This window comes from Agelaius phoeniceus, chromosome 34, assembly GCF_051311805.1.
Source record: "Agelaius phoeniceus isolate bAgePho1 chromosome 34, bAgePho1.hap1, whole genome shotgun sequence".
In the NCBI taxonomy this organism is placed as follows: Eukaryota; Metazoa; Chordata; class Aves; order Passeriformes; family Icteridae; genus Agelaius; species Agelaius phoeniceus.
In genome coordinates this window covers 140,445-211,514 of record NC_135298.1, presented here as the reverse complement: position 1 = coordinate 211,514, position 71,070 = coordinate 140,445, and the positions used below count along the sequence as shown (strand labels likewise).

Here is a 71,070-nt window from a genome sequence, read left to right as displayed (position 1 = left end):
CATTTTGCCAAATTGGGAAAGAGTAAATGTGAACGATCACAAATTGGTGATTGATGCTCTTAGTGCTGCACAAAATAATGTTTCCTTAGCCCTCAGCTGTATCCAGACACAATTGTGGATGCAGTCAGTTTCTGCCTCGATTATAAGAGAAGGCGAGGAAGGCACTTTCCCCACAGAAATTCGGAAAATAATCTGGGACAATGCCACTGATTTTGAAAGAGAATTCCAATCCTGGTGGAAACTGGTGAATTTTACCTATAATGCTATTTCAAATACAGCTACTGCTTTTGTCTTGACCATACGCAATGCCTCCGTACATCTAGTTTTTCCTGTTATTGCATTAGGAATAAACCATGACGGAGCTGTTCTCTATCCTATAGAACATAGGGGATGGGCCCGTCAGTTTGATGACAAATGGCAAACTGTTGATTTGGAATCTTGTATTATCCGAGAACAACTGGGGTTCATCTGTGAAGGCAATGTAATTATAGCTCAAGATATCTGTTTAGACACGGAGCAAAACATTTGTCATTTTGAGATTCGTCCTAACGAGACTTCTAAAACAGTTCTTATATACCAAGGCAATGGATGTGCGTGTCTTAGAACTATTTGTGATTCTGTGCTTGTAGATAATATTGTGGTGGATACAAAGAATGACTCAAACTTCTGTGCTTGTAACTTCACTAAGATTACAGGGTGTGATATCACTCATGAAGCTAGTCACCTCTTAATAACCTCTCTGATTTGGCCTTATCATAAAGCAGCGCAATAGGGCTCAGGAGCTCAGTCCCTGGGTAGGGACCGGGTGCCCGAGGCCAGCTTGCTCATGCCAAGGCCATGGGGCTACCATCTAGCAAGCATGGTGATTATCAGCTCTATAGTGATTGCAAGCTCTCAGGATTTCAGCTCTGCTTGCTAGGTAGTGGTGCCCTGGGCTGGAGGCTGCAGCAGACGGAGAGAGAGGAGAAGGAGAAGGCGCAGGCTGTTCCACGGAGATGGCTTTATTTGGGGAGGTCCGTGAAGGGTCTCTGCTCTTCTTCTTTCTCTCCTAATGGGGCGCCACTATATTAAATATTAAAATCCGAATGTTTCGGGGTGTGTCCTGGCTGGCTTTGTCAGGCCTCGCTGCTGGACCAAAGGCGGCAGCTGTGGCATTTTTCACCCCAGAGGTGCCTTTGGCTGGCTAGGTGCTGCAGCTGGGCGCTCAGAACAAATCCAGGCAAAAGGGAACTCAGTTTACCTTTGGAGGAAAAGATTCAGGCAACGGTGAAGAGAAAAGGAGCGGGTTCTGCCGTGTAGCTTAGATCCAGAGTTTATTGTAGCACGGTAGATTTCTGAATCTGGCAACAGCTCCAGACAGACAGACTGAGACGGCAGAGACCGAACCACGGCAGAGACTGACCCACGGCAGAGATCCCGACCGCATGGTCTCGTGTCCTTTTTAAGCCCCGGGGACAGGGGGAGGGGACGGACAGGTGAGGGCCAAACAGGTGTGAGCAGGGGGAGGGTCAGGGGATGTGGACGCTGGGACAAACCAATGAGCCCAGGCCTGGGGGGCATCTGCCAATCACACGACGCCTTGCTGGAAGGTGCCAGGCAGGAGGGCACAGGGGGAAGGGAAAGGCTGGCATGCTTGAGGGGGATGGGAAAGGTGGGACAGGAAATGGTGACACACTGCAACAGCTGGTGCCTCACCTTGGCCTGTGCCGGGGGGCACAGCAGGATGGAGAAGAGCAGGGCCACGCTGAGCACAGCCACCTTCATCTTCCTCTGGCTCTGGGCAGCGCTGCCTGAGGCTGCAGCAGGTGAGGAGCACCTTTATCCCTGCCGGGACTCCTCCCTGCACCCTCCCTGCCAGCCCCCAGGCCAAAGCCCGGCTTGGCACAGCCCCCAGCCCTGGCCACAAGCCCAGCCCTGGCACAGAGTCCACCCCACCCCACCTGTGGCACGGATCCAGCCCCCTTGCCCGGCATCCCTCCAGCTTCCTGCACGGGGCAGCTGCCCCTGGAAGGGCCCAGGCACCTGGGGGGCCAAGGGGGGCAGGCAGGGAGCCAAAGGCACCCGGGGACCCTGTGGGCACAGCCCCCAGTCCAACACAATCCATCCTCCAACAGCCCCCAGTGCCAGATCCCCCATCTCCTGCTGCCCCTCCCCTGCCAGAGCTTTCCCTGGGGAACACCCCAGAGCTGAGCCCGGCCCCAAACCCAACATGTGGGAGAACAAGGGGAACAAGGGACATGGGATCAGGTGGCTGATTGGCATCTCAGTCACTGCAGACACTGGGGAGCACTGGGCAATGCTGAGCACCTGCAGACAAGGCTGAGGCCTGGGGAATGCCTCAGGAGTGACAATTCCCACATCCGCACAACCCGATAACCCTTTCCCTGCAGATGCCAAACCCCACCAAGCTCCATGCCCACAGCACTGTCCCGAGGGGAATATGCCCTGCCCTGCCCCTCATCCTGTCACACCTGCAGCCACGGAGCCCTCCCAGAGCACCTGGTTCATGGCCCTGGCTCTGGGCCCAGGCCAGCACTGGCCCTGAGCAGGATGTGCCCATCCCAGGCGCATGGGGAAGTGGGCACCTGTCCCCAGGCAGCCACTCAGAGCTAATTGGGGTAACAGAGGTGCCCTGTGAGGAGGAGGGGTGTTGGTGCCCTGCCAGCCTCTCTGACAAGCCCTGTTTACCCAGGCCCTGAGGCACCAGGAGCACATTCAGACATCTTGGGCTTCCAGGAAGGAAAATCCACAGTGAAGTGGTTCCTGAGAGCTGTCCATGGCTGTGATTCCTGTTGGACATTCCAGGGCATTAGTGAAGGGTTCTGCACATCTCTTTTTTTCAGGGAACTTTTGCATCCCTCAGAGATGTTTTGTGGCCAACCTGGGAAAACATTTCAAGCCACTGCCTTGGCTGTTTGCTCTGGAACTCACCCAAGGAGGCGCAGGGCCCAAGGGGGATGATTTCCCTTGGGGGTTTTGATGCTTTGGGCCTTGGAGGAGACACCAGAGTGTCCCTGTGGGAGATTCTTGACCAGATGGACAAGAGCTGTGATGTCATTGGTTTTCTGAGGTCACCTTGGAGAGAAATTGAGGAAGTGTCTGCAAGACCCTAAACAGTGAATGAATGGATGAAGGAGATTCTCACTGTCCTGACCCACTATCCAGCAAAACCACAGCCAAGGGAAGAGGCCTGGTGGAATCAGGGGGGAAGGAGACCTTGTTGAGCCTGGTGCACACTGGGCACTGTGGGGTGATCCCCTGCTGGTGTCCCAGCTGTCAGTGCAATACCACTGCTCTGATAAGACTGGGTCCTTAAGAAACAAAAGAAGTGTTCAAGCTCAGGGGAGGAGGGGATCTGGTCACACTTCTCTTCTCTGGCAGTTTCTCTCCCAGGGGGGACATTACATGAGAATTGGGATGCGGTAAAGGACAGGGCTGAGGGCAGCTGCTCCCTCTCTCTCTGGGCTTCGCAGGAGGACGCTGGGAGCTGCTGCCTGGGAAAAGGAATTGGTTGCTGCGGGTGGCCAGAGCAGCTTCCCCAGGCAGGCGCTGTCAGGCGCCTGCAGCACCGAAAGCGTCTCCACTTGGGGCTGCCTTGACAACTGCCCCAGCCCAGCAGACGCCTGAGCCCGGATGGTGCAATCAAAGCCTCACCAGAGGGACGAGAGGACTCCTCGCAGAGCAGATCCAGCCGGGTTTATCAAGGGAAAATCCAAGGGCCCGGGTGAAGTGAGGGTGAAGAGAGAAACAGGAGCAAGCAGGAACACAACCGCTGCTGAAGGGAACCAGAGGCAAAGAGTCAGGAGCAGGGCTGGGGCTAGGGTATATAACTGGAGGAAGGCAGGAGGGCTCGGGGTACAAATTATCCAATGGGGAAGGGAGTCAGGGCTGGAGTTAAGGTGGGGTGACATGGGACGCACCAATGGGGGAGCAGAGTGGGAGGGGTCTCTCAGGGAAAGCCAATGGAGGAACGGGGAGTACAGAACTTTCTGGAACTGGGGGACAAGCAGCAGTCGATTGACAACAGCACATTCACATTAACAAGCAAAGAACCATGGGGAATTGCACCAGTCTCTCACCTTAACTTAAACAGTGGTGTCCTCCACTGACATCCCAGGTTTGTCTTCTCCATGGCTGTCTCTCACATCTCCCCCTTTTTATTTATTAAATAAACATTTCTCAGTGTTTTGTCAATTCTTTTCTGAAAACACATCAGTGCTGCTGAAATGATAACAACTATGAGAAGAACACACAATAAACTTTTAAGAATGGGGGCACCCACACAGGAGCACTCCACTGCATGAGCGTTTTGTCCATCATGTCCACAACTTTATTTTCAGTAAGAAGAGTCTTCATTTGCTCTTGCATTTCTTTGATGGTGGCCTGGATCGATGTGCTTTTCCATGACAGGTTAGAACAACAAAGTCCTTTGAAATCTTCACAACCATGGCCACGGGAGAGCAGCAGGAAGTCGATGGCCGCTCTGTTCTGAAGGGTGGCATGTCTGGTGGTTTCCTCGTCCGCTAGAAGGTCTGATAAGGCAGCAGATGTAGCCTTGGTCTGCTTACTAAGCCAGCACTCCAGGTGAGAAAGCTCACCGAGGGCCTTCGCAGCTGCAACCCATGGTAGAAAGATGGAAACAGCGACTCTCTTTGTCTTCCCCAATTATAAATTTGGCCATCGCAATTTTGATTGAATTGGGAGTACGATCTTTTCTGGGGCGCCAATTGAGTTTCTTGTTTCCAATTCTTAATTTGGGTAGTGTTCGGGGTGAGGGTAGTAAGCTGGCCAAGGCTGCAGGGGCCCCCTTTGATCTTCGAGGGGATCCCTGCCCACACCCTGTCACCACAGATGAGAAACACTCCCTTGGGAAGCACTCTGGGAAACGGAGAGGACTTAGATAATGTTTTGGCAGTATAATTGCACCAGTCAACATCATTGTATCTCTTATCATTTGGTGATATATCTTTTCTCACTATCATCTGTGGTTCAGATTTCTCATGCCAATTTTTTTGGGGTGGCTTGTCGAAAAAGTTGACACAAGAAGTCGCTTTGAGGAGCCCGGTAGGTCTAGTTCTTGGAGGTCCTGTGGTGCATGGGGTAAGATCTTCATCCACTCGTCCCAGGTGTCTACCAGGGTGGGCTTCTTACCTGCATAGGGATATTCATTTGGTGACAGGGGGATTCCCACCAGACATGTAGACAGCGGGTCTTTTGCACCTCCCATGGCCATGCAAAAGTTATCCTGCTTGACAGATTTCCCCAGTGTGACCCATAGGTTTTCTGTTGGTTGTGGCACGACCCATCCAACCGCTGTTTGGATGCACAGGAGCACAGTGACGGTAGCAGCAGCTGTTAAGGTATTTCGGGGTGTCCTGGGAGTGGCCATCTGGTCCTCCCGTGAGTCAGGTATCGACTGTTCGAGCACTGATAGAAACATGAATGGTCAAGTTAGTTGTCACTGTAATTTTCTTCGTTTTGTCCCCATGGTAGGGAGGGCGAGGGATTGGCAATTGGGGCAGGTGGAGACAATTGCCTTGGCTTGGTCTCTGGAAATCTTAAATTGACCTACTAAAGCTGGAGCATTCTGAGGGAAGAATGCATGGCTTAGACGAGCCTGTTGAAAGACATGTGGTGCAGCGGGGGAAATGTGGGTGGCACTTGCTGCCATTGCTAACAAGTCTGCTCTCCGCTTGCCCTCAGTGATGTATCTTGGCAGCTCTGTGTGCAACCGGACGTGCAGGATGTGATAAGGTTGCTCTCTGTGGGAGATGAACCAAATTAATTCAGAGAGCAAGCTGTAGAATTTTTTATTTTGGGCTTCCTTGATCAGGGCACGCTCTGCCCGCTCTGCTATCCCAGTGACATATGCAGAACCTGTGACTGAATTGAAGGGTTGTTGGAATGTTCGAAACGCCCTCACAGCTGCAGCAAGTTCTGCAGTCTGGGGGGAACCTTCAACAACCTGGATATCAGACTCCCACTTCTGAGTGTCCGGGTCCCTCCAGGTGAACACTGACTGGTGAGATTTGCCTGAACTGTCAGTGAACTCCGTGATAGAGTTTTTGAGTGGAGTTTTACTTTTATCTGATTTTGGGGCCAAATGCAGTGAATCTTTAAAAAGTCTGTGTTCAGGATAATGACTTGAAATTTTTCTGGGATAGCTGTTGAATGAAATTTGCAGATGTTCATTTGTTTGTAGTAGAGAATCCAATTGTTCCAAAGTATAAGGGAGGTAAATGCACACCGGATCACAAGCTGCGAGAGTCCGGAGGCATTGCCGGCCTTTAATAATAAGTTTGGCTACAAGTTCTGGTGGGGTGGTAACTGTTTGATGTGGTTGGTGCAGCAGAAAAAGCCACTCGATGATGATGAGTGGGGTTTTTGAAGTATCATCCCACTGAAAGGGCAGCACATGGAAGTTTGGGCACTTACCAAAAATACCGAGGCTGAGGGGAAGGGACCGGTCTGTCCGATGCGCCTGGCGGTGTTTGATGGCGCTGGCGACTCTCTCCAAAGCCTCCCAGGCTTCTGGCGTTAGCGAGCGTGGGGAAGCCAGGTCGCCGTCTCCTCGTAGAAGGTCGAAGAGCGGTGCCAGTTCTTCTGTGGTGAGGCCCAGGAGAGGTCGGATCCACGTGATGACACTGCACAGCTGTTGCGTGTCTCTTAACGTCTGGGGGTGCTCGTTGATGGACAGAGTTTGAGGCACGATGGTCCTTCCTGTGATTAAAAACCTGAGGTACTTCCATGGGCTCCATAGCTGGATTTTTTCCTGAGCTATCTGAAACCCCGCACTTTTGACAGCTGCGACAGTTTTGGAAAGTGCTGCGTCTGAGTAAGACTTGGTGGAAGCACAGATTAGTACGTCGTCCATGTAATGTAGGTGTGAGACTCTGTCTGAAGTTTCTCTCATCTGCCTCACGATCGTCATTGGGGACCACTGAAGAAAAGCCCCTTGTCTGAAGTTTCTGGCCCTGTTGGAGAAAGTTACATGCCAAGGGCCCCGAGACCCAAGCACAGCTCCTGGCATTGCTAAGCTATTGTTCACAGGTGTGTTTGCTGTATGCTACACTGAACCCAATGAAAGGAAGAAGGGGGCCCCTTGCCTTTTTGCAACAATAGCCTTGGAAGTTGTCCCACCTCTCGGCCTGGATGGACTTCTCCTGAGTTTTGGGTGGTCCCCCACAGAAGACCCCTCACTTGTCTTACAACCGCCGTGACAGACAGACTGAGATGTACAAGGCCTCTCCATCAAAGACCGAGACATGAAATCCCTGTGTGAAAAGGCCCCCCCACACTCTTTCCAAGGACTGGCACTGAGACCCCTAACCTGGGGGAGGTGTGTGGGGGAGGCAAGCTAACCAAAGCAAGATGGATGTTGCAGGTGCGAGCAGTGGACCAAGAAGACAATGGCTCTCACCCACTGCAGAGAACATGGACTGTGTGTACCCTTCTCTAAATACCATTTTTTCTCCCAAAAATACAATAGACTACCTTTGATTCGGTTTCATGTTTTACCCCTTCCCCCATCAACAAAAAGAGTATAATAAGAGTTCGGATGAACTGCAACCCTGAGATCTCCCCAGCGTGACCTGGTGAACTCCATTGGCTGGACATCAAAGGACTGTGCCTTTTCTACGTTTGGTAGCTCTATACCTTCCTTTCTCTTCCTCCCTCTTTTTCCCTTTTCCCCAATTCCTCCCCAATGCATTTTCTTGTGGTTATTCAATAAAGGTACATTTGTTTTGATTATCACTGCAGCCCCCTGTACCATGTCGGTGTTTTTTGCACTCTGAGATCAACCCACAAACCATCACGAAACCCGTTCGTAAGGATGGATTGTGACACTTGCATACATACTTTAGAAACCTTCTATCAAACCTTAAAAATTCTCTACAAATTCATTTCCAACATTACTGGGTCTGGCACTGCCCAGATCTGGTGTTTGCTGCCACCTCCAGTGCCTAGATCTGGAAATTCCCTTGTTCTGGCAGAGCCAAGTCCAGCAATTTTCTGGTAAAGAAAGCCAAAATCTGGCAATTTCCCACTGCTGACACTGGCAATGCCAAGATCTGGTGTTTGCTGCCACCGCCCGTACCCCAGTCTGGACATACTTGGTTCCAACACAGCCCAAGTGCAGCAGTTTTTTGGAAAAAGAAGACAAAACGCAGGAATTTCCTGGTGCCAAGACTGCCACCGCCCAGACCTGGTGTTTGATGGCACCGCCCATGCCCAGATCTGAACATTTCCCTGTGCCACCACAGCCCAAATGCAGCAATTTGCTGGCAAAGAAAGCCAAAACCAGGCAAATACCTGGTGCCTACACTACTCCGATCTCGTGTGTGCTGACACTGCCAGTGCCCAGATCCGGAATTTTTCAGATGCCTGCACAGCACAATTCCAGCAGTTTGCTGGCACAGAAAGGTCACATTTGGCAATTTCCCAGTGCTGGCACAACCCAAATGCAGCCATTTTCTGGCAAAGAAAGCCCAAACCCGGCAGCTTCCCGGTGCTGCCACCAGCACCACTGTCTCTGTCTCTCTGGGAGCCTCTCAGGAACCCTGGGCCAGTCCCGAGTCGGCAGACACCGGGGGCAGCCCCGACACGGCCGACAGCGGGGAGACACTCTCTGTGCCCCGAGGGTACTGAGGGCACCTGGGCTGGCCGCCTTTGCAGCACAAGAGACACCAGAGACAGCGGTAGAAGAGAAAGGGTCAACTCTTAGCAGGGGTTAATCCAAGGTTTTATACCAGGTGTCCCAAAGGAGCCCCTACACCTCAGGGGCCTCCTGCCCAGAGCCCGGGAGATGTGCCAAGGTTACATTTAAAGGGAGGTGGAAACCCAAAGTAGAGAACATTTGACTAACCAAGAAGTGACCCTAAGGGATGGGTCCTGGGGGATGGACATTTAGGACAGCGTATGGGGCAAGGCTTGGGGGGCTGACCCCTGGCCTCTGGCTCATCACTCGACATCCTGGACCGAAGCTTCTAGAGGGAGGGGATGGGATGCTGAGTGATTGACAGAGAGCCAGGGTGGGGATTTGGGGATGATCTCAGCAAGGGCAAAGGATTACACAGGGAAAGGGAGGGGGGTACCATCTGGGATGAACCATTTGGGAAAAATATGGGGATTCAAAACCTAAACTATCACAAAGTATTACAATGTATGAAAACACACTACAACACACCACCCAGATCTGGTGCCTGCTGCACAAGTGCCCAGATCCGGAAATTTCCCAGTGCTGGCACAGCCCAAGTCCAGCAATTTGCTGGCACCGAAAACCAAAATCCGGCAATTTCCTGATGCCAATACAGGCGCCCAGACCTGGTGTTTGCTGCCACTGCCAGGGCTCACATCTGGATATTTCCCCGTTCTGGCAGAGCCAAGTCCAGCAATTTTCTGGCAAAGAAAGCCAAAATCTGGCAATTCCCTGCTACCGTCATTGGCAATGCCAAGATCCGGTGTTTGCTGGCACCACCAGTGCCCAGATGCGGGAATTTCCCGGTGCCGGCACAGCCCGAGTCGAGGAATTTTCTGGTAAAGAAAGCCAAAACCTTGCAAACACCTGGTGCAGGCCCCACCCAGATCTGGTGTTTGCTGGCACTGCCAGTGCTCAGATCCAGCAGTTTCCCAGGGGCAGCACAGCCCAAGTCCAGCAGTTTGCTGGCACAGAAAGACAAAACCCGGCAATTTTCTGGTGTCAGCACTGGCACCACCCAGATCTGCAGTGAGCTGGCACTGCCAGTGCCCAGATCTGGCAATTTCCCTGTGCCAGCACAGCCCAAATGCAGCAATTATCTGGCAAAGAAAGCCAAAACCCGGCACCTCCCAGATCTGGTGTGTTGGGGTTGGTTTAAAAGAAGAGGGAGACCTTGGCTTAAGGCTGTGGGAAAACCCTCTTTAGTTGGGGTCAGCAGGAGCTCCCGCCCATAATCCTCTTGTTCAGTTATGCAGATTGTTACTAGAAAGTTCTGAGTTCTCTTTGCTACAGTTGGTTACATTTTACTGCAAAAATTGTAATATTCATAATCCTTCCTTCCTCTTGGATCCTTCCCTCAGATCCCACCTTAACCCCTCCCCATATATAAATGTATAAATATCCCTGCAGGACCCTGGGCCCAGGCTTTTTTCTGCTTTGCTCTGCGTACTGTGCACACCGTCCTGTTTGTTGTGTTTGCCTTCATTAAAGTTCTGTTTCCAGACAAGCAGATGAAAGCAGTCTCTGTCTGTAAAGTGGCCAGAGCTGGTTCTCAGGGAAACCACTGGCCAATGGTCCGGACGAGGACCAGAAGGTTTCACTGGTGTTTGCTGGCACCGCCAGTGCCCAGAGCTGGAAATTTCCCTATTCTGACACAGCCCAGGAGCAGCAATTTGCTGGCACAGAAATCCAAAACCCGGCAACTTTCTGCTACTGGCTCTGGCACTGCCCACATCTTGTGTTTGCTGCGCCAGTACCCAGATTTGGAAATTTCCCGGTGCCAGCAGAGCCCAAATCTGGCAGATTTCTGTCACTGCCAACGACACCACCCAGATCTGGTGTTTGCTGGCAGCGCCAGCGCCCAGATCTGAAAACTTCCTGGTGCCAGCACAGCCCAAGTCCAGTGATTTGCTGGCACAGAAAGCCAAAAGTTGGAAATTTCCAGGTTCTGGCTCCAGCACCATCCAGATCTGGTGTTTGCTGGGACTGACAGTGCCCAGATTTGGAAATTTCCCAGTGCCTTCACAGCCCAGGTCCAGCAATTTGGTTTTAGCTAGCTTAGGCAGAGAAGTTCCTGGGACTGGGACTTTCCTTTTTCTTGGAACTGTTTAAACCTGCTCTGGACTGAAAACCCAGAAAAACACCTGCAGCTCACACCTGTGGCCCACCGAGGTCTGGGACGCTGCATTCCAGCACCAGAGGGATTTAGAAGAGACCGAGTGAGCCAAATACAACCACAAAAAGGATTTTCTGAATTTGCCATCCCTTCAGCACTGTCAGAGGTTTGATTTAATATTATTCATTTTTCATGCTTGGGAATATTTTACTTGATAAATAAACTGGGGTTTTATTACTTTTCCCAAGGGAAGTCTTTTTCTGAACTAGTAGGGGGAGAGGCCACTGGAACTTGATTTCTAGACGGACCCCTTTTGGAGGCTTCCTCCCAAAATTTGCCCTAAAGCAGCACAAACAGTCACAATGGAAACTTCACCAGTGGCACAACACCCCAGCCCACCAGGAAAAGAAAGGACATGTAAAGTGCTCCAAACAGTTGTCCTGCTTTGCTGCAAAAGTCCTGCTGCAGACACTGTGCAGTGTGGAAAGCCAAGAGAAGCTGCAGCTGGTGGCAAATCTTGGGACAGAAGCTTGACCTTGTTCTCCAGGAGAGATTCTTGGCAAGAGCAGACAAGAGAAGATTCCTGGAAAACTTGAACAGCTTTCCAGAAGGGAAATGAAAATGAAAGAAACAATCCAAGATGTTTCCCTCTATTTATTTCTCTGCTCCCCTTTTCCATGTTGCACTACTTCTCCATCCCAGTAATTCCAGATGCACTGCACCTCTAAGATCGGTGGCTTAGTGATTTTTAGACACTCTAAAATACCATGAGGCACACACAGAGTTTTCCTTCCCCTGTCTTTACTGGAAGGCAACACTGGAGATGTAAGTGCAGTGCTGGGCTCAGGTAGGAATCCTAGCCCAAGGGAAGGTGTCCCGCCAGTGTTTGCCCCTCAGCCAGGCCAATGCAGAGCAGCAAGCGAGGGGATTGCTGTGCCAGCGTGCAGGAGTCAGGGCTCTGCACCTGGGCTCAAGGCTGCAAAGTTCCCGTGTTTGGACAGACTCAGGGGCTGTGCCCGGGGTGCGCGGGGCTCGAACGTGGGGCTCGTGGGGCGAGCGGGGAACGGACACGGGGACGAACGGCCCCGGTGCTTCAGTTGCAGCGGCGGCAGCGGCGGCAGCAGCAGCGGCGGCAACAGCGGCAAAAGCAGAAAACCAGATATTCTATAACGATCTTTCTCTTTCTATCCTTCTTTCTCGTTCTCTCTTTCTTGGTCTTTCTCTCTTTCTGTCTCTGTGTCTCCCTTTCCCGCCGTCGGGCACCCTTCTCCCGGGGTCCCTTGCCCGGCGTCCCTCTCCTCTCCCCGCCTCCCTCTCGTGTCCCCGCCTCCCTCTCCCCCTGCCGGGCCGGGCCATGCCCCCGGCCCGCCCCCGGCCCCGGGCGGGGCTGCCCCGTGCCCGGCCCCGCCCGTCCCGCCGCGGTCTCGCCTCCGCCCGGCTCTGGCCCTACTGGCGGTGGCGCTGCTGGGCGGGCATCAGTGCCGTGTGCGGGGGCGGCATCGCCGCCCTTTGCCTCCGCCTGGCCCGAGCCCGGCCCCGGCCCCGAGGCAGGCTCCAGCCCCGAGCCCGGCCCCAGCCCCGGCCCCGGCTCCTCCCCGGGCCCGCGGAGGACACAGGCGGCGCGGCCGCTGCCGCCGCCTCCGCTGCGGCTTCCCCGGCCCGAGCTCCGCCGCTCGGCAGCGCGGCCGCCGGCCCCGAGCCTCCCGTGCCGCGTTGCGAGGAGCGAAGGCCTGGGCATGGCCGGCCCGGGGCGGCTGAGGGGCGCTCGGGGGCCCTTGCTGGCCCCGGGCCGAGCGCTGACAGCCGCGTCCCGCCCGCAGGGACGGCGCCCGAGGCCCTGCAGGAGCGCTACCGCCTGGGTTCGCTGCTGGGGCGCGGAGGATTCGGCAGCGTCTTCGCGGCCACGCGGCTCTCGGACGGCGCCCCGGTGAGCGGCGGGGCCGGCGGCGGGCGCAGGACGAGGGGGCGGAGGAGGAGGAGGAGGAGGAGGAGGAGGATGGGGCTGGGCAGGGCGGGCGGCGAGCTGAGGCCGCTGCTGTCCTTGGCTTGCAGGTGGCCATCAAGAGGGTGCCACGGAACCGCGTCCGGCACTGGGGCGAGCTGGTGAGTGAGCGGGGCCAGCGGCAGCAGCCGGGGCTGCCGGGCGGGGATGAGCCGAGGCCCGGCACGGTGGAAGCCGCCAGGACGCCTCGAGGGGGAGCGGGCGTGGGCGCAGCGCAGGGCGCAGAGCATCCCGGGCTGGCTCAGGGCTTCCCCAGGCCTGGCACGGCATCGGCCCCACTGAGGGCATCGTGCTCCTCCCGCAGCCCGACGGCAGCAGGGCCCCGCTGGAGATCGTGCTGCAGGCCAAGGTGTCCACTGGCTTCCCCGGCGTGGTGCAGCTCCTGGAGTGGCTTGAGCTCCCCAACGACATCGTGATGGTGATGGAGCGGCCAGAGCGGTGTCAGGACCTGCATCGTGTCATTCGGGCACGGCGGTTCGTGCCCGAGGAGGTGGCGCGGGAGCTGTTCCGCCAGGTGCTGGAGGCCGTGCGGCACTGCACCAGCTGCGGGGTCCTGCACCGCGACATCAAGCCAGGGAACATCGTGCTTGACCTGGCCACCGGGCAGGCCAAACTGATTGACTTTGGCTGTGGCACCTACCTGCAAGAGACAGCCTACACCCACTTTGCAGGTGAGCCCACGTAAAGGTGTACTCCTGGTCCTGGGATCTCATGGCCCAACATCTCCCAGCCCAAGCTGGCTGTGGCAGCGGGGATTCTCCCTTTTGCTGCCAGTCAGGGGACTGAGTCTTCAGCTGAGTTGCTTTAGAGCGGGGCTGGGTGGGGAGCCATCTTCCAGCCCTGCTGGCAGCCTTTGCCAGCCACTCTGCCCAGGACTGGGGCTGGGCTGGGGCAGCCAGCCCGACCAAAACCCCCGTGGGTGGGGGTAGCAGAGAGGGGGGTGGAACCTGTGCCCCAGCCAGTTTGGTGTGCAGGAGAGAGGAAGGGCTTGCACTGCTCCACTCGCCCTGTTTGCCTTGGCTTCCCAATATTTTTGGGGCAATGCAGACAGGGACGATAAGGGCATGTTTTCCCCAGCACAGAGGGCTTTTCCTTTGCATGTCATGGTCAGGCTTAGCTGGGGCTTCCTCTGCCCTCTTCTGACACCAGTGGCTTCTTTTCCAAGCCTTAGTTTGTGCACAAGTCCCAGGTGCTGGCGAGAGGGCACCCTGTGTGCCACTGATGCAGCCCCCGCAGGCCCAGGGATGCTGGGGCCAGGCTCTGGGAGCAGCAGCATCCCCCTGCTGAACTCCATCTGTATTCCATAGGAACACCGTCCTACAGCCCCCCGGAATGGAACGACTTTGGCTGGTACCATGGCGAGGCAGCAACGATCTGGTCCCTGGGCATCCTGCTGCACCAGATGGTCTGCGGGGAGCACCCTTTCAGGAGGGGCCGGAACCTCAGCTGGGGCCAGCTCCCGCTGCCACAAGGGCTCTCTCAAGGTGGATCCTCTTCTCTGGGCACGGGGGGAATCCCAGTGCTGGGAGCCAGCAGCGGGCTCGTGAGCATCCCGCTCTGGCAGCTGCTGAGGAGGTGGCACATGTCCTGCTCTCCTCCAAAACAGGGAATGGATGGGAAAGTTTAGGCCCAGCCCTGAGCACATCCAGCAAGGCCTGGGCATGGCAATAGTGGGGCAAAGCAGACAGGAGCCTTCTCTGGCTGACCGGCAGTTTCTGCTTTCTCTGCCCAGAGTGCAAAGATCTGATCAGGTGGTGTTTATCCGTGAACTACTTGGACAGACCCACAATAGAAGACCTGTTCTGTGATCCTTGGGTGCAGGATATTCCTTGGCCGTAGAAGAAGGGAGAGAGCCACAGGCACACTTTGATCCAGGGCCCTGGTAAGTTGCAGCTCCACACATGCCTTGGCAATCAGAAGCAAAGGAACCCAGACCTTTTTGTGCTGCCTGTGTCACTGCACAGGGTCATGGGATGGGCACACGCAGCCCTTGTGCTGCAGCTGAGCTGCTCTGCCCAGCACTGGTGGCCGCCATCCAAGCTGGTTTTGCTTGTCCTGGTTCCCTGAGAGCTGGGGCCCTGGGCAGAGCCCTGAGAGCCTGGTCTCCCCCCAGGGAAGGAGCAGGAGCCCCTGGAGAAGCTGTACCAGGTGGGGATGCTTCTGCTGCTGCTGCTGCTGCTGGTGCTGCTGGAGACAGCCAGGATGACATCAAGGATGAGAAGCTCTTCCTCAGCCTGGCCACTGGAGGCTGATGGTGATGGACTTTGATTCTGGCACCTTCTTCAAAGCCAGACTCCACAGGGAATTTGCAGTTGAGTCCTCACCCGGGGAAATGCTGCCAGATTTGGGCATGGCCCAGCCTGGCTGGGAAGCAAAGGTTCCCCATTTGCTGGGGCAGATGCAACTCATTCTTCAGTTGCTGCCCAGCTGCTTTTGGCAGGGCAGGGGCATGGGCTGGGCTGGGTACAAATGGGAGTGGGCTCCTGGCCCTGCCAACAGCCCCCAGCAGCCACCGTGGCCTGGGCTGGGGCTGGGGCTGGGGCAGCCAGCCCGACACAAGCAAAGCCCCATGGTGGGAGCAGAGGTGGGACTCCAGAAGCTGTGCAGGGGCTGCTTTGCTCTGCAGGCAAGGAAGGGCTTGGCTGCTGCACTGCCCTTGTTTGCTTTGGGATCACCATGATTTTGGGGGCAGTGCAGGGTGGAAGTGAGAAAGTGTGGGCTTCCCTCAGCCATGGCTGGGTTTTTCCCTACCATGTAGGAGTTGGGCCTTCCTCAAGGCCCTGACAGAGATAAGAGATTTTCCCGTTTTTCTTGTTTTCCCTTTTTGTCTCTAATCTCTTTTCAAGAATGTGTTGTTTGTTTTTCCAGAGGAAGCGTTCCAGGTGGTCCAGTGCAGATGGGGAAGTGCTTGGGAGCAGCTGTGGCGTGGATGGGCGGTGGCCTTGGAGAAGGCTGAGGACGTGGTTTGGGAGCAGCTTTTCTTGCAGCCGTGGCTGGCGTGAGGTGGGTCCGTGTGTGCTTGGCAGGGTGGGATCAGAGCTTTTGGGAGATGGCAGCGAGCACAGGAGCATCCTGCTCTGGGCAGCTGCTGAGGGCTGGATGTGCCGTGGCTGGCTGCAGGCTGGGCACATGTCCTGCCCTCCTGCTCTGCTGCCAAAGGCAGCAGGGATGGGCAGCTCTGGGCACAGCTCTGGGCACAGCCAGCATGGCCTGGGCACCGCAGGCCTTGGCACAAGGGCACAGGAGCCCTCAGCTGAGGGGCACTTTCTGCTTTCTCTCCTTGCAGCCGGGCTCTGCGGCTGCTGAGGCTGCTCTGGGCTCTGCCAGGGCTCTGCTGGGCTCAGCCCTGGGCCCAGCTGGGCTGGCTCTGCCCTCACATTGCTCTGACAGCTTTGCATCAGACGAGCCCCTTGCCAGCACAGCGCCTGAGCTTTCTGCTTTGGCAGCTGAGTGAGACTCTGCTGCAGGCCCAGAGATTGCAGCTGGGGACACACATCCAATTGGCAAGAACCCAAACTCTCCACAGTCCCAGCTGAACGCCTGGATCTGCACAGGGTGTTTGTCTGTCCCATTCCTCCTTCTTGATTGGCTGGAATTGTGCAATTGCACTTTCTTCCTCCTCTAGAAGTGCCTGAGTGGGCCAAAGCTGGCGAGTGGGCCGTGTTCCTGAGGCAGTGCAGTCTGGAGCTGATGGATGGAGAATTGCCCTTCTGCACTGCCAAACCAGAGCAAAAAGCCCTAAGTGGCACTTTGTGTCTCTAAGAAATCCCTGACAGTTTCAAAGGGAATGTGCAGCTCCTTCCCAGGCTGAGAAGGAAGGGCATCTTCTCAAGGATTTGGGCTTTGACAGAGTTTCCATTCCCAGTCCTGCTTGGAGCGGGAAGGGCACAAAGCAATTTCCTCTTGCTTTGAGCACAATTTCAAATGGCAATGTTGGAAACAAAGCCCAGAATCTTTTAAAAGGCTGCTGGGATAAGTAAGATGGATCCATGCCATCAGCACATTTACAATGTAAATAACTGAGTTCCCTTTTAAAAAAGATCATTTACCTCTTAATGCAAAGTTTCAGAACTTTTTCACTAACACTTGGGTTTTGTTTTCATCTTTTACATTTTATATAGTTTTTTTTCTTTTTCCTTTTTTTCCTTTAAATAGAAAACATGTCCTACGGAAGGAGTGTCCTTTGCTCCTGGTTCCTGTGTGGAGCAGCTCCCTTCCTGCTGGCTGAGCTGCTCAGGCAGAGCCCGGCAGCTCCTGGCCCTGCAGGGCTGAGGCTTTTCCCCGTTGCTGGGCACAGACTGATGGAGCAGCACTGCTGAACACGGGCACACACAGAGGGCCCAGCAGCAGCTGCCTTTGGCCACCTGAGGCTCCAAGGCCCAACCTCTGAGCAGCCAGGGCTGGAAGAGACTGGCAGCATCTGATCCCTGACTCTGGGCCAGGGCTGCACAAATGACCCCACAGCAGCAGCAGCAGCAGCAGCAGCAGCAGCAGATGGAGCTGACTTTCAGCACAGCCCCTGGCCCTGTTCCCTCCCGTGTGCAGCGGTGTCAGAGCAGCCTGAGGCACCTGGGAGCCCCCAGAGCCAGCAGGGACTTGAGATGGCAGCCCTGGGCTCCTGGAGGCTGTGCAAGGAACGGAGCTGGGCACTCCCTGTCCATGGGGAGCTTGCAGATGGAAAAGGCTGCTGTGCCCAGGCAGCTCCAGGGGCACAGAAAGGAGGCTCTGGAGCACTGGATCAGTGCCAGTGCCACAGTCCTGGGCAGCAGCCAGCCAGCCCTGGGGGAAGAGAGGGCACAGCAAGAGGGACAGAAGCAGGCAAGGGCAGAGACTGGGAAGAGCCAGGCCCGCGAGCAGGAACAGCTGCTCCATTGCACTCTTGGAGAAAGCTCTTGGCTGCTTCAAAGCGCTGGAAGGCGTGAAGGGCAGAGAGGAGGCCACAGCAAACAATGCTCCTGTTTGCACAGCCTCCCCTCTGCGTGTCCCAGAAGGAATTGGATGGACTGGATTCGTCTCTCCGAGTGGTCTCGTTCAGCATGAGCAGCTCAGCACCAGGAGCTGAAGGAGCTGAAGCCTCAGGCCACAGGAGCTGGGCAAGAGGGAACTTCTGGAGCAAAGTAATGCTGCTGAAATAGCCCCAGCTGAATGCAGCGGATATCATCATGGAATCACAGAATCCTTTCTGTTGGAAAAGCCCTCTGAGCTCACCCAGTGCAGCCGCTCAGCCAGCAGTGCCAAGCCCAGCACTAAAGCACGTCCCTGAAGTGCCAAGGCCTGCACAGCAGCCCTGAGTGAGGCCTGGACAGCAGGCCCTGAGCCCAAGGTGGCCTCTGGAGGAACCTTCCAAGCAAAGGTTATCTTTGTATCTGCTCCCTGCTGAGATATGCATGGTCATTAGCACTGTGATAGATGTAGCCACTCCTTAGTGAAACATGGATGGCCCTTTGTGTATTTAGAAGCCAGACAAGGCCATGAAATCTGACATCTGGCCTTGTGTGGGGCTGAAGGATCAAAGTCAGCTGCCTTGGCTCCTCCTTGAGGCCTGGCCAGGCTTTGGGAGGGAGCCAAGAGGAGGATGAAAGCAGATGTTGGCACACTAGCAGTGCTGTCAGTTTGTTCATGCAGCACTGCCAGAGCTGGGCCCTCTCCCAGCGGGCTTGGAGCCTCAGCTGGGGCTGGAGGCACCTGCAGGAATTGCCAGTGCCCAGGAGTGGCTCTGCAGCCCTTGGCTGTGACAGCTTCCCCAGCTGCTGTGTGCATCTGGGGGATGGCAAAGGCTGAGGGGAAATGCTGCTGCATCTTTCTTAATCACTGCAGGCAATCTTTGGTGGGGATGATTGGGTGCATTGCTGAGCTGCTCCTTTTGTGATTCTTTGCTGCTCTGAACTGCAGGAAATGACACTGATTCCTCCAGTTGGAGTCTGTGTCTTTGGTGCTGACTTTGGCCACTGGTCAAACCCAACTGGCCCAGTCTGGCCAGATCCCAACCAAATGTCACTTGTTCAATGTCAATGTGAGGCATCAGTGCCATCAGAAATTCCCAGATGGGAAGCCCTTCCCTGGAGTTCCCTGGCTCTGGAGTGGGCTGAGGTGGGAGCCCCGTGGGAGCAGTGGGGCAGTCGGGTAAAAGAAGCTGCAGCCCTGGATGTCTTCAAATGCATCCAAAAATTGCACATGGAAAAGGAAAAGGACTTGTGGGTTTGGGCAGACAAAGATGAATTTGTTAAGAGTCCATTGGAAACAGCAGCTTCAGAAGGAACAATTATTGTTGGAATGCTCCCACATGGAGCAAGAGAAGAAGGTTTTAATCTTGAGCTCAGCTGCATTTGTACCAGTGAAATATCAATATAATTACTAACTATATGCATTTATTGTATAATAGGACCTTAATATATATATATATTATAGATATATTATAGATATATGTCTGTATCTATCTGTCTATATGTATATCAATATGTATATCTACATATGAAATAATAATAATGTGAAATAGTGCTGACAATACTAATTTGGTAGCTTTGGCTGCTCAGGGATGTAACACTAAATACCCTACAGAACAGGATTGGCCAGGACCCTCATGTCAGTGGTCAACTTTGTGAGATTGTATACAATGTAAAAAGGAGGAAGGGAGGAAATTGGCTATTTTCCCAGGGTTTGGTGATACTGTGATGCAGAGTGCTTTGTCTGTTGCTGTGAAAAATACAGGGATGAAGCCTGCAGGGTTTTTCATGTCCCAGACTATGCACAAGCTGCAGGATTGGTTGAACGGGTGAAGGGGTTGTTAAAAGAGCAGTTGAAAAAATGAGGAGATGGGAACCTTTGCCCATGGAGAACCCATCTCCCAGATGTGCTCCATGCCCTGAACAATGGCCCACGGGGGAAATGGAAACCCCCTGGCTGTGCACGGCTGCCCCCAATTTGCAAATCCAACCATGGGCAGTGAGACTTGGACTGCCTGGGAAATTGTTCTGGCTGTGATGGCCCCTGGCAGGGCCAGCCCAGAGGCTGCAGGGCTGGGCCTTCATGCATTGGAATTCATGAGGATGAATTCAAAGCAAATGAGAGCTCTCAATACTGAAACAGGAATTCAGATTCCTCCAGGACACTTTGCTTTGGTGACTGCTCCCTTGGAGCTTGGCCTTGCAAAGTGTTCATGTCATGGCAGGAGGAATTGATGCAGAATATCCAGGAGAAATGACAGTAATTCTGTTAAACAATAGTGACCAGGATTGGATTATTCAACCCCATGACAGGGTAGCATAATTATTGATATTGCAATATTGAGAATGATTGTGAAAAAAGGAGCTCCAGCTCCAATCACCACCGTTTGTGGAGATAAAGGGTTTGGATGCAGCAGTCCTAATAATGGAGCCAGAGTGTGGGTCTGGAGGCCAAATGGCCCTCCCGAGGCAGCTGAAGGAGCAGCTCCTGGGAAAGACAACTCGGCGTCCTGAAAGCTGGGCAGGAACAATGGGAATGTGTCCCTGCAGCCAAGGATTGTGTGTGAGAAACAAGTAGATCTGACAGGATATTGTTTTACACATGCTGCCAGAGCAAATCTCCCTGTTTGCCCCAAGGGCCCCTTTGGCAAATGCTCTGATCCACGGGGCTCCATGGGAAGGCTGCTGTGACACTGAGGGACTTGCACAGGAATTGCATCCAGGAGCCTGGGAGCCCCTCAGGGACTGGGACCCGGCCCCTTCCAGCCAGAGGGGAAAGGGCCCCCCAAGCCTTGTTAGCCCCAGACAACATGGTAAAGCTGAACAGCAAAGGGCCTGGGGGCATTATTCTGGAATTAAAAAGGTGCCAGCTCCATGGACAACAGAATTCTTGTTCCTAACTCAAATGAGATTGAGAAAAATGGATGAAGAATGGTGTCACTAAAGTACTACTGATGTGTGTAAGGTGTACCTTGATAGTCAGCCAGAATCTTTGTCTGCCACAAACACCTCTAGTGTTTGACCAAGGGGTTAGTCATCAAAATGTAATGATGAGTTCTGATGGATTGCTGAGCTTCTTTTGTAATTCTTTGCTAATGATGATGTGCTTTGCTGAGCATATCCTTTTGTCATTCTTTGCAGCTGTGCATGATATAAATGCCACAATTCCTTCAGTTGGTGTCTGTGTCTTTGGCAGTGACCCTGCCCACTGGTGAAACAGGGCCCCCTCTTGCGTAAGTGTTAGCTGGGAAGGCAAAAAGCCTCCCTCCAAAATTCCCCCCTTGCTCCTTGTTCCCCCCCTTCATAGCCTGAGCATGATGTGCTCTGGTCTGGGCTGTGCCCGGGGTCAGTTGGGGTCACCTGTCCTGGCTGTGTCCCCTGCCAAGCTCCCCTGCAGCCCCAGCCCCTCCCCAGCGTGGCTGGACGAGGGGCAGGACAGGCCTTGGCTGTGCTGCAGCTCAGCAAGAACAAAACCATCTCTGCGTGCTCAGCGCTGTGCTCAGCACCCGGCCCAGCAGTGTCTCAGTGCCAGGGGCTGTGCCCTCAGTGCCTGCCAGGGCTTTCCATGGCAACTGCCAGGCCAGGTGCCCCAGGTGTCCCCCCAGTGCCGGTTGCCATGGAAACAGTGCCCAGCCCTGCCCCTTTCTGTCTGGCTGACCTGGCCTTTGGCCCTGGCAGTGCCCTTGGCTGCTGGTTCCTGGTGCCTGAGCGGCCAGCGCGGCACAGGGCAGGTGGCCATGGCACAGCCCCCAGCAAGGGATCCCCTCTGGCTCTGGGCACTGACACCAGCCCTGAGCAAGGGGCCCAGGGCAGCTTTCCATGCCCACCAACCATCACAATGCGTTTGCCCAGAAAAAGGTACTTGGACATCCGTAACTCTTTGTTCTTATTGTCTCTTATTCTCCTAAATCCTAATTGTCCAAATTTTTATTACCTTTATTATATTACTGTTTTTATAACAATTTACTTACTATTGAAATTTTAAACTTTAAAAACAAGTGATTGGTGTTTTTCACACAGCGCCCAACACACAACATCCCATGTACTGATGTTTCTGGGGGAGCCATTTACAACACCGGGGGGTCACAGGATGTGAAAAACGCCAATCACTTGTTTTTTAAATTTTTAAAAGTTTCATAGTAATAAAATGGTTAGAAAAAGAGCAATATAATTAGAGTAATAATAACTTGGATATTTTGGATTAGGACAATATGAGACAATACAAACAAAGAGTTATGGACACCTGGGTACCTTTTTCTGGGCAAAATAAGCCTGAAAAAAGACACACTTTAAGAGAGGATTCACCCTTAAAAACAATAACCTGTTGCATATTCATACACCTCATACATGATGCATAAATTCCATTCAAACCAAGGAGTCTGTTCAGTGTCAACTTCTTCCTCTGAATCCTGATGGCATCTTCAGGACTGAGCAGGCAGGAAGAAGTTCGTTTCCTCTGATAGGAAAGTAATAAATTCTCTTTCTCTGAAAGATTTAGGTGTCCTGTGGCTGCTATCTCGCTGCAAGTCCTTTCTTTTAAAAAAAAGTATCTCACATAGCATAGTTTTTATTTTAACATTATGTTATACCCTAAAACTAGATTTAACACACTACTTAAGAAAATTAATACAGCAAAACTTTCTGACATAAACACATATAATATTCATTTGAATATTTGCGAAAAGCCAATCATAAAATACGCATTTTTCACACAGGAGGACTGAGCTCCCCCAGTTATTCCCGGTACAGGCGGGACCTCCCCTTCCCCTCAGACCTCTCCCGCCTTCCCCGCGACGGCCAAAGTCCCGCTGTGCTGCCCCCGGCCGGCGACCACGGCGACATCGCCAACCCGCCCGGCCCCCGGGCTGCCCCGAGACCTCTCTGGCGTCCACGGGCGACGGGCAAGCCCCGCCGATGGCCCCGATGGTGCCGATGGCCCCGCCGATGGCCCCGCCGATGGCCCCGCCGATGGCCCCGCCGATGGCCCCGCCGATGGCCCCGCCGATGGCCCCGCGGCCGCCGCTCTGTCCGGCCGGGCCGTGCCCGGGCCGTGCCCCGCGAGCTCCGCTAGGCGGCGCCCCCGCCCCCGCGCTGAGGGGCCGCTGCCGCTTCCCGCCCTTCGCGCCCGCCCTCAGCGGCCGCCGGCAGCTGGGGCCGCTCCGCCCGCCCTTTTATCGGAGCCATGGAGAAGGAAAACCGCTTTAAATTGTTCATGCCGCCGCGCCTGAGCGCTGGGCAGGTGTCTGCGGGCAGATCCCAGGTGAGCGCTCGGCCGCGGGGCCGCTGAGGGCGGCCCCAAACCCCCCCTGCCCGGCCGCCCCTCGGGCTGTGCTGCTCTGGAGGCCGCGGCTGAGGAGGGGACGGGGGGAAAGCGCAGGGGCCCTTCCCCGGGGACACGGGGACAGTGCTGGGCCCTGGGAGTGCCCCGGCAGAGCCCGAGCTGGAGCACACACACACCTGCCCCTTGCCCCGGCAGAGCCCCGGGCTGGAGCACACACACACCTGCCCCTTGCCCCGGCACAGCCCCGGGCTGGAGCACACACACACCTGCCCCTGCATGGGCCGAGACGGCTCCTGCCTACTCATTTCTGGTATATGCACAGACATCTTCGGTTTGAATTTCAAAGACTTCTGTTGTTGTTTTCCATCAAAACTGAAGGGAATCATCTTCTCGAGCATCCGCTCTGTGCTGTAAGTCCGCGCTTGATGTGGGTAATTGAGCCCAGAGAGCGAGCAGGGCTCTATCGCCGGCCGGGGTCTGTGTACAAATCACAAACGGGACGGGACTGCTGAGGAACTGCCTTGAGCTGTTTTCTTTTCCAGCATCAGTCTCATTACATGGTGATGACAATGGGAAGATGTCAGCAGCTCACATCCCAGGCAGCAGACCAAGAACTTAATGTTACAACTTACTTTCAAAGGTTTTTGACCAATCACACAAAGCAAAAGCATATTGACAGTAGTTCTTACAGTACCACTGTAAGCACAGGTACCTTTGGTTCAAACAATGCTTGCCTTTTTTGAATACAATACCTGCTGCTTGTAAGCCTTAAAACACAATGCATGGAGCTCCATTATTAAGCTTAGAACTTCCTAATATCTCGCTAGATAAACTTCTCTGTAACTTAGGGAGTTATTCTAGACAAGCGTTAATACACAGACCATTGTTCTATTTGCCCTTACTTTTCTACTTTTTAAATAATTTTTCTGCTGACCTATCTCATGGCTCCTGCTTGGCTCTAATCACAGTTCTGCTGCCTCTGAGGCTGCCTTTTGCAGCTTTCCCAAACCCCTCTGATTTGATGGATTCCCACAGGCCCCGCTCAGATGCTCGCACTGGTGTTGGTGTCTTGGTCTCACCAGATCAGGTGTGCAGTGAAAATGTTCTGTCCCCACACTGAGTTATGGGAATTCAACAAGTTATTTTTTCATGTTGAAGCTCCTTATGAAATATGTTGAGATTGAAATGGGACATTCTGACAGCAGATGAGTTAGCTGTTTACAGGATGAACCTCTGTGACTTAAAAACCTTGTAAAAGGGTATTTTCATGCTGAAACATAATCAGATATAGTTTAGAAGTGCCCTTGGAAGCAAAGCAAGAAAGAAATATCAACTACTGGTCTTCAAAAAAGTAATTTGTCTCCTTGAGTCCTTTGCCATGCACCAGGGCCCAGCCAGGCAGGAGCTGCTGAGTTCCCTGCATTGAAAGCTCCCCTTTGGCCACAGTCTATAAATCAAACTGCAGGACACCAACAGTTTGATCAACCACTGGGCAGGAAGAAGTGAGTTCCAAAGCCATTACCAATACCTTGGGCTTTGAAATTTGTAGGCAGCTGTTTTATTAATGACCAATTCTATTTTCACATCATCTGGAGGGATTTTTTATGGATTTTATAATTCTTCTTTACAAATCTATCCATAAGGAACTAATGTTTAAATTTGTGCAGGGTTTGAACAGATGCTCAGATGATGACTTTAAGCTGCCATTTGATGTGTCGAACCGTGGCGAAATCACTGATTCAGGTACGATTGGAACATTTGCCATGCACCTTCTTTAGATTTTTATATCTTGTCAAGGTTTAATTTTCATGAGTAGTCTCACAGTTTCATATCTGTAACTGTTAAATACAGTTTCACTGTTACAGTTTTTAGAAAGACATTGATCAAAATCTCTTCATGTTTCAGATACAATTTCACAGCAAGTGAAACTTTGCTCTGAAGTAGATGAAGAGGTCAGCTAAGTATCAACTCTGCACATCTAATTCCTTGGGGTCTTTTGAATTTGTTCCCAAACAGTGCCTAAAGCATCATTCAGTAGATATTTCAGGGCTAAAGGAAGTAGTTAAAAGGGAATAATGTTTTCTGTCTCCTGTTTAAAGCTGAATCACTTAGAGGAGATATTTGTGATTTAGTGAACATGCCTGGAAACAAATCTTTAAAAATTAAGGTGACTGCAATATTGCTGTTGTTCTTTCTTTGTTTGAAGTGCCTGTGAAGTCCATGAGCTTTAATTAGAGTAAGATTTAAACACTTAAGTATCCTTGTGGAACTGGTTCTGAATATTCTGTTGAGGGGCAGAAGGGTTGAAGTCAGAGTATTCTTTGGAAAACTGAAGTAGATTATCCCCATTGCCTTGTCTGGCTTTGTTTTATCTGTAAAACAATGAATTCAGTGGTTTCCAGCCTTGTCTGGCTTTGTTTTATCTGTGAAACAATGAATTGAGTGGTTTCCTCAAGCACTGGATTCTTTTGACAGTGTCTTTACCAGCAGATCTCTGCTTTAGCACAACTCAGTCCAGCTCATTTTTTTTGCAATAGCTTCTGTACTTTGCAGCTACAAAACACTCTTTGCTACCACAAAATAAAACCCATTTCTTGCACTCTCCCTGCTGATTTTCATATCCCTGACAACTTTTTAGACTTTTTTAATGCTAAGCTATTAAAGTACCATCAGGACTGGAACAAAACTGTGATGCAGCCAAAACAAGGATGGTGTTTGGGGGTGTTGTAAGTGAACCAAAGGGCCCTTTGGGCTCGTGTGTTGCTCTCCCTGCCTCGACCACTGGCCCAGCACTGCTTGTAGGACACTTTCAAGGTGTTCTAAGGGCACAAGGGTGGTGGTTTTCCTTCCTGCTGCGTGTGTGAGCAGAGAACTGCTGGGACACTTGGGTATTTGTAAATCCCTGGGTCCAGATGGGATCCATGCCAGGGTGAGGAGGGAGCTGGCAGATGAGCTTGCCAAGCCTCTCTCCATCATTTATCAAGAGTTGTGGCTCACTGCTGAGGTTCCAGATGATTGGACACTGGCCAGTGTGACACCCATTTACAAAAAAGGTAGGAAGGAGGATCCTGGTAATCACAGGCCAGTTAGCCTGGCCTCAGTGCCAGGTGAGATAATGGAGCAGTTCATACTGAGTGCTATCCCACAGCACTCACAGGATGGCCAGGCTATCAGACCCAGCCAGCGTGGCTCTACGAAGGGTAGGGCATGTCTGACCAACCTGGTCTCCTTCTGTGACCAGGTGACCACCTGGTGCATGCAGGAAAGGCTGTGGATGTTGTGTATCTGGACTCCAGCAGGGCCTTTGGCACTGTCTCCCCCAGCACACTCCTGGAGAAGCTGCACCCATGGCTTGGACAGGAGCACTCTGTGCTGGGCTCAGAACTGGCTGCATGGCCGGGCCAGAGAGTGATGGTGAATGGTGCTGCATGCAGCTGGCAGCCAGGCACCAGTGCTGTCCCTCAGGGCTCTGTACTGGGACCAGTTCTGTTCAATGTTTTTATAGACGACGGGGATGAGGGCATCGAGTCCTTCATTAGTAAATTTGCAGAGGGCACTAAGCTGGGAGCTGGTGATGATCTGTTGGAAGGAAGGAAGGAAGGAAGGAAGGAAGGAAGGAAGGAAGGAAGGAAGGAAGGAAGGAAGGAAGGAAGGAAGGAAGGAAGGAAGGAAGGAAGGAAGGAAGGAAGGAAGGAAGGAAGGAAGGAAGGAAGGAAGGAAGGAAGGAAGGAAGGAAGGAAGGAAGGAAGGAAGGAAGGAAGGAAGGAAGGAAGGAAGGAAGGAAGGAAGGAAGGAAGGAAGGAAGGAAGGAAGGAAGGAAGGAAGGAAGGAAGGAAGGAAGGAAGGAAGGAAGGAAGGAAGGAAGGAAGGAAGGAAGGAAGGAAGGAAGGAAGGAAGGAAGGAAGGAAGGAAGGAAGGAAGGAAGGAAGGAAGGAAGGAAGGAAGGAAGGAAGGAAGGAAGGAAGGAAGGAAGGAAGGAAGGAAGGAAGGAAGGAAGGAAGGAAGGAAGGAAGGAAGGAAGGAAGGAAGGAAGGAAGGAAGGAAGGAAGGAAGGAAGGAAGGAAGGAAGGAAGGAAGGAAGGAAGGAAGGAAGGAAGGAAGGAAGGAAGGAAGGAAGGAAGGAAGGAAGGAAGGAAGGAAGGAAGGAAGGAAGGAAGGAAGGAAGGAAGGAAGGAAGGAAGGAAGGAAGGAAGGAAGGAAGGAAGGAAGGAAGGAAGGAAGGAAGGAAGGAAGGAAGGAAGGAAGGAAGGAAGGAAGGAAGGAAGGAAGGAAGGAAGGCTCTGCAGAGAGACTTAGATCAGTTGGATGGATGGGCAGAGTGCAGCAGCATGAAGTTCAATAAGTCCAGGTGCTGAGTTCCACATTTTGGCCACAGAAATCCCCCACAACGTTCCAAGCTGGGGACAGTGTGGCTGGACAGTGTTGAGGCAGAAAGGGCTCTGGGGGTGCTGCTGACAGCCCGTTGAATATGAGCCAGCAATGTGCCCTGGTGGCCAAGAAGGCCAATGGCTCCTGGCCTGCATCAGGAATGGTGTGGGCAGCAGGAGCAGGGAGGTCATTCTGCCCCTGTGCTGGGCACTGGGGAGGCTGCACCTTGAGTGCTGGGTCCAGTTCTGGGCCCTCAGTTTAGGAAGGATGTTGAGGTGCTTGAGCACATCCAGAGGAGGGCAACAAGGCTGCTGAGGGGTTTGGAGCACAAGCCCTGTGAGGAACGTTGGAAGGAGCTGGGCTTGTTTAGCCTGGAGAAGAGGAGGCTTAGGGGTGACCTTATTGCTCTCTCCAACTGCCTGAAGGGAGGTTGTAGCCAGGTGGGGTCGGTCTCTTCCACCGGGCAGCACTGACAGAACCAGAGGACACAGTCTCAGGCTACAGCAGGGGAGGGATAGGTTGGATATTTGGAGGAAATTTTTCACCAAAAGAAGAATGAAGCACTGGAATGCTCTTCCCAGGGAGGTGGTAGAATCACCATCTCTGGATGTGTTTATAAAAAGACTGGACATGGCACTTGGTGCTATAGCCCAGGTGTTGGGGCAGAGGTTGGACTCGATGATCTGAGAGGTCTCTTCCAACCTCATTATTCTGTGACTCTGTGATTCTGTGTGTGTTCATGGCAAGATCACAGGTACTCTTGGGCAAAGTCTCTGAAGCTGCTTTTACTTAACTCAGCAGTGTCTGTCAGAAGGAGAGGACAGAAATGGTGTGAAGAACCTGCTAGAAGGAATTTTGGCTTCACTGATAATTCTGGCAAAACTTTTATTGATTTTGGTGGACTGCAGTTATCCATGTCTTTAAGCCCATCTATGTGGTGATGTCTGAAGGGGGTTTGGGATATTTCATTGTATTTGTTTCTCCTGTGTGCTCTGTAAAGCCTTTTGATACATACATAGAGGATGCACAAAGATTTGTGCATCCTGTGCATAAACTTGGGCTCCTGATCATATATCAACTTCTATCACCATCTGTAGAAAAATATTACTCTTGTGATGTTTCTAAGAGATAAATACATTATCTACAACAGTAGGAATTAGATATTATGTACTATTAATTAGATAGTATTTGAGATTAAATTGTGGAACCTGTTTCAATAGAATACAGAAACAATGAATGAATTGTTCTCAAAACTCTACAAAGAGGCTGAGAAGATCAAGCAGTGGAAACTGACTGTGGAAACTGAATTAAACCAGAAAGAAAGAAAGTTCCAGGAAAATAAAAAGTCTATTGAAGCACAGAATAAAGCCATTCAAGAACTGCAGGCCAGTATTGTATAGTATACATTCAATAAACAAAGTTAAGCGCTTCCTGATTCAGTATGACACTATTATTGATACAATTAAATCTTAAAGACTGTTGCAGTTTGGTTTGTGCCTTGAGAAAATGATTATTTTGAGAAGTTGCAGGCACCTGTCCCATGTCAGTGTTTGTCTGAAGAATATACCTGTAAGTGTCTCATTTGCTGGTAAATTATTGTTCATTAATGATTGCATCTTTCATGCAAAAGATAACTCAGCATGTAATACCAGCTAAAACAGACTTCTGTCTACTGATGCCCCAAATTACTTTTTCATGAGGGATTTGAGAAGTCAAAGTGCATTTCTAATCTATTTTTCAATAACAGTGTCTTTTTGCATTTGTTCCCTATGAAATTAGTTTGAAAATGAAAAACTCCATTTGAAACTGGAAGATGAGATATGTGAAAATAAAGATCTCTTGAAAGAGTAAGTAATAGAACCAAGTATATATTCTTGTGGTGGAAATAATCAGTTTCCATGTGGGCAGTTTTATGTAGCTGTGAAATTTTGAAGGTCATTTCCATTGTTACTCCTTAGGCACACAAAGTACTGTGCACTCCTGTGCAAACAGGATATTTTTTCCCTCCTTTAGAGCTGCTGCTTCGAGGCATCTGTGTAACCTGCTCAAGGAAACCTGCACTCGCTTCACAGAGAAGACCAGCAAACGTAAATGCTTTTTTAGCTTTTATTGATCAGAGTAAATGTACTTCTAGTTTGCTCTAAATTCACAAACAGAAGAAAGAGGAAGAAATTTCTCGTGCTGTTCAGAGAAGTTCTCCAGTTGGGATCGACTGGATGTGGCTCTCAGAGTGAAAAGTGAATTTTAAGTGGCTCACAAAATTGGAAGTGAAGCCCCAGGTCTAACAGACTTTTGGTGTGTAATGCTGAATGCAGAGGGCTTTTGAAGCCAGTGAAATTGTTTGCTGAAAGGTGCCAGCCTGGGAGCTCTTTGGGTGCCCAAACAGTGACCCAGGGTTGAGGCAGTGCCCACAGCCCTGACTGGCCCTGGCAGCCGCTCCAGAGCAGGGCAGGGCTCCTCAAGGCTGCTCAGCCCATTGAAGGTTTGCAGGGCCACCCACACACTGAGAATATATTAAGACATAAGAAGTGACCCTTCATGCCTGTTTTTAGGCAGTAGAATCTACTCTAAATTCCCAGCACTCTCTAACAAATTTCCAGAGCTGACATTTCCTGTTTTCAGCCATCACACATTTATGGGGAGAAAAGGTCTTAACCCCAAGGTACAATGAGTAACTGGAATTCTTCTCATGCAACTGAACAAGCCAGAACAGTTGGATAACTTAATGCAGTTTAAATTCTTGTGGTTTTAAAATATGTTCTTGATTGGAAGTTCTACTTTATATGCAATTTAGAATTGTTATTCTAATCATTAGAATTTTACTAACTTGATCCTGGATACTTAAGAAGTGTCTATTTCTTTTTAGCCTTAATTCTACAAACACTTGTATATGAATGGACTGTTCTTTTTTGATAGCTGTTTCTTTTACTGTTCTCTTTTTAATTGTTTTCTTGGGAAAAAATAGTATCAATTACAAAAGTGAAAGAAGGAAAATATGGACATGGAGTGTTGCAGTTTTCTAATGACAGCTCTGTGGTTATAGGTATCTGCTGATAGGAAGAAATTCAGTGCTAAACCCTAGATTACAGTTTAGAAATACTAACAGTGTTGATACATTATTATTCAACAGCATTAATACTATAAGAATTAATATGGTCACATCAACTGATCCAGAATTACACTTTTCACAGAAAAAAATATCTTAGGAAGGAAATTTAAAAGCTGAGCTTGCTTAATGTTTCAATGAACTACACATTTTCCCTAAATCCTGTGACTTTTGGCACCATGTTTCATAAGGACTTATTTAATAAGAATGGAGCTGGTAATTCCTTTTTAAATTCCTTATGCTGATTAAGTATAATGACTTGGACAGCTGGCATTCTTGTTCAAAAGAAAAACTTTCTCATATGTTCTTGCTTTGATAGATGAACAGGAAAAGGCAGAAACAATACAATTGTATGAGGAACTTCATAGCAACATAGAAGTAAGTGGCCAGGCTTGATGAAAGGAATGTGAGTTATGTGAGCTGAGCTGAGTTCCATGTTTATGTTGGGATACTGTTTGTATCCATCATGTGTGGGTATCATGTCATGTGTGATGCAGGAAGTTGGGCTTTCAATCCCTTTTCAAGAATGATTTTTGTGTTCCATAAAACACATTCAATGGAGAAAGTGCAGCAGTGTGTGGGATGTGGATCCCTGTGATCTGTGGGATGGGTGCTTAGTGCTGGGTCACTGCCACAACTTCTGGCTTCTTTCTGGGCTCTGTTCCACCCACCTGCTGGTTCCTCAGAATGGCTGAGGTGGGCAGCAGCCCCTGGAGAAGTTCCAGGGTTTCCAGTATTGAACTTCGGATATTAAATTTTGTTTTTAGAGAATGACAGCGGCATTTGAAGAGCTTCGTGTGCAAGCAGAGAACGACAGATTGGAAATGAGTTTCAAATGTGAGAATTCAGTTTATTGTGCTTATGCAGCTGGCTCAATTTTGTACTTCATAGCTTGTGTTCCACATGCAGGGCCAGGGCAGACAGATGTGAAGGGCTGGAATGGTGAGCAGGTCACCCTGAGACACTGGGACCCTTCTTTTATTCATGCAGCCTTTGTTCACTGCCTGGCCCCTTCTGTTGCTGTTCCACTGGGCCAAATTTGGAACTTTATTTTTCAAACTGTCACTCAACATTGAAGTTTTGTCTGTGAAATACAGTCTAGAGATCAATACTTATTTCACATAGTTGGTTTATTTAAATGATAATGCACTAGTGTATAGCTACAGAAACTTTAGCTAAATGCTCTCTCTCTGTATGTATAGCCTGGTGTGTTCCTGTTTCATTTTCACATGCTCTTTTCTGTTTGTATTTTGATTATAAAATCAAACATTGCCTCAACAATTACTCTTGGGAAACAAATGGTACAGCTGTACAATTCCAAGCAATCTTAAAGTGGAAGTGGTATTGAACTTGGAGTACATTTCAGCTAGAATGTTAACTGTGGATGTTACTGTATCTCAAAAGTAAAAGAAGAAGCAGAAAAAGTGGACAAGTTTGAAAAAGAATGCAAACTGGAAGTCAGTCAAAAGGAAAAGCAGGTTTGCTCATTTTACCATCTCATATGTAGAGCTTTATTTGTGACTAAAGGGGCAATGCAAGAGCCAAGAAGTGTTTCTGGGTATTAGTAAAAAAGACAAAATAACACCTGAAGCTGCATTTAAGTCAAATTCTGCTAAGTTTAGTGATCTTTCAGTACCTTTAGTCTACTGGAATTTATGGTTTGATTTTGAATTGGAGAACTTTTTTCTTTAGAGTAATGTGACTTGATCAATATTTGGCTAAGATTATATCTAGCCAAATATTTTCTATCTGTCTGTCTGTCTATCTATCTATCTATCTAATCTAACTTGAATGACAGCAAAATGTCTGCTTATCATACCTGGGGTACAAATGAAAATTAACATCTGTCCCTTTTCCAGACTTCATGATGATATTTCTTGCATTTTTCTAGATTTCAGCTCTCACCATAGAGAGAGATGAAAAAGATGATGTCATAAAAGACATCAAGGCTCAGCTGCAGACGTCACAAAATAAGATTGCTGACTTAATGGAAGCAAAATGTAAGAGTTCTGCCTGCTGTGTTTAAATGTAATTGTTTATAGAATTTAAATGTAATTGTTTATGATGGTTTATTTATGAGATGTAATTGTTTATAGAAGCATAGGAAACAGGGTCATGATAGTTTTATTCTGTTGCTGGTTGGCAGCAGAATTTTGGAGCCTTGAAGGCCTTATTTTTGTTTGGAGCAGGAGCTGCTCCTGTGGGAGCAGGACTGGCAGGGTCGTTTTTAGGGTGAGTCAAGCACTGAGAGCTTTGGAAGATTGCAAGGGGAAAATATGTTGCTTCAGTTTTGCAAATTTACAGTCAGGCAGATGTCACTGAGGAAACTTACTTTTCAGAACTTGATTTTCAATATTTTTAAGCCATCTATATTCAAATTTTATCTATTATTTTATAGTATATGATGTCAGTACCATTGGTCTTTGTTAAATTCTTCAAATGTATGTAATTTTCCATTTTTAGCAGTACTTTTTAGTAAATATCCTATTTTTAAAAATATTAACATCTTTTTTTGTTTAGTGCATCATGAAGAAATGTTAAAGGAATCCCAGGTCAGTAAAGAACATTTGAGGGCAGAGCTGGAAGAGGCTAAAATGTCATTGCAAAAGGCAGAGGTACCCCTTGCTTATAGTTTTACAGTAGAAATAGACTAGAGGAGTATTTGCATAAATAATTATGGATACTTTAGACATGAAACAGCTGTAGCTGTTTGTTGCAAAACATGTTTAGAAATGATATCATGTCTTGAAGGTTACTCAAAAGAACTTGGAAACTGAGCTCCAGACTAGAGTGAAAACGTTAATTCAGGTTACTGGAGAAAAGGAAGAGCAGGAGGAAGAATGTAAAAAAATGAAGGCTTTGCTTGCAGCCCTGACAGAGGAGTTGGAGACTTCTGTTGCCAATTTGAAAAGCTTGCTGCAAGAAGAGCAAAATAGGTAAATTAATGAGTTTCAATTCCAAGAGTGATCTTACAGGTTGCAGTCTATGACAAAATCAAGAACAATTGGAAATGAAGCTAAATTTGGAGGTTTTTTCCACACAGTGGTCTAAATGCAGAGAATTGAATGTAAATTTTTTTGTTGGTGATAGTTGATACTGGTCTATAAAAAGTAAATTTTTGCCCCCTCCAACTTTCATAATTCTGTCTTTAAGAAATAGAGATTTCTGTAGGTATATATTTGTTTACTTTTATGTCTACTGTTCTGAGGTTGTAAAAGTGTAATTTGATATGTGCTGCAGGCAGATAGATCATCTGCCTGTTGAAAGGTAAATGTTCTCAAAGTGCTTGTGCTAAGACTTTGTCTTATTGTCCTTGAAGTTTCAAATGCAGTGAGTGCTTTGTACCCTACATTTGGGGTTTTTAATTTACCATTTTCTTAGATTAAAGAAATATGAAGATGATTCAAAGCTGCTTACCTTGGAGCTCCAAAACAAATCTGCTGAACTGGGTAAGGCTTGTAGAAAGGCAGAAAATGAGCCAGGCAGTAATAAAAATGTTTTCTGCTGTTGTCTGGAAATGGACTGTCTCTAGTAGGTGGAGAAATGATTTTACAGTACCTGTACCTATCAGGAATGCCTGAATTTATTTTGACTCAGCTGATCCCTTTTCTTTGGGGGTCATTGGTACTGGCAGCAGCCAAAGGGCAGTGCTGTGCAGAGCTCCAATAGTGAGACCATTCCTGCATGAATTCTTCTGGAGGTAATTTTGGTTTCCAGCTAAGAGCAGCAGCACTGCAGGTGCCAGGAGTGACTTCTGCAGCAGAGATAAAACCCTCCCATTGAGGTTTCTGGGACCCTCCCCGTGCTGGAAGTGGAATGATGCTGGCAGGGGTTGTCTTTAAATATCATAAATGTGATATCCTGTGCTTTCTAGGGATGTGCTCCTTAGTCCCCAGAGTGAGAGCTCTGCCTTGCTGCTGAGAACTTGCAAAAAATACCAGCACTGTCAATGTGCACAGAGAAACCATTTGGAAGTCAGTAACAACTGGTTTCCTTTCTCAGCAGATCCATGTGGTACCTTCAGCAGTTCAGATTTTTTTCTGGAACAATGCAGGTGCATCAATACTTGCAGAATACTCTAGTCTAACAGTCCATGGTTATTTGAAGTTATAATTGTGGAAAACATAGAAAGGCTCTAAATTTTATTTAAGATAAATATTTAGTTTCTCTTCAGATAGAGATTTGCTAATGTCTGAATCATTTTTCAAGTCTACATTTAGATTAAGTCATAAATTAGCTTTTCGGCTTCTTAACTTAATCCAACAAGTTTTGAGAACTGGGTATTGCAAAGGGGTAAATGTTTTATACTGCCTGCTAAATCTGAAAAATCATTTCTGTTCCATTAATTTTACATTCCATGTGCTGTAGAAGAGATGACTAAAGTAAAATGTGATAAAGAAGTGCACCTTGAAGAGCTGTCAGAAACTCTGGTAAATATTCATTTTATTAATCTCATGGCATTTGCTCTTCATATGAAATTCCTCTTGCTTTGTAAGTATCTTAAATGTCATAAATAAACACCATCTAGTCTACCTTAACATTTCTACTAAACTTTCTCACACACAATTTCAGTGTTTTCTTTAAAGAACTTTTTATTGCCACTATTTTTCTTGTCTCCTGTGCTTTTGGTTTTTCTTGTCTCCCATGGTTTTGGTTTTCCTTCTCAAGGTTTTTGGTTATTTCCTTCTTTGTTCATGCCCATTCAAATGCCACTCCCTGTGGATATAAAGTTTTCCCGTTTGTTCTTCCTTACAGGCAGGTAATTAGCTCTGGCCTCTGTGAACCCTGCTGTACTGTGACACAGGCCCATTTTCTGTCACAGAAGTCTCAGCTATATGAAATACACTCTGAACAGAGGTTTCTTTTCATTATGATTTTAGATTTACAAGCCTAACAAGAATCCATATCAACTCAAGTTAAGATAGTGGGAAATCAGGTGTGCATTTCACTGTGTTTGCTTGTTGTTCTAATCTGTGCATTGTGTTCTGAACTGAGTTTCACTCATTTTCTAAAATGGGCAAATTGGAGGACTTTGACTGAAGAAGAGTCTTGAGGCTACTGTAGAAAATATGCAGAGAGAGAAAAATGTGGAGAGAGCAATGAAAATGCTCTCCAGATGAGAGAGGTCTGAAGTAGGGCAATAGTAACATGTTTTTAGAAATAGTGAAGTTACACATCATGACTTGTACACAAGTTTATGCATAAGAAACAGCACCCAGAGCAGTGTCCCACCCTAATTTTGCAGCCCAGGTAATTGAACTCACAGCAGGGGACAGACATGAACAGCACTGGTGTCACAGTTCACTATCTCACAGCACTTCCAGATCCCAGCAGAGACTGGAAAGATCCAACCTGGATAATCCATGCCATGGATGTTGTTGGGTTCTTCTGAAAGCCTTGTGCTCTTAGTTCATGTCTGATAACCTCCAGCAGTTGGAGTTTGCACATGGATACTCAAAACTCTTCCTTTTCATTTTGCAGAAAGAATTCCAGGATTTGAAAGCACAGCTGACAAGTACAGCTGAGAAGGAACAAGATTATTTAAAGCAGCTTGTGACTCTGAAAACAGATCTTGAACAAGAGGTGTATGACCATTTTGAAAATATAATATTTAATTAGTTTTGGTGGAGCTGCTTTAATCCACAGTGAAATGAACTAGGATTGTTTTCTAATCAAACTTTTGAACCACATATATGCCATTAATTCTAGACTTACATTTCTAAATTCCACTTTCTCTATTTGTATGTATTCTATGGCATATGTAGTTGTTCCATATCTCTTTGACTTATTTAACAAGAAGAGAAAGTTTCTGAATTCATGGTTAATCTTGCTTTGAACTACATCATCTTCACTAACCATGAGATTTATATAAAAGTTGACTCTGATTTTCTTTCCTTCTTCTGTCACCTTTTGACATCTCTCTGACTCTGCTGCAAAGCTTATATTTGTAGATAAAGGCCTGGACTTCTTTCAGCATGGAATAAGACTTGATAATGGGTATGTTTAATTTAAAAGGAGATTTCAAAAGGCATCTTCTTATTCCTCTTGGCCATTTGTTTGAAATTAGGTTAAGGAATGAACAACTAACAGTGTATCTCAGTAAGCTTTCACTAGAGAAAGAACAAACAGCACAAGAGAAAAATGCTGTGGCTGCAGAAGTCAAGAAACTGCAAGAACAACAAGAGGCAAGTTGTAAACTTCCAGGTTTCATGAAAGGACAATACTCAATTTGACAAATTACTCAGTTTTACAAATTAGATGATGAGCTGCAACATGACTTGGGTCTGTAGAGTACCTGAGCTGTTTTTTGTGTTTGAGTTGGAAAGGAAGTGTATTTCCACTTGTGAGCAAGGCAGGTCAGTGTGCTTTGGATGTCTTTGAATTTTTTAAGAAGTCACTTTGAATTTTATTTCTTTGCTGACACATGGGTCTTTATTTAGGATAGTAAGAAAAGAGAAGAAAATACAAAGCAGTTAGTTGAAAATCTAGAAGAGGCAAATAGCCAGCTAAGGCAAGTAAAAACAAATATTAATAACTGATATTGTGAAAGGAAGTAGACTCAAATAGTTAGTTGTGTTCAAATGCTGCTTTCTGGGATTTTTTGATTAATGTTTTTTCTAGATTATATAGCTAAACAGAAACTATTCAGAATTGCTGTTGGCCAAGTAGAAATTTTCTCAGATCAGAAATACCAATTGCTGCAGGAACAGTGTTTGCCATCATTTTGTGTTACATAGTAGGAGCTGTCTTGTTGTGCATTAGACACCTCAGGTGAGAAGGCAATGAAAATGGAAGGTGAAGGTTATGGATTAAATGTGACAAGGCAAAACTGGGTAAGAGTTACTCTCTGTATCACCAGTTCAATAGACAGGCAGCTCCCATGTTTCACAGCTGCATTGCAATAGTCCAGGTGAGGATGTATTTTCCTTGGCTTAGCTGGAACATCTTTTCCTACTTCAAAAAAGTATGGACAGTTCACACATTGACTTACTGGGCATGTTGCTGCATTTTAAGAACATTTTCATTGTGCAGCTTATGAAGTTCCCATCAACATTAGCAGCTCTTTTTAGAAAATAAAAGAAGGGTTTATTAGAAGTACTGAAAATAAGTTAAAGGCAAGAAGGAAATATTTACTAATGCTTGTTAATTTGGCACTTAGAAATGAACTGGAGTCTTTGAAGCAGAAAATGGCAAAGACAGGTGAAGAGATGAGAAGTACACTGGATGAAAGAGAAGAAAATGTATGTCATGTGTCATGAAAGTATCTTACAGAACCTGTAGGAGAGCATTAAATGTAAAATCTGTGTTGGGATTTTTCTGCAAAGCTCTGCCTGGGGGATGTGATCTCTGCCAGAGGTTTCTTCTCTCTCAGCTGCTGCCAGCTGTGCCATTGTGTGTGCCCATGCTGAGCCCTGGTATTTCAAAAGACAAGCACAGTCACGGGGATCTTCACTCTTTGCTGCAAGTTTCATATTAAAGATTTGGTTCTTTTCAGGCAAACAGAGAACCTGCTTTTCTGATTTTTCATATACCCACACAGTGATGGATGGGCTCTGGATTAGCTTTTTATATGTAGTGTGAGTTTTAGCTTAAATAGATTCAAACATTTCTACTTTTCTTTCTATTGGTTCAAAGCAACCTGGGGCTTTTAGCAAATTTCAAAATTTCATGGTAACAGTCAAAGATTTACAATTGTCATTTCAGGTGAAGAGTACTGAAAATGAAATTTCAAGAAAGGAAAACCACTGAAGATTCTAGAAAATAATTGGGACAATTTATTTTTTCATGGATGTAGGGAACTTCCTACAAGTGTATTTTTAAATTGTGAAGATATTGGGGTTTTTTTCCTTCTTCTTTCTTAATTCCATAACCACTAAGGAACTGGTTCACTTCTATTAATTAACATCTTGTGGTACTTTATGGCTAAAACTCTGATTATTCTAACATGTCAGCTGGTGTTGCAGTCCCATTGGAACAAACCAGACTGGTGCAAGTGCAGGTTTGAGAACATTTACAGGAATTGCTCACATAGGGAGTCATTTGTAGAACTTACTAATGAATGTCTGAAATCTCTCTTTCAGATGGACAATTTAAAGAAGCAGGTGGAAAATAAAACCAAATGCATTGAAGAGTTGCAGCAGGAGGTGGGGAGAGATTTTCATTTCACAAATACATAAACACATTATATTTTGGGTTGCCTTTTCAGCAGGTTTGTGTCTGCTGTGATATCTTTAGATACACCTATGTAATTTAAAAATTCTCCTTTCTTATCCTAACCCTGAGCAAATTAGGGAGTCATCTCAGGAATCACTTGATTTGTTAAATGCGCCTTAATTTGAAAAGAGCAATTACAAAAATAATATCTTTAATAAACTTCATTTTTCATTTACTGCATAGTGTTATTTTTGTACTTGTAATAAGTATCTCAGTTACCACTAGTAGAAAATAATTCTGCACTGGCACAAACTGTAGTAACTTCACTGTAAAAATAAAGAACTTGTATTTTTTGTCATGACATCTTCACACCTTCTGTCAGCAGCATCTTAGTTGTAATTCCCATTCTGCACCTCATTTGTTATTCCCTGCTCTTGCTCAGGAGGAGCCTTTCTTAAGGTCATGAAGAAACAGTAATTATCACAGAAATGAGTTGAACATTCATTTGTTTGAAGAATTGTTCTGGAACCTGAGCTGCACAACAGAGAGTTATTTGCCTGATGAAAGCTGGAATTTCTTGATGCAGTTAAACCATTACATAATTCTATTTACTTGTTAAGGTACAGTGCTTGTTTTGTTTTATTTCACCAGAATAAGGTGTTAAAGAAGAAACTTACTGCAGAAAGCAAGAAAAGCAATACTTATGAAGGGAAGGTAGGTTTAAATAACATCCTGTAGAAGATGAGGTGAGTGTTTTTAAGTGCCACTGTAAGTAATGATAATACTTGTTCAATACGTTCTGAGCTGCTTTGGGATCTGGGATACAGACTTTGCAGGAATGAGCTCACAGTTTTTAGAAGATGCTTCCATTTTTAATCATTGGGCACTGACTGTTGGACATTTAAGAGATGGATTCACATTGCAATTAATGATGTTTCTAATCTGTTCCTTTTTTTTTTTCCTTTTATTGATAGTGGACTGAACAGGGTTCAGCAACCTCATTGTAACAGAAAAGCATTTAAAAGACATATACATATATGTATATATATATTACTTTTTTAAGGCTGTTCTTTAAATGTGCTCTGCAGTGGCAATCCCTCTGATGGGAATATTGTGTCCAGCTTTGGGTACTGCACTTGAAGAAAAGTGGACTTTTTTGAGGATATTCATATGATAACCTTAAAAGGAAAAACTGTAATCAAGATGCACAGCTGGGAGAAAAATGTACCATAAAAGCTGTGAAAATCTGATACAGATTTACAAGAGAGGGAATCAAATCTCCATCTGTGTTTGTTTTTTTCTGAGGCATTCACAGCATTTAGGGTGACTGCTTAGGGCAGTCTTCCCCACTGGGCTGTTGCCATTCTTTCTTTGAGTATTTTCCAACTCACTTCAGGCCAAAGTTCAACTCTTTATTAAGAAAAAAGCTGAACTTTTAAATAGGAAACACTTTAATCATATACCTGAACAGTAAGAGTGTGTTTGTGCTCAAAAACAAGAGGTAAGAAAAAATCATTAACACAGTAATTCCTAAACAAATAACAGCAGCAATTCTGCATTCTCAAAAGGTGAATAAATTGCAGTTAGAGATGGAAAATATGAACAAGCAACATAAGGAAGCAGTTGACATCTATCAAAAAGACATAGAAACAAGAAAAGGAAATGAAAATAAACTTCGTGAAGAGGTGAGAGGTGTTAATTTTTACTGCAATTTAATTTTTTAAATTTAAAATGTTTTTATGAAGCTTTATTGGCCAGAGTCCTTGCTCTTCCATTTCAGACATAAATGGAATTTGTGTATGCCTGTGAGCAAAGCTTCAGTACATGAGGTGCTTAGGCTGACGTATTTGAATATGTCTTTGAAAATAAGAACTCCATTAAAACTTCTTGCTTTCAAGATATAGTTCAAAGAAATTCCACCCTTGATATAAAGTCAGCATAGTTAAATTAGATTATAACTTCTCCCATATTAGTATTTTTCTGCCCACACTTCACTTTTTTTTTTTTTGATGGCAATGCTAAGAAATGTTAGGGCAGAGTGCTTGAAATGGCCTTTTGGTTTGAAGTGAACTTGCCTGCCATGGCTGTACCTTTGATCTTGCCCATTTTAACAATCTGCAGAAAAGATGAGGGATTTGAAAGGGATCTTAAAAGCAAATAAAGCCCAAGTGGGACTGCAAACTTTGCACCCACAGGGGAAAGAAGAAATTAGGATTAAAAAGAAATATATGGTTATGTTGATGAATGAAATGCAATTTATTACTGACAGGTAGAAAAGATGAGGTTGCTTTGTGATGAAACAGCAATGATACAGAGAGAAACTGATGCCAGATGTCAGCACAAGATAACTGAGATGATGGCACTGATGGAAAAGCACAAGGGAAGAGATTTTCCTGCTTGCTGTGGTTTGCAGTGTGTGATACCATGTTAACAGCATGTTTATAACTTGTGATACCACGTTCATGACCTTTCCAAAGCAGAAACAGGCCTGAATCTGGGAAAAGGAAGCTGAACACATGCTGGACTTTGCATCATCTAAAATCAAATTCATTTGAAGATTTTCAAAAGATTCCTATGGGCAGATAAATTCCATTCATCTAAACTTCTGGGATTTTTAGATTTTTTTCAGTTCAGGCTTCCTTTGATACCATCTGAGTGCAATATTTTTCAGTATCAGTTTGGCCTCTTTCTCTGAGATGCCTTAGTGACTGTCAGCAGTTTAGCCTGACACATTTTAGTTTTCCTTTCTGTTCCTCTATTTTGCAATATCTTTAGCAGATACATTAATAAAGATGGCACAGCTGGCTCTTAGTGCTGAGCACATATTGCTGCACAGAAATCAAGCACTCTCTGCCAGTCCACAAAATAATACTTGAATTGAGCATTTTCTATTTTACAGTTTCTGCAGAAGCATCAATGAATCTTTTCTTTCTGAATCTTAAGAGCCTGGTTTGAAAAAAATGATGTTTTAAGACTGGATAACTCTATAATTGTAACATTTAGTCACATGTTTTGAGTTTGTTGTTGGTTTGGTTTTTTTAACCCAGAATGAATATGATAAAATGGTTGAAGAAAAAGATGCAGAGTTAAAAGTCTATAAAATGAAACAGCAAAAGCAGTTCTCATCAGCAAGAGCACTGGTAAGGAGTACTTTCCAATGTTCAGTAATTCAGTGAAGGGGCTGATGTCCTTGTGGAGTGGTTTTATACTGGCTAAGGGCCAGGCACACACAACAAAAACATTCACTCATTTTTCTCTGCTGTAGTTGAGCAGAGGAGGGGAAAAAAAATTCAAGTTGAGATAAGGATTAGGAGAAAAACACTTTGAGGGTAAAGCAGATTCAAACTTAAATAGCATCAAAAATTTATTATTAATAGGATTAAAATGGGTAATGAGAATTAAAATAAACCTTTAAAACACCTTTTTTCCCAATCCCTGCCTCTTGCCCAGCGACAGCACAGAGAGACAAAAGATGTGATCTTCAGTCAGTTTGTGACTTCTAAAAATCTTTTTTCAGGTTGCTTAGAGAGTTTCTTTTTCCTGCTGTGCTCTGGGGTCTTTCCCACCAGAGACAGTTCTCTGGGAACTTTTCCAGTGTGGTTTTAATTTTTACCAGTAGCAGTCCCACCCAAGCTGCTGCAGCAGATCTTATTCTGGGCACTAAAAACTCCAAATGTTTCTAGAAATGAATTGGAGTAGCAGTGTGTTTGTGTCTGCTCTTGCAGATAGTGTGTCATGCTCTGACTTCCCACTTGGAATAGGAAACTTTTGTTTTAAATATTTCGATTGTGCCCTCTCAGCCCTGTTCTCCCAAGTGTTTTAAGGTCTTACCTTGAACATTTCTGATCAAGTTCCTGTTTCTTATAGTGCTTCAGTCTTTTTAAACAAGCTAAAGCAAAGCTTCAAGTATAGGGCTGAAAAGCAAATAGAATTCTCTTGTGTACCAATGAGTGTCCCTGTTAATTACTGTCTCACTTGGGACTGTTTTCTTTTTTCTGGGCTGTGCATAGTTAACCCTGTCCTTTATTTAATGGTTTGTAGGAAAATGAGCTGTCATGTTTGAAAAGTGAACTGGCCTCCCTTAAGGAACAACTGAAAGCAGAAATTGAAGAGAAGGTGGAGTTTTTTATTCACTGAGCAGTGGGGGTGAGAGGTGGGCCTGGGCCTGTGCTGTGGGAGGAGTTGGATAAGAAATGAAACTGAACAGAAAAACAGGGACTTTTGAATGCTGGGGTTGTGCTAAACCTGGTCATATATTTGTGTGAACTTTGTAACACTCTGTGATTATAGATTATATATAAATTAACAACAAAACAAAACTCTCCTTTATTTTAGTTAACTTTAACTAGCTAAAGCAAAAAAGTTCCCTAAACTGTAGGGGTTTTTTCAGTGACTTTTGAATGCTGGGGTTGTGCTAAACCTGGTCCTATTTTTGTGTGAGCTTTGTAACAGTCTGTGATTATAGACTGTGCTCTGTAATTACACCAAGAAGATTTTTAACAACTGAATTCAAAGAAATATTTCCTTGCTGTCACATAACTCTTTTGTAGGAGAATCTTGTAAAAGAGCACTCTCACAGTATGATTCCTGAAAGTGAAAAGAAACACAAGGTAACTTCAACTTTTTAGTTGCTTTTAGAATTTGGTAGTGTTTATATGTGTAGAATCAATTGAAGTGCCATGATAATTTATTTGCATTCAACAAAAGACATTGGAATGCTTTTGACTTCAAACTTTTTAAAGAAAATAAAAATTTATGTTCCTGGGACTCCTAAACCTTGTTTAGATCTATACAGTGAATCTACTCATGTAAAAATAGAAAGTCTCCAAATTATATTCCTAAAATAAAAAAGATAAAAATAAAAAATATCTCCTTCAGTGCAGGAAGCCCCTTGGGCAGTCCAACACTGAAGTTTTGTAGCTCCTAACAGTGAATTTTTCTTGTTGCATTTTTCTGCCTGTATTTCTTACTTCTCTGTAGATGATTTTTTTTTCCCCCTGGGATAAGAAGGGATTTTAAAGGGTCCTACCATTCCATGGAGATATTAGACAGCAGTTTCTGGAAGGGCTCCCACTGTGTAATTTTTCTTGCTCAGTTGTTGATTTTTTTATGTCTCTGGAATTGTTTTACTTAGTCTTAAACGTGTCCATTTGAAAAGGCACTTTTCCTCTATGGAAGAGAACAAAGCTGATCTAGCTGTAAAAATGGTCAAAGTATCAAAGTAGTCCTGACTGCAGAACTTACCCTTCTTCCCTGTCAGGAGTTCACTTGTGGTTTTCATATTGGAGCAATGGAATCCAGCACCACTTTGATGTTATCTGTCTGAAAAAGGACTGCACTGGACCATTCAATGCTTCTCAGTTTAACTTCTAGTGAAAAGACTATTTTAAGTAACACCAATCTTGATATAGCTATCAATCTTTCTCTGAAAGCCTTTCCCTGCAGTTTTGTTTGTTCCCATTTTCTTTGATGTTTGATATGGTCCACATGTAGTGGCTACAGTTCAGAATAACCTGAATTTCTGCAGATAAGCATGAAGAACTGAAATACAATGTGCCATGAAACTCAGCTCTTCCATAGCTTCCCCTTCATTCTCCTCATTTGGCAACAAAAATAATATCAAAAATGCGATTTCCACCCCACCCCACTTTGTTTGGGTCATTGCTTCGTGTTTGGATGGAAAGAGAAGAGTTCCACCATTTCTCTCAGGTGAATTCTTGGACACTCAGACTGTAAACTGGCTCCTGAGTTTGGCTTTAGATTCCATTCTTGCCCCATAAAATAAAATCTAAAAATAGAAACGTTTTCTTTCCCAGACATATGCTATCAAGACTCCTCCAATGGATAAAATGCACAGTGGAAGAAGCACAAACCTGCCTTCAGAGCAGAGCAGCAGGAAAAAGCAGAAAGTGCTTGTGCAGCTGGACACTCAGTCAGACAGCTCTGAGCACACTGACCTCCTGGGAAGAGTCAGAGAGCAAATCCTGTGCTGAGCACTTCTTTGTGCTCACTGCTGGCTCTGAGAATGAAAATAAACAGTTTGGGCTTCCACATTCAAGCCAATATTTATGGGTACATTTTTAATTGATTGGTTCTTTCTGGAATTGTGTGTACAAAATTAACATGCTTTTTATTGAACTGTTTTGCCTTATAATGACATCTTAATTTTTTAATTTTTCATAGTTTAATATCCTTAGGGGGAAAGAAAAAGTAGTTTTTAATATAGTGTGAGTAAGTAACTTTTTCATTTATTAGAGCATAGTCTGGGAAGAAGAAATGTTTAAAAATTTGTACAAAGATTATCCACAAGCTTCACAATTACATTCCACAGCACCCAAAAAGGTATGTTAGCCTTTCCTAAGATTAAAGCAAGCAGTTAATCAGATTGTTTACTGAAACTAAAGGATGGCTTTATTTTCCTTCCTAGACCCCAGCTCCATCCAGTGTGAAATCTCCAGGCTCTGCTCTGAAACTCAAAACCATGAGGAGAATGCGCGAGGCGGGCTGGGCTGCGCTCTCCAAAATGGACAGGAAAAGGAAAATTAAAGATATTGTAAAGTTCTTTGCTTAAAATGCAGAAATACCCAGTGCCCTGGCATTGCTTGCAGTGTTGTTTTTCTCTCAGAGTTAGTGCTTTGTTGCATTTTTCTGTCATACTCAGTGTGTTCAATACTGTGTTCATTCCTTCACACATATGAACTTTATAGATCTATAACTGCAACCCCTGCAGAGCCTTTTCCACCTTTCCTCCCTTGTGCTTCAAAATGTTGGGACAAAAATTGGCCAATTTTAAATTCTGAAATAAATAGAACTGCATAGAAAGTTGTTTCAAAGCTGTTTCTGGCATTAGAAAGTCTGGTTTTAAAGAACTTCTGTTCTTTTAAATTTACTCCATTTTTTTTAACACATAAATACATAGTGGAAGAAATGTTGCTGTTCAATGTATGTTCTTTTACCTGAAGTCCTCTTGCTTTTTCCTGCATTTTAATGGCTGTTAGACCTGTCTTTTTAGACTGTTTTGTTTTCAGTATGTTAAAATGGTTTTGAAACTTCTAAAATTGCAGTAGAATTGCTTGTATTTAAAAAGATTTCAGCTTCACAAGGAGTAAAAGATGCACGGTATAAGATCGTGAAAACAATGTTAAGATGCCATTAAATTGTTTATCTGAAATATCAAGTATGGGACTATTTGTTATTGCTTTAAATATTTGAACACAGACAGAAATCACCCACCAGCTTTCCTAGGGACCAGCAGAAGTCCAAGGATAGATTAGAACATCTATTTCTGTATTAATCCTTGATTAATCTTGGTTTCACAACAGCGACAAACCCTACTTCAGAGCCTAGACATAACAAGAAAACTACAAGTACATGTTAAAATATAATGCAAAATCAAAAATCCCAAATGCAGGTGAAGTGGGAAGCAAAATAGATTTGTTTTCTTCTTTTTGTGTAGTCTTAGGGATAGGCCAGTAGTTTGGGCTCCTTATGTTGAGCTGTTGAGCAGCGATGTAAATGAGATTTGTTATTGTATGTAGCTAACAAATATTGTGCAGAGATCTGGAAGAATCTGCTGTGCTTTCCCCATGAGCACTTGAAAGTGAAAAATGGAAGTTTGTACTGCCCACTTCTGGACTCAAACAGTAACTAATCAACTAGAGCCTTGGTATTTCCTAGGGACATGAATCCATGGGATATCACAGAATTCTCCTGATCCTGTGAGTGTGTCCTGTGAGGTGCTGTGTAAATCACCTGAAAAAGTACAAAAATATTGCCAGCAACACTGCAGAAAGCTTGCAGGAAATGCAAGCAGCAGGGAAGGGTGTAAAATCCCATCTGCCCGTTTCTGTGCCTGATTTTATTTATGGGCTGAGGGTGCCCTGCTTGTTGCCATGGCCACAGTGCACAGCTCCATCTCTCCTGTCTCCTTCTCTGGCCTCAGGCCCAGTTCCTTGGAGCACCCCATGGGGGAGAATCCAGGCAGTGAAAGAGACAAAGAGCCCCAACTCCTGGGCTCAGACTCAGACAGGTCCATGGGGGAAGGAAAAGCTGTGCAAGGAAGCAAAACCAGGAATTCATTCCCTGCTTCCGACGGGCAGGTGGGTGTTCATCCGTGCCCAGATGAGCAGGGCTCCAGCCCAGGCAATGGTGACCTGGGGACACAAATGCCATCACTGCCAGCATCCCCCCCTTTCTGCTTCTTCCCCCTCTTTCCAGACTGATTCTTCTTCCACATGGTCTGGGAATGCCCTGGGGTCAAGTCAGGTCACTGTCCCAGCTGCGTCTCTGCCCCTTTCTGGTGCTCCCCAAGCCCTCGCTGCCAGGGCAGGATGAGGAACAGGAAAGGCCTTGGCTCTGGGCAGGAACAAAACCCTCCTGGAACCTTCCCTCTGTTTCCAGGCCAAATCCAAGCCCTGCCCCAGAGAAGCCCCTGGAAGGAAGTTCAGTCTCCCCAGCCCAAAGCAGTCCCCAGTGCCCATCCCCAGCACCAGGCACTGCCTTCCCCAGGGCGTCTCCTCTAGGAAAGGGATGGCTCAGCGAGCACCAGGCCGATGGCGATTGCAGCTCGGGGGGAAAACAGGCGGGAGGGGATCCCTGCTTGGAGTTCCAGGGGTGCTTTATGGGCCAACACACCCGAGGGGTCCAGGCACCAAGAACCAAGAACAAAGCAGGGTCCAGGCTTTTATATGGGACAAGGGAGGTGGAGCTTTGGTGTCGCCATGATATTTTCTGAAACTGAGAAGCTAAGAAGCCTCACAGGAAAAGAAAAACAAGAATTACCTGCTGCTGTGGAATGCAACAGGTGCATCTTTGATTGGTCCATGTTGGTTGTTTCTAATTAATGGCAAATCACAGTCAGCTGGCTCGGACTCTCTGAGAGTCATGAGCTTTTGTTATCATTCTTTTCTATTCCCTGCTTGCCTTCTGATGAAATCCTCTCTTCAATTCTTTTAGTATAGTTTTAATATATCATTTTCTTTTAAGATAACATATATCATCAATAATAAATCTGCCTTCTGAAACATGGAGTCAAGATTCTCGTCTCTTCCCTTGTCCTGGGACCCCTGCAAACACCAGCGCACTTTGGGCCTGAGGGCCAATGGGCAGAGGGAACAAGGGTGGTGCAAAGGCGGGACAAAAGGGCAGCAACCAACTGGGATTCAGGGGAGGAGCTGCAGGCAACAGGAACCAATAGGAAGGCAGGAGTGGGGAACATTCTAGAACTGGGGAGGAGAACAAGGATGATGTAACTTGGGTCATCAACATGTAAGGGACATGATGCCACCAGGACACACACCAGGGGACAATGTCACCACACCTGTGGGGACGCTGCCACCAGGACGCCTCCAGTGACACCCAGCATGGGCCCACATGGCCCCTGTGGGTGACACTGACCCTTGCCCTGTCCCCAGGGGCGGTTGGGGTCCCCTGAGCGCGGTGGCCCTGGGACACCCTGGTGGCTGTCACTCTCTCCTGGGCCACTTGTCACCAGCTGAACAAGTTCCCATCCTGCCCTGGTGGGTGGTGACATTCGGCTGGGACACCACAATGGTGGCAGGGGGGACGCGGTGGCAGGAACTGCATCAGGCAGCGCCATGGCTGAGATGAAGGTGCTGGTGGCACTGTGGTGGCACAGGTGGTGGCCTTGATGCTGTCCCAGTTCATGTCCCCATCCATGATCATGTCCTCCCATGTCACCATCCATGGCTGTGTCCCCCCATGTCCCTGTCCATGGCCACTTCCAACTCAGGTCCCCACCCAGGGCTGTGTCCCCACGTGTGCCCATCCAAGCCTTAGTTCAATGTCTTGATTTTTACCCCAATTTCAGGGCTTTCAAAGGTATGAACAGAAACCTTTGTGTTTGAAGGAAAAACCAAAAGGATTTATGTGTCCCTGCCAGAAGAGCATCCACGTGCTTGGGTGGGTGAGAAGAACCTTTTTTGGAGGGGTTTCCACCCCACTGTCTCCAAAATCATAGGGTTTTGCCCCAGTCTGACCCTATTTGGTTGTAGAAGATGCCTGTGGGGCAGAGAGAATTAAAATGATGGATTTGTATTGGAGAAGACCTCCAAGGCCACCCAGTGTTACTTGATGCCACCAGGAAGATGCAAGAAGTGAGATTTTTCTGGGGTCAGAAGTCGACAAATCTGCTCCATGTCGCTAAAGGACATGAAACAACACGAGCGCACACACCACTGTTCTCAAGGGGAAAAAAGGGAAGTTTATTTCCTGACTCCAACATTTATAGTTTTCCAAAAGTGACAGTGGATTGGAGGGTGACAGTGCCACCTCTCCAATGACACTGGACAAACCAACAGTCCATCAGATTTCTTCTCCTCCATAAAAGAATGCAAAACAATAAGTTATTTACAGGAAGTATGTGAGAAAGTTTGCTACAAGAATGTAAACATCAGAAGGCTTAGAAAAATCTTCAAAAGTCAGGGCGACAGCTCTCCACAATGGATTTCTGATGTTGGTCTGTGGATGTGTCCAGGTGCTCACGGGGAGCCAGGAGCCAGCCAGGTGTCTTCCTAACACAAATCAGCAGCACCACGGATCACCAGGGCTCTGCCCAACGGGGTCACTGGGGATCATCCAGTGCTGATCCTCCAATGAGGGATGGAGCTGTGGAGCTGGAGCAGCACACAAAGCTCTTCCCGCCCTGGGAGCACTCCCACAGCTTCCCTCAGTGCTGGATGAAGCGGTCCAGCTGGAGAAAGATTGATTGATTGTCCTTCTCGGACGTCCCGGCCGGCTGTCCAGCACCGCTAGCAGTAGGGGGGCACTATCCCGATCTCCGTGGTTCGGGACAGCACCTAAGGCAAACGCTCTGTGCCGTGACAGCAGTGTTACCTTGTGGCAGGACGTGGCTTGGCTTATGGCTACAGTCAGCAGAAATGAGAGAGCGCTCTCCAGCTGTGGTGAATCCAGGTTTATTGGGTCCCAGGGGAAACCAACAACCAAAGAGAGCGAGGGGGAAGTTGCAAGAGCTTATAAGGAGGGAGGGACACAGGGGAGGAGTCAGTCCTTGGACGAATAGGGTTTCAGAGGGGAGTGGGATACAAAAGATTGACTTAGGGAAAACCCCAATGGGGATAACTTGAGGGTGGGGCCCCGGCCCCTGAGCCAATCACTCGATGCTCTAGCTGAAAGTTTCTAGAGAGTTCTAGAGAGAAGGGTGGGAGCGCCGAGTGACGGACAGGGCACTGGGGAGGGATTTGAGAAAGGGTACATTAATCTCCAAGGCAACTGGGGAGGAGTTGGGATAACTGGCAGCATAAAGGAGGAAAGGGAGAACCAGGGCAGAACCATTGCATGATAGGGGGAACAGAACAGTCCAACTTATACAGACAACACAACAGCTGGATGCATTGGTGTTGGGTCAAGGCTGACCTCTGGGAGAAGCTCTTCCCACACCAGGCACACTCATAGGGCCTCTCCCCGCTGTGGATGCGCTGGTGGGCACTCAGGTGGGCACTCGTCCTGAAGCTCTTCCCACACTCCCCACACTCGTAGGGCCGTTCCCCCGTGTGACTCCTCTGGTGGGCAGTCACTTCATAGCTGGTCTTGAAGCTCTTCCCACACCTGGGACACTCGTAGGGCCTCTCCCTGGAGTGGATGAGCTGGTGCCTGAGGAGGCTGCACTTGTCCCTGAAGCCCTTCCCGCAGTCGGGGCAGCGGAAGGGCCTCTCCTCTGTGTGAGTGCGCTGGTGATGGAGGAGATTGGAGCTGATCTGAAACCTCTTGCTGCATTCATCACACTCGTAGGGCCGTTCCCTGTGTGGCTCCTCTGGTGGAAAATCAGGCTGGATCTGGCTCTGAAGCTCTTCCCACACCCAGGACATCCGTAGGGCCTCTCCCGGTGTGGACGCACTGGTGGCGGATCAGGTTGGAGTTGTGGCTGAAGCTCTTCCCACACTGCCCACACTCATAGGGCCTCTCCCTGGTGTGGATTCCCATGTGGGAGTTCAGGTGGGAGCTCCACCTGAAGCTCTTCCCACACTGCCCACACTCATAGGGCCATTCCTCTGTGTGGATTCTCCAATGGTTGATCAGGGACGATCTCCACATGAAGCTCTTCCCACATTCCGAGCACTTGTGGGGCTTCTCCCCATCCTGAAGCTGCTCAGGGACCCCCAACTCTGACCTGTGGTCACCTTCCCGACCCAAGGTCGGTCTTTCCTCCTCGGATCCCCGTGATCTGCGTTTGCAGCCCCTCCTTGTGTGGGATCTCCGGGACTTTTCCTCCCCGTTGGATTCCTGTGCCCTGGAGCCACTCCAAACGGCCTCAGCCACCAGGTTCTGCTGTGGGGATTTGTCCTCCCTGCTCTCCATGCTCAGCTCCTTCCCTGGGGGAGGAAGGACAAGGAGAGGATGGGATTTGCCTCCGTGCCACAGGGAAGGGGAAGGAGATCCCCCCAGTGCATCCCTGGCTGGACAGCATCAGCAGTGGGGCTGTCGTGCAGCCGGGGGCCGTGCTGGGCTGGGAGATGGAGCAGGAGAGAGGGGGAAAGGGGCACTGACTTCCTCCTCACCTGCCTGGGTGTCCTGGGGCATCTTCTTCCTCCTCGCAGCCTCCTCCTCCACCTGGCCAAGGTTTGGGAATGGGAAATCCTGGTTTGGAGGGCAAAACAAGGGCTGAGCGTGTCGGGTTTGATGGTCCCGGTGCCCAAGTGCAGCTGGAGAAGCCAGCGCCCCTTTCAGCCTCGGGGGCCCCGGACGCCGCTCATCCCCAGCCTCCCCCACCCCTCCAGGCTGCCGGGGGTCCCTCTGCACCGGGATCGCCCCTCTCCGCCATGGATTTGGGGCGACTCCCCCTCCCCGCTCACCTGCGGCTTCCGGAGGGGGCGGAACCGGGGCAGCCGCGGCCCGAGCGGGGGAACCGCGTGGGGTTGGTGCTGCGGCTCCTCCTCCCGCTGCTCCTCTTCCTCCTCCTCTGGCCCTCCTCTTCCTCTTCTTCCCGCTCCTCTCTCTCTCTTTCCCTTTCCTTTTCCTCCTCCTCTGGCCCTCCTCTCCCTCCCGCTCCTCCTCCGCTCCCAGCCCGGCCCGGGCAGTGCCGGCACCCAAAAGCAGCCGCGCTCTGCCCTGGGGGGTTCCAAAGCGGCCCCGCCACGCCCGGCACTGGGAGCGATACTGGGAGCACTGGGAACGATGGTGAGAGCAGCGGGCAGGAACTGGGAGCGCTCTCCCTGCCGGTCCCGCTCTTACTGGGAGCACTGAGAACGATGGTGAGAGCAGCGGGCGGGAACTGGGAGCGCTCTCCCTGCCGGTCCCGCTCTTACTGGGAGCACTGGGAGGGAACTGGGAGCAAACAGCGCCCGGACACGGCTGCAGCCAGCGGGGCGGGGCCTAGTCTGAGGGCGTGGTTATGCAAATTTGGGAGAGACCGCGCGCTGGGATTGGTGGGCGGGAGCAGGGCGGGATTTGCACGGTCACGTGAGGGCCGAGGGGAGTCGGAGCGAAGGCGGCGGCGTCCGGGGAGAGGGGACCGGGAATGGGAATGGGGACAGGGAATAGGGAATGGGGACAGGGAATAGGGAATGGGGAATGGGGACGGGGAATGGGGGATGGGGACAGGGAATGGGGGATGGGGAATGGGAATGGGGAATGGGGACAGGGAATGGGGATGGGGGATGGGGACAGGGAATAGGGAATGGGGACGGGGAATGGGGACAGGGAATGGGGAATGGAATGGGGACAGGGAATGGGAATGGGAATGGGAATGGGGACCGGGAATGGGGACAGGGAATGGCAATGAGGAATGGGAACGGGGACAGGGACAGGGACTGGGAATGGGGACAGGGAATGGGGAATGGGAATGAGGACAGGGAATGGGGGATGGGGACAGGGAATCGGGAATGGGGGATGGGGACAAGGAATGGGGAATGGGGACAGGGAATACGGAATGGGGACGGGGAATGGGGATGGGAGATGGGGGGTGGGGAATGGGGATGGGAGATGGGGAATGGGGAATGGGAGTGGGGACCGGGAGTGCGGAATGGGGAATAGGAATGGGGACGGGGAATGGGAATGGGGACCGGGAATGAGGAATGGGAACGGGGACAGGGACAGGGAATGGGGGATGGGGACAGGGAATGGGGAATGGGGACAGGGAATGGGAATGAGGAATGGGAACGGGGACAGGGACGGGGAATGGGGAATGGGGACAGGGAATGGGGTCCATACTGGGAATGGAGCAGGACGGGACTGGGAGTGGGGTGACACGGGAATGGGCGGAGGAAAGGGGAGTGACAGCAGGGAGGGGGGTATCCGCTACAGGGGACACCAGGAAGCGGGACAAGGGGACACAGGGACAGTTCTAGGCCAGGAGGTCCTTGATCAGCAGCCCCAGAATCTCCACCAGCATCTTCCAAAGCACCCGGAGCCGCTTGGCCTCGTGTCCCCAAAGCCCTGAGCAAGCCCCAAGTCCTTCCCAGGAACTCTCAGCTCCCTCGGACCCAGCATCCCCCACACCTCTGGAACAGCCCCCCACTTCTCAAGCCCCATCTTAGTTCAACATCTTTATTTTTACCCAGGTTTTGGGTGTTTGGAAAGAATGAAGAAATGTGAAAAGAAGACCCAGGCCATGAGGAGCCAGGAGGATGTGGAGCCCCCAGCCAGGTGTCTTCCCAACAGGGATCACCGGCACCACGGATCACCGGGGCTCTGCCCACCGGGGTCACTGGGGATCATCCAGCGCGGATCCTCCCGTGGGGATGGAGCTGGAGCAGCGCACGGAGCTCTTCCCACACTGGGGGCACTGGCAGGGCTTCCCTCAGTGCTGGCTGTGTTGGTGTTGGGTCAAGGCTGACCTCTGGGAGAAGCTCTTCCCACACCTGGTACACTTGTAGGGGCTGTGACATCCCAGGAACAGGGCTGGGATGGGCTCTGGTGCCTGGGACATCCCCAGCAGCAGCAGGGCTGAGATGGGCTCTGGTGCCTGGGACATGCCCAGCAGCAGCGGGGCTGGGATGGGCTCTGGTGCCTGGGACATCCCCAGCAGCAGCAGGGCTGAGATAGGCTCTGGTGCCTGGGACATCCCCAGCAGCAGCGGGGCTGGGATGGGCTCTGGTGCCTGGGACATCCCCAGCAGCAGCGGGGCTGGGATGGGCTCTGGTGCCTGGGACATGCCCAGCAGCAGCGGGGCTGGGATGGGCTCTGGTGCCTGGGACATCCCCAGCAGCAGCAGGGCTGGGATGGGCTCTGGTGCCTGGGACATCCCCAGCAGCAGCAGGGCTGGCTGTGATGCTCTCCAGTGCCTGGGCCGTGCCCAGGGGTGCTGCTGGCTGGGGTTGGGTTGGTGCCTGTGCAGTGCCCAGGGCAGGGTCACAGCGGGGCAGCTCTCAGTGTCCCCAGCAGGCCACGCTGTCCAGGGCAGCCGTGCCAGCGCTCACTGCGCACTTGGGGCAGGCTGGGCTGGACGGGGCTCGGGGCACAAACGCCGCCCCCAGGGCTGGGCTCTGCCCCTGCCTCTGGGGCCCAGCCCCTGCTGGCAGCGCCTTGGGCAGGGCACGGGGCTGCTGCTGGCCCAGGGGGACAGGCCTTGCCCCCTGCCAGCTGCCCGGGCCCCTCGGGTGCCTGTGCCACAGCCCTGTGCCTCCTGTCCCCGCTACTCCCCGCCACCTCCACTGCCTCCATCAAAGCCCCACTCAACCTCTGCACTGTGACCTCTGGAAAGAACAAAAGAACAGGAAAGAAAGAATGAGAGAGGGAAAGGAAAAAGGAAAGGAAAGGAAAGGAAAGGAAAGGAAAGGAAAGGAAAGGAAAGGAAAGGAAAGGAAAGGAAAGGAAAGGAAAGGAAAGGAAAGGGGAAAGGAAAAAGAGTAAAAAGAAACGAGAAACATGTAGCCATTTGGCCCTGCCTGGATGCCAGGCACCCACCAAAGCTGCTCTCTCACTCCCCTCCAGAGATGGACAGGAGAAAAAAACAGAATGAAGGCTTCATGGCTTGAGTTAAGGACTGGGACAGATCATTCAGCAAATGCCATCATAGGCAAAACATTTTTGAAATTACAGGTATTAATTGAATTTATTTCTATCCAGATCAGGGCAGGATAGTGAGAAGTAAAATAAAGCTTCACAAACACCTTCTGCCTGTTCCTCCCTCCTTCCCAGCTCTGCTCCTCCCCCAGTGGTGCAGGCAGACAGGCACTGGGGGCTCTGCTCCGTTCATCACCCGTTGTTTCTCTGCTGCTCGGGGAGAGGAGTCGTTCCCCTGCCGTGCCAGGGGTCCCTCCTGAGACACTTCTCCATGAACTTCTGCAGGGTGAGTTCATCTCACGGACAGCAGCTCTTCACAAACTGCTGCAGCTGCCTCACTCTCCCAGGGGCTCACAAGTCCTGCCAGGACCCTGCTCCAGCGTGGGCTCCTCTCTCCACGGCTTTGCAGGTCCCTGCTGGGTCCCTGCTCCAGCACAGGTTTCTCATGGGGTCCCAGCCCCTGCTCAGGCACCCCCTGCTCCAGCACGGGCTCCTCCAGGCGCTGCAGGTGCATCTCTGCTCTCCGGGCCCTCCATGGGCTGCAGGGGCCCAGCTGCCTCCCCAGGGGCTGCCCAGGGAATCTCAGGGCAATCAGCTCCAGCCCCTGGAGCAGCTCCTGCCCCTCCTCCTGCCCTGCCCTGGGGTGTGCAGAGTTGTTCCTCTCACGTGTTCTCACCCTGCTCTTCCCTGCTCACAGTTACACCTACACCATCACCCATTTTCCTAAATCTCTTGCCCCAAAGGTGTTACCACCATTTCCAACTGGCCCAGCCTTGGCCAGCGGCCGGTGCATCCTGGAGCTGGCTGGAATTGACTCTGTGGGACACAGAGGAGCAGCTGCTTCCAGCAGCCTCTCACAGAAGATGCTCCTCGAGCTCCCCTTACCAAAACCTGGCCATGCAAACCAAGTATAAGCATGGCAGGGTTTTTATTACCATTATTAATTCTTCTTTTTGCTATTGTCACTATTATTGCCCCTGTGATGTCACACTGCCCCTGTGATGTCACAGAGCCAACTCTATGTCACCTTGTGACGTCATACAGCAGTGCTGTGAAATCACAGAAGACTGATATCCCAAAGTCACCCTGTCATGTCACAATCTGTTTTGTGACGTCACAGCCTGCTCTATGATGTCACACAGCCACTAGGTGATGTCACAACCCACTCTCTGATGCCACAGAGCCACCCTCTGTGATGGCAGACTCTTCTCTATGGCCTCATAATATGCTCTGTGATGTCACAGCCAGTTCTGTGATGTCACCATCCCCTCAGTGATGTCACAACCCTCAAGAACTCAGTTCTAATAAAACACTGAAGTTTCTTGTACTTTGAAGAGATCCCTGTCAGGGACACAACTGAGAAAGTGTCCCCAGGTTCCAGCTAGAGCAGAACACTGCAGGCAGTGATGCCAGTTGGCACAAGCAAGGCAAAGGTGTCTCTGGTGCTGAGCACACCTGGATGTGTTTCAGGAATGCAAAGGGCCAAGGCCTGAGCCCCAGGGCCTGGCCAGGCAGATCCTGTCCCTCCCTCCTTGCTCAGGGCTCTTCCCGGGATGGGCACTGGCATGTGGGGATGTGCAATGCCAGGGGCAGGAGCGTGGGGCGGCCCCTGCCAGGCTGCTGAGCAGGGACAAGGAGGCCATGAGGCCCCAGGCCTGCAAGGGTCACTTGTCCCTTCCTGGCCCCAGGCCCAGCAGCCATGGCCAAAGTGCTGCCCAAGCTGGCTCTGGCAGGGCTGTCTTGCAGCTGCTGCCCATCCCTGTGCCCTGTGCAGCCCAGGCTGTCCCACGGTGTCCCTGCCCTGCGCCTCTGTCCCTGCAGGCTGTCGGCATCCCCCGGCTGCCCCACCTGGCTGGGCCCTTCCTTTGCTGACAGCTCTGCCTGGCCACTGCATGGTGTTTGCAGGGATTGAGCAATTAGGGCAAAGCTGTATCGCACTGTCTGTAAGGGGAGGAGTTCCTTAATAAGTACAGTAGGATATGATATAATATAGTAGAATAAAGCCATGGATCAGCCTTCTGCAATCATGGAGACAATGCTAATTATGACCTGGCTGGGAGCCTGCAACAACAGGCAAACACTGCAGTACTGATAAACAGAGATACAGCCAGGGGAGGGAGGCAGGTGGAAAAGGCTTTGTGCTGTCCCTGCTCTGAGGGGATGCTCAGCACGGCCTGAAGGTCTGCACATAGGAGAAAACAATGAACACAGAACAGCCAAATGATAAACAGGCACCAACAGCAAGAAGCCCAAGTTCCCTGGGTTTGGAAGTTTGAGGATCTGGGGGATTTCACAGAAGAGCTGGCCCAGGGCATTGCCATGGCACAGGGGCAGGCAAAATGTATTGGCCATGTGCAGCAGAGCAGTGAGAAAGCCCCTGGCCCAGGCAGCTGCTGCCATGTGGGCACAAGCTCTGCTGCCCAGGAGGGTCCCGTGGTGCAGGGGTTTGCAGATGGACACGTAGCAGTCGGAGCACGTGAGGGTCAGGAATGAAAGCTCTGCTGTGATAAAGAACAAAAAGAAAAAGACCTGTGCAGCACATCCAGTGTAGGAGATGGTGCTGGTGTCCCAGAGGGAATTGTGCATGGCTCTGGGCACAGTGGTGCAGATGGAGCCCAGGTCAGGGAGGGCCAGGCTGAGCAGGAAGAAGAACATGGGCGTGTGCAGGTGGTGGCCGCAGGTTACGGCGCTGATGATGAGGCCGTTGCCCAGGAGGGCAGCCAGGGAGATGCCCAGCAAGAGGCAGAAGTGCAGGAGCTGCAGCTGCCCCGGCTCTGCCAATGCCAGCAGGAGGAAGTGGCTGATGCAGCTGCTGTTGGACATTTGCTGTGGCTGCACATGGGCACCTGTTCATGGAGAAAAGGACAGTGAAGGGTTAGAGGAGATACCTGTAACCAAAATCAAAGCCACTTCCCACACACCCTCCTTTGTAACACACACAGACATGCTCTTGTGTTTCAGAGTTCTGATGTTTTCTTTTTAAGCTCCTTCCATGGACTTCCTGGTATTCCTGGATATCAGAAACCCTGAGCATTTCTGCTGCCCTCTGGTAGAACAGAGTGATTTTCCTGAGGCAAGATAATGAGTGGAGGCTGGGGGCAGATGATCTGTCACTTCATTCTGTTTGCAGTTCCTCTGGGCTTTCACTTTGCTCAGCTGGAGGATGTTCACACTCCCACGTTTCTCTTACAAACCCCCAGGTACTGTGAGAGCAGATGGATCCAGCAGAGCCCAGCTCCACTTCTGTAGCCAAGGACTCACGTTGCTCATTCCACCAACCCAGCAGCATTTTCAGTGTCACAACACCTCTGCCTTTGCCCATGGATCTTATCACTCAGAGATGCTCCAGGACAGGTTTGCACGCTGGGGTGAAGCTCCCAGCCTGGACTGAAATGTCAGAGGGACTTGCAAGTGTCCTTCTGCTGGCATTGGCTGAAGGGAGATGCAGCTCCTTCCCTGGCTGCCCTGACAGCATTGCCCAGAGCCGGGCCCTGGGGACAGCGTCACCCTGAGCCAGCTGTGCCCCCTCCAGAGCCCCCAGGGCCGGGCAGCTGCTCCCAGCCCTGTGCTCTGCAGAGGGAACTGGGCCCGGGGCTGCAGAGCTGCCCCACGGCTCTGCTGCAGCTCTGCCTGCACAGGAGGGGCTGCACACCTTGGAGCCCCGGGCCTGAGGGCAGAGGCTTGGCTGGGGCACAGGAGGGAGGGGGCTTGTTCAGAGGGAGGGGCTGCACTGCAGGGGATCCTGTGCACATCTCTCAACTCTCCCTGCCACAGCATTGCTGGGTTCTGTTTTCTCTCCTTCCCTGATCCTCTCTCTGCTTCCTGGAGCTTTTCCTCCTGCAGGGGTTTCCCTGTGCCTGATCTCTCTGTGCCAGCACTCACAGAGCCCAAAGCTCTGTGCACTCTCCTTGGCCTGACAGAACCCTGCCTGTTTGCAGGGCACTGCCTGGGGGCAGCTTCTCTTTGCAGCTTGCAGAAAGGACAGCTCAGACTGAGCCTGATGGCTCCAGCAAAGCTGCTGCTGCTGCTGTCCATGGGCACAGTGGCTGAAGGCACATTAGGGATCTCCTGTGAACCTGCTGGTCACTAAAAGGAACAGTTTGGTGGTCTCAGGCACCACTTGCCAAAATTCATAACTAATAATTCATAATCATCCTTTAATAATTATCCTCCCTCCCTGCCACTCTCCAGTAGTAGGAATCTGAAGACAAAGGCTTAGGAAATTGCCTCATTTTAATCAAAATCCTTGTCTTGGAAATATTCTGAGACTGATCACCATGTGAGAGCTTCATGAGCATTTCAGCTCCCCTGCAGCAGAAATGCTCAGAGATGCACTGCCAGAGTCTGCAGGCATTGGGATGTTGCAGCTTTAGGAGATCAGTGCAGGAGCTGCAGCTGCATTGTCCTGCAGCCAGAGGTTGCTGTGCCAAGGGCTGGCAGTGATTGTGCCCCAGGCACTTCCCAGCCCCTTCCCAGCCCTGCCTGCTTGAAGCTCTCTGTGCCTCTGTGCTGTGCCCGGGCTGGCTGCAGGCAGTGCCCCAGCCCTGCTGGGCTGTGCACAGGAGCTGCTCCTGCCCAGAGCTGTCTCTCTGCAGCTCTGCTGCCCTTGCCAGGAGCTGCCTCTGGGCCAGGAGCCTGGCCCAGCTCAGCAGCACAGACACAGCACAAGGACTTTAGGAGCCTCTGGGCCTTTGTGCTCAGGCCCTGAACATCAGGCCCTGAGAGGGAGCTGAAGAAGCCTCTGCAGATCTCCAAGTCACAATCCAACTCCAAAGTTTCTGGGACTTGTAGTGGCTCCCACTGAGGGACACGACAGAGAAAGTGTCCCCAGGCCCCAGGCAGAGCAGAGAACTGGAGGCACTGATGGCAGCTGGGACAAAGAGAAGCCAAGGCTTGGTGCCCTGGGGCACAGCAGGGTCTGTGCCAGCAAGGGCTGGGAGGAGACACCTTGTGCTGAGGCCCTGGGGCCTCCTGGCCCAGCCCCAGCCAGGCTGGGCACTGCCAGCCCCTTGTCCTGCCCTCTGCATCCCCCCCTAGCCCACATCCCAGGGGACTCAAGGATCTGCTGCAAGGAGTCCCTGGGGAGCCTTGCTCAGCAATGGCCCTGGCGGCTCCTGAATGCTCCCTGCAGGGGCTGCAGCTTTTTCAAAGGACTTGGGGTTTGGCTTTGGCCTTGCAGTCTCTGAGAGCTTTGTGCAATCATGGCCTCCAATTACCTGCTGTAATTAGTCCCTGCAGAGGCTCTGTCAGTAACACCACTCAGTGGGGCTCATGAATGCTTCAAGGTACTTCAGTTCTTTTAAGGTACTTGGTGTTTCCCTTTGGATCCAGACTCTGGGAGAGCTTTGTGCAATCATGGCCCCAATTATCTGCGTTAATGAGTCCCTGGAGAGCTTTGTGCTGACACTCAGTGGGGCTCATTCATGCTCTGAGACACTCAAGGTGTTGAAGGTACTTTGGATTTTCCTTTCCACACTGAGTGTCTGAGAGGTTTTTGTGCCATCCTGGCCACCAATTCTCTCCTCCAAGGAGTCCATGAGGAGCCTGTGTTGGACAGGGACCTCAGTGGGAGCCATGAATGCCTGGAGACACTTTGGGTGTTTCCTCTGACTCTGACTCCAGGCAAGGTTTGTGCAATCTCCTCCCAGGCCCTGAGCTTCAAGGGCTCAGCTCCAAATGCACAGTGAGGCTCATGAGGATCAAGCAAGTCCTGACAAACCATGGCTCTGCCTTGATTTCCCTCTGCTCCTGTGCAGTTCATTAGGAGGGTTTCCTTTGACAGTTATGGAGAAATAGCTCAAAGAGCTTCTAGGAAATATGTATTCCTATTTTAAAGGGTGTCTTTTATTGCTGTTCCCATTACACAAGAAGTGATTGCAGCATTCAGTGACTGCTATTGATGCAGGGACTGTCCTAAGGAGGTCTGGCCTGCTCAGAGAAGCTGTGCCTTGAGCTCTGAGCCAGTGTGGACAACCTTGCTCCACATTCCCCAAGCCCATGGTGTCTCTCCTCACTCACCTGGGAGCTGCTTTGCTTGGAGAAGTGGCTGCACTCAGGCAAAGAGGGATTTTCCTTCTTTGAGTTTTGAAGCCATCTAAAACTCCTGAGTTTCCCCATTGCAAGCAGACATCCTCCTCAAGTGTGTGCCAAGCCCAAGGTGGCACCAAGAGCACTCCAGCCCTGCCCTGGGCCAGCTGTGAGGGTGGATCATCATCCCAACAGGCAGTGGGCCATTGCAAGGAGCTGTTGCCATGGACACTGCAGGGTACCCCGTGCTGGGTTTGGGTGCCATGGCAACCCCCATCAGTTCAGGTTTCCTTGGAAAGCAGCCCCAGGAGCCATTTCTGCAGCCAGGTTCCATGGCCCCTTGCCTGCAGAGCTGTTGATGCCCTGGGCTGCCATGGCAACCCTGAGGACAAAGCGGTGCCAGGGCTGTTCCAGGTACAATTGCAGTGACACTGGTTGGTGCCACCAGGTGCCATGGCAACGGCCACGGGGACCCGTTCCTTGGTTTGGTGCCATGGCAAGCAATGCCCGGAGCCGTTGTGATGGTTGGTGGGCATGGAAAGCTGCCCTGGGCCCCTTGCTCAGGGCTGGTGTCAGTGCCCAGAGCCAGAGGGGATCCCTTGCTGGGGGCTGTGCCATGGCCACCTGCCCTGTGCCGCGCTGGCCGCTCAGGCACCAGGAACCAGCAGCCAAGGGCACTGCCAGGGCCAAAGGCCAGGTCAGCCAGACAGAAAGGGGCAGGGCTGGGCACTGTTTCCATGGCAACCGGCACTGGGGGGACACCTGGGGCACCTGGCCTGGCAGTTGCCATGGAAAGCCCTGGCAGGCACTGAGGGCACAGCCCCTGGCACTGAGACACTGCTGGGCCGGGTGCTGAGCACAGCGCTGAGCACGCAGAGATGGTTTTGTTCTTGCTGAGCTGCAGCACAGCCAAGGCCTGTCCTGCCCCTCGTCCAGCCACGCTGGGGAGGGGCTGGGGCTGCGGGGGAGCTTGGCAGGGGACACAGCCAGGACAGGTGACCCCAACTGACCCCAGGCACAGCCCAGACCAGAGCACATCATGCTCAGGCTATGAAGGGGGGAACAAGGAGCAAGGGGGCAATTTTGGAGGGAGGCTTTTTGCCTTCCCAGCTAACACTGAGGCAAGAGGGGGCCCTGTTTCACCAGTGGGCAGGGTCACTACCAAAGACACAGACACCAACTGAAGGAATTGTGGCATTTATATCATGCACAGCTGCAAAGCATTACAAAAGGATAAGCTCAGCAAAGCACATCATCATTAGCAAAGAATTACAAAAGAAGCTCAGCAATCCATCAGAACACATCATTACATTTTGATGACTAACCCCTTGGTCAAACACTAGAGGTGTTTGTGGCAGACAAAGATTCTGGCTGACTATCAAGGTACACCTTACAGACATCAGTAGTACTTCAGTGACACCGTTCTTCATTCTTTTTTCTCAATCTCCTTGGAGTTAGGAACAAGAATTCTGTTGTCCATGGAGCTGGCGCCTTTTTAATTCCAGAATAATGCCCCCAGGCCCTTTGCTGTGCAGCTTTACCATGTTGTCTGGGGCTAACAAGGCTTGGGGGGCCCTTTCCCCTCTGGCTGGAAGGGGCCGGGTCCCAGTCCCTGAGGGGCTCCCAGGCTCCTGGATGCAATTCCTGTGCAAGTCCCTCAGTGTCACAGCAGCCTTCCCATGGAGCCCCCTGGATCAGAGCATTTGCCAAAGGGGCCCTTGGGGCAAACAGGGAGATTTGGTCTGGCAGCATGTGTAAAACAATATCCTGTCAGATCTACTTGTTCTCACACACAGTCCTTGGCTGCAGGGACACATTCCCATTGTTCCTGCCCAGGTTTCAGGACTCAGAGTTGCCTTTCCCAGGAGCTGCTCCTTCAGCTGCCTCGGGAGGGCCATTTGGCCTCCGGACCCACACTCTGGCTCCATTATTAGCACTGCTGCATCCAAACCCTTTATCTCCACAAATGGTGGTGATTGCAGCTGGAGCTCCTTTTTTCACAATCGTTCTCAAAATTGCAAAATCGATAATTGTGCTACCCTGTCATAGTGTTGAATAATCCAGTCCTGGTCACTATTGTTTAACAGAATTACTGTAAGTTCTCCTGGATATTCTGCATCAATTCCTCCTGCCATGACATGAACACTTTGCAAGGCCAAGCTCCAAGGGAGCAGTTACCAAAGCAAAGTGTCCTGGAGGAATCTGAATTCCTCTTTCAGTATTGATGGCTCTCATTTGCTTTGAATTCATCCTCATTAATTCCAATGCATGAAGGCCCAGCCCTGCAGCCTCTGGGCTGGCCCTGCCAGGGGCCATCACAGCCAGAACAATTTCCCAGGCAGTCCAAGTCTCACTGCCCATGGTTGGATTTGCAAATTGGGGGCAGCCGTGCACAGCCAGGGGGTTTCCATTTCCCCCGTGGGCCATTGTTCAGGGCATGGAGCACATCTGGGAGATGGGTTCTCCATGGGCAAAGGTTCCCATCTCCTCATTTTTTCAACTGCTCTTTTAACAACCCCTTCACCCATTCAACCAATCCTGCAGCTTGTGCATAGTCTGGTACATGAAAAACCCTGCAGGCTTCATCACTGTATTTTTCACAGCAACAGACAAAGCACTCTGCATCACAGTATCACCAAACCCTGGGAAAATAGGCAATTTCCTCCATTCCTCCTTTTTTAATTGTCTACAATCTCACATAGTTGACCACTGACAGTAGGGTCCTGGCCAATCCTGTTCTGTAGGGTATTTAGTGTTACATCCCTGAACAGCCAAAGTTACCAAATTAGTATTGTCAGCACTATTTCACATTATTATTATTTTATATGTAGATATACATATTGATATACATATAGACAGATAGATACAGACATATATCTATAATATATCTATAATATATATATATATTAAGGGCTTATTATACAATAAATACATATAGTTATTTATTATATTGACATTTCACTGGTACAAATGCAGCTGAGCTCAAGATTAAAACCTTCTGCTCTTGCTCCATGTGGGAGCATTCCAGCAATTATTGTTCCTTCTGAAGGTGCTGTTTCCAATGGACTCTTAACAAATTCATCTTTGTCTGCCCAAACCCACAAGTCCTTTTCCTTTTCCATGTGCAGTTTTTGGATGCATTTGAAGACATCCAGGGCTGCAGCTTCTTTTACCCGACTGCCCCACTGCTCCCACGGGGCTCCCACCTCAGCCCACTCCAGAGCCAGGGAACTCCAGGGAAGGGCTTCCCATCTGGGAATTTCTGATGGCACTGATGCCTCACATTGACACTGAACAAGTGACATTTGGTTGGGATCTGGCCAGACTGGGCCAGTTTGGTTTGACCAGTGGGCAAAGTCAGCACCAAAGACACAGACTCCAGCTGAAGGAATCAGTGTCATTTCCTGCAGTTCAGAGCAGCAAAGAATCACAAAAGGAGCAGCTCAGCAATGCACCCAATCATCCCCACCAAAGATTGCCTGCAGTGATTAAGAAAGATGCAGCAGCATTTCCCCTCAGCCTTTGCCATCCCCCAGATGCACACAGCAGCTGGGGAAGCTGTCACAGCCAAGGGCTGCAGAGCCACTCCTGGGCACTGGCAATTCCTGCAGGTGCCTCCAGCCCCAGCTGAGGCTCCAAGCCCGCTGGGAGAGGGCCCAGCTCTGACAGTGCTGCATGAACAAACTGACAGCACTGCTAGTGTGCCAACATCTGCTTTCATCCTCCCCTTGGCTCCCTCCCAAAGCCTGGCCAGGCCTCAAGGAGGAGCCAAGGCAGCTGACTTTGATCCTTCAGCCCCACACAAGGCCAGATGTCAGATTTCATGGCCTTGTCTGGCTTCTAAATACACAAAGGGCCATCCATGTTTCACTAAGGAGTGGCTACATCTATCACAGTGCTAATGACCATGCAGATCTCATCAGGGAGCAGATACAAAGGTAACCTTTGCTTGGAAGGTTCCTCCAGAGGCCACCTTTGGCTCAGGGCCTGCTGTCCAGGCCTCACTCAGGGCTGCTGTCCAGGCCTTGGCACTTCAGGGACGTGCTTTAGTGCTGGGCTTGGCACTGCTGGCTGAGCGGCTGCACTGGGTGAGCTCAGAGGGCTTTTCCAGCAGAAAGGATTCTGTGATTCCATGATGATATCCGCTGCATTCAGCTGGAGCTATTTTAGCAGCCTTACTTTGCTCCAGAAGTTCCCTCTTGCCCAGCTCCTGTGGCCTGAGGCTTCAGCTCCTTCAGCTCCTGGTGCTGAGCTGCTCATGCTGAACGAGAGCACTCAGAGAGACGAATCCAGTCCATCCAATTCCTTCTGGGACACGCAGAGGGGAGGCTGTGCAAACAGGAGCATTGTTTGCTGTGGCCTCCTCTCTGCCCTTCACGCCTTTCAGCGCTTTGAAGCAGCCAAGAGCTTTCTCCAAGAGTGCAATGGAGCAGCTGTTCCTGCTCGCGGGCCGGGCTCTTCCCAGTCTCTGCCCTTGCCTGCTTCTGTCCCTCTTGCTGTGCCCTCTGTTCCCCCAGGGCTGGCTGGCTGCTGCCCAGGACTGTGGCACTGGCACAGATCCAGTGCTCCAGAGCCTCCTTTCTGTGCCCTTGGAGCTGCCTGGGCACAGCAGCCTTTTCCATCTGCAAGCTCCCCATGGACAGGGAGTGCCCAGCTGCGTTCCTTGCACAGCCTCCAGGAGCCCAGGGCTGCCATCTCAAGTCCCTGCTGGCACTGGGGGCTCCCAGGTGCCTCAGGCTGCTCTGACACCGCTGCACACGGGAGGGAACAGGGCCAGGGGCTGTGCTGAAAGTCAGCTCCATCTGCTGCTGCTGCTGCTGCTGCTGCTGCTGCTGCTGCTGCTGCTGCTGTGGGGTCAATTGTGCAGCCCTGGCCCAGAGTCAGGGATCAGATGCTGCCAGTCTCTTCCAGCCCTGGCTGCTCAGAGGTTGGGCCTTGGAGCCTCAGGTGGCCAAAGGCAGCTGCTGCTGGGCCCTCTGTGTGTGCCCGTGTTCAGCAGTGCTGCTCCATCAGTCTGTGCCCAGCAACGGGGAAAAGCCTCGGCCCTGCAGGGCCAGGAGCTGCCGGGCTCTGCCTGAGCAGCTCAGCCAGCAGCAAGGGAGCTGCTCCACACAGGAACCAGGAGCAAAGGACACTCCTTTTGTAGGACATGTTTTCTATTTAAAGGAAAAAAAGGAAAAAGAAAAAAAACTATATAAAATGTGAAAGATGAAAACAAAACCCAAGTGTTAGTGAAAAACTTCTGAAACTTTGCATTAAGAGGTAAATGATCTTTTTTAAAGGGGAACTCAGTTATTTACATTGTAAATGTGCTGATGGCGTGGATCTTACTGACCTCAGCAGCCTTTGAAAAGATTCTGGGCTTTGTTTCCAACATTGCCATTTGAAATTGTGCTCAAAACAAGAGGAAATTGCTTTGTGCCCTTCCAGCTCCAAGCAGGACTGGGAATGGAAACTCTGTCAAAGCCCAAATCCTTTAGAAAATGCCCTTCCTTCTCAGCCTGGGAAGGAGCTGCACATTCCCTTTGAAACTGTCAGGGATTTCTTAGAGACACCAAGTGCCACTTAGAGCTTTTTGCTCTGGTTTGGCAGTGCAGAAGGGCAATTCTCCATCCATCAGCTCCAGACTGCACTGCCTCAGGAGCACGGCCCACTCGCCAGCTTTGGCCCACTCAGGCACTTCTAGAGGAGGAAGAAAGTGCAATTGCACAATTCCAGCCAATCAAGAAGGAAGAATGGGACAGACAAACACCCTGTGCAGATCCCGGCATTCAGCTGGGACTGTGGAGGGTTTGGGTTCTTGCCAATTGGATGTGTGTCCCCAGCTGCAATCTCTGGGCCTGCAGCAGAGTCTCACTCAGCTGCCAAAGCAGAAAGCTCAGGCGCTGTGCTGGCAAGGGGCTCGTCTGATGCAAAGCTGTCAGAGCAATGGGAGGGCAGAGCCAGCCCAGCTGGGCCCAGGGCTGAGCCCAGCAGAGCCCTGGCAGAGCCCAGAGCAGCCTCAGCAGCCGCAGAGCCCAGCTGCAAGGAGAGAAAGCAGAAAGTGCCCGTCAGCTGAGGGCTCCTGTGCCCTTGTGCCAAGGCCTGCGGTGCCCAGGCCATGCTGGCTGTGCCCAGAGCTGTGCCCAGAGCTGCCCATCCCTGCTGCCTTTGGCAGCAGAGCAGGAGGGCAGGACATGTGCCCAGCCTGCAGCCAGCCACGGCACATCCAGCCCTCAGCAGCTGCCCAGAGCAGGATGCTCCTGTGCTCGCTGCCATCTCCCAAAAGCTCTGATCCCACCCTGCCAAGCACACAGGGACCCACCACACGCCAGCCACGGCTGCAAGAAAAGCTGCTCCCAAACCATGGCCTCAGCCTTCTCCAAGGGCACCGCCCATCCACGCCACAGCTGCTCCCAAGCACTTCCCCATCTGCACTGGACCACCTGGAACGCTTCCTCTGGAAAAACAAACAACACATTCTTGAAAAGAGATTAGAGACAAAAAGGGAAAACAGGAAAAACGGGAAAAAATCTTATCTCTGTCAGGGCCTTGAGGAAGGCCCAACTCCTACATGGTAGGGAAAAACCCAGCCATGGGTGAGGGAAGCCCACACTTTCTCACTTCCACCCTGCACTGCCCCCCAAAATCACGGTGATCCCAAAGCAAACAAGGGCAGTGCAGCAGCCCAGCCCTTCCTTGCCTGCAGAGCAAGGCAGCCCCTGCACAGCTTCTGGAGTCCCACCTCTGCTCCCACCATGGGGCTTTGCTTGTGTCGGGCTGGCTGCCCCAGCCCCAGCCCCAGCCCAGGCCACGGTGGCTGCTGGGGGCTGTTGGCAGGGCCAGGAGCCCACTCCCATTTGTACCCAGCCCAGTCCATGCCCCAGCCCTGCCAAAAGCAGCTGGGCAGCGACTGAAGGATGAGTTGCATCTGCCCCAGCACAGGGGGAACCTTTGCTTCCCAGCCAGGCTGGGCCATGCCCAAATCTGGCAGCATTTCCCCGGGTGGGGACTCACCTGCAAATTCCCTGTGGAGTCTGGCTTTGAAGAAGGTGCCAGAATCAAAGTCCATCACCTTCAGCCTACAGTGGCCAGGCTGAGGAAGAGCTTGTCATCTTTGATGTCATCCTGGCTGTCTCCAGCAGCAGCAGCAGCAGCAGCAGCAGCAGCAGCAGCAGCAGCAGCATCCCCACCCGGTACAGCTTCTCCAGGGACTCCTTCTCCTTCCCTGGGGGCAGACCAGGCTCTCAGGGCTCTGCCCAGGGCCCCAGCTGTCAGGGAACCAGCACAAGCAAAACCAGCTTGGATGGCGGCCACCAGTGCTGGGCAGAGCAGCTCAGCTGCAGCACAAGGGCTGCGTGTGCCCATCCCATGGCCCTGGTGCAGTGACACAGGAAGCACAAAAAGGTCTGGGTTCCTTTGCTTCTGATTGCCAAGGCATGTGTGGAGCTGCAACTTACCAGGGCCCTGGATCAAAGTGTGCCTGTGGCTCTCTCCCTTCTTCTACGGCCGAGGAATATCCTGCACCCGAGGATCACAGAACAGGTCTTCTAATGTGGGTCTTTCCAAGGAGTTCACGGATAAACACCACCTGATCAGATCTTTGCACTCTGGGCAGAGAAAGCAGAACCTGCCGGTCAGCCAGAGAAGGCTCCTGTCTGCTTTGCCCCACTATTGCCATGCCCAGGCCTTTCTGGATGCACTCAGGGCTGGGCCTAAACTTTCCCATCCATTCCCTGTTTTGGAGGAGAGCAGGACATGTGCCACCTCCTCAGCAGCTGCCAGAGCGGGATGCTCACGAGCCCGCTGCTGGCTCCCAGCACTGGGATTCCCCCCGTGCCCAGAGAAGAGGATCCACCTTGAGAGAGCCCTTGTGGCAGCGGGAGCTGGCCCCAGCTGAGGTTCCGGCCCCTCCTGAAAGGGTGCTCCCCGCAGACCATCTGGTGCAGCAGGATGCCCAGGGACCAGATCGTTGCTGCCTCGCCATGGTACCAGCCAAAGTCGTTCCATTCCGGGGGGCTGTAGGACGGTGTTCCTATGGAATACAGATGGAGTTCAGCAGGGGGATGCTGCTGCTCCCAGAGCCTGGCCCCAGCATCCCTGGGCCTGCGGGGGCTGCCCCAGTGGCACACAGGGTGACCACTGCCCTCTCGCCAGCACCTGGGACTTGTGTACAGACTTCGGCTTGGAAAAGAAGCCACTGGTGTTAGAAGAGGGCAGAGGAAACCCTGGCAAGGCCCAACCATGACAAGGAAGAACCCACTCAATGCTGGCGAAAAACCATGCTGTTATGAATTCGAACGAGGCCAGATCTTGAGAAGGAAACAGGCTCTCGTTTATCAAAACAAACTACAGAGGACAGGGAGTTTGAGATGAACCCAAACTCCCACGCAACAACCCAAAGATAATGATGTGTCCCAAACACGCTGGGTTCTCCCCCATATAGTATATCCCCCAGAAGGAGAAGAACCCCAACCCAATCGAAACCCTCATTTTATAACCCCTCTCAGGTCCAGGATTGGTGGGGTCTGGATCCGCACGTTGATTGGTCATTTTCCGGTGTTCTCATTGGTCCTTATCAATATTCATTCTGGACCAATCATTTTCTCAGGGCATCGAATGAGTGGCCAAGTCCCCTGTCCAATCACCTCCCGCCCCCCTTTGACTATCACCCCCACCAAACCCTGGACCTCCCCTCCCCAGGACCCACAACAAACACCCATCAACTCACCCCAAAACAACAATTCCCACCCCAGCTCCACTTGAACACAAATTGAATGTAATAAGTAGCAATACGTTTGTTCATTAATTAAATCAATAGCTAAATAATTATACAATATAAAAGCAATAACTAAATAGCTAAAACCGCTTGATTCTTAAATGTGCAGCCACACATGGTTGCTTGGCTTGCAGGAATCGTATAGTGCTTTGGGAATTCCATGGTAAAGATATACCTTATAAGGGAAAGTTCACCCAGCAGTTACAGAGGAAGGCTGTAACAACAATCCTTAAACTCACAAGAATTGCTTAGGCTTGCAGGAATCATATAGTGTTCTGAAAATTCCACTGTATAGATATGCCTTATAAGGGAAAGTTCACTCAGCGGTTAAAGAGGAAGACTTGGAGCCTTCATCCCACGACCACCAGAAGGCAGAAAAAGACCCCCTAGCAAGTGAACAAGCAAGCGCAAAAGACAGACCACGTCATCCCTGAACCCGGGAGAAGAAGGCAATAAAAGGCGAACCTTGGGGATAGGAACGGCGCGAGCCTAGAGGAGAGGAGACTCCCGGCCACCCAGCACTGAACTTTGCTTATTCTCACTTGAATAATAATAAATATAATTATATGATCCTTAAATCCAGTGGACTCGTTTATCACAATTTGGTGCCATGACTCGGATCCAGAAAACGGGGTTGGTTCGAGAATCCTGGGGGGGCGCCCCACCACCTGGTGGCCCTGGCCTTCTCACCCGACCCCTCATCTGGACTGACGAACCTAAATTCGGGAACAAGCAAGGAAAACACCGGTAACCCTGTAAACTTTGTGCACGAAGATCCAAGCGACGACGCAGGACGCGTGAGTATACGAGGTGAACCGCTCGGTTGGGGTTGGGATCTCAGGGCACGGAGAATGAGACGTCCACCTGCGGACGACGTGAGAGGGACCCTCTAGTAGTGCGGTTCTCGTAGCCCGTGAGAGAGAGAGCCACGACCAAGGGGTTTTGTGTGTGTGTGTGTGTGTGTGTGTGTGTGGAGGTGCCTTGGAAGATGGGGCAGAAGAAGAGCAAGCCTTCTGATCCCATGGGAGAGGGTCCCCAGTTACCCCCAATACCTAAGGACAGTCCGTTAGGATTAATGATCAAGTCTTGGGATGACTTTCCTTCCAGAAAGGTGAAGGATAAGGCAAAAATGATAAATTATTGCATGGTAGTACAGGGAGGTAAGAACCAGGATTCAGGAAGTACAGACTAGCCCATTTTCGGATCCTTCGAGGATTGGGTCTGTCAAGCCCTGAACATTTATGTGAATTCTAAAGAGCCAGTGAACCCGGAGGAGAGTGCATATGCTAAATAATGGTTGGTAGGAAGTAATGAGCAAACGGCTAGGTTGTTCCCCCTTAAGGGAAGTCAAGGGGAGGAAGACAAAAAGAAAAAGTCTCAACCGGAGGAATATGTTCCTATTTATCCTCCCCCGTATATACCACCAGCTCCCCCTGAACCCCTCCCAAACGCACCCCCGGTATCGGCCCCTAATAGACAGCAGGTCACGGACTCCCCGGATTGCAGGAGGCGTACTTGGAGTCAGATGAGGACAGTAATTGAGGAAGGAGAGAGCAGTGGGCTGTTCCCTCCCAGGGAAATAGCATTAGGAGGACCTCAGGCTGGGATGGGGTTTGTCACTGTTCCCTTGAACTCG

At 50.0% G+C, this 71,070-nt stretch overlaps 1 long non-coding RNA gene and 1 pseudogene across 1 annotated transcript; one reads left to right on the top strand and one right to left on the bottom strand.

Moving 5' to 3' along the window:
- The first annotated feature begins 22,897 nt into the window (after positions 1–22,897).
- LOC143696378 (synaptonemal complex protein 1-like) lies at positions 22,898–45,239 on the top strand (annotated as a pseudogene).
- Positions 45,240–50,840: 5,601 nt separating this feature from the next.
- LOC143696364 (uncharacterized) lies at positions 50,841–51,661 on the bottom strand. The gene is made up of 3 exons (XR_013185808.1): positions 51,499–51,661; positions 51,205–51,283; positions 50,841–51,018 (listed from the first exon to the last, which is right to left on the bottom strand). It is a non-coding gene; the product is annotated as an uncharacterized LOC143696364 (long non-coding RNA).
- Between the last annotated feature and the right edge of the window lie 19,409 nt (positions 51,662–71,070).